This window comes from Olea europaea, unplaced genomic scaffold, assembly GCF_002742605.1.
Source record: "Olea europaea var. sylvestris unplaced genomic scaffold, O_europaea_v1 scaffold115, whole genome shotgun sequence".
Classification (NCBI taxonomy): Eukaryota; Viridiplantae; Streptophyta; class Magnoliopsida; order Lamiales; family Oleaceae; genus Olea; species Olea europaea.
Genome location: NW_019228897.1, coordinates 284754 through 356842, shown reverse-complemented (window position 1 = coordinate 356842; position 72089 = coordinate 284754). Strand labels below are relative to the sequence as shown.

Here is a 72089-nt window from a genome sequence, read left to right as displayed (position 1 = left end):
GGGCCCAAAATGGACACCGTGTGCACAAGTTACGCTCAATTTTTCGAACGCCGACAATCCAAATATGCAAGTGCTCGTTCTTCAAAAAAACAAACGGTCGAAATCCCTCTTACGTCATGATGAAGCCGTGAGTTTAATCCAAACTGGTAGCTACATTTTCGAAAAGTACTTATGGCCCCAAAACGGACACCGTGTGCAAAAGTTAAGCTCAATTCTTCGAACGTCGACAATCCAAATACGCAAATGCTCGTTCTTAGAAAAACAAACGGACAAAATCCCTCTTACATCACGACGATGCCTTGAGTTCAATCCAAAACGGTCATTACATCTCCGAAAAGTATTATGGGCCCAAAACGGACACCGTGTGCAAAAGTTACGCTCAATTCCTCAAACGCCGACAATCTAAATACGCAAGTGCTTGTTCTTTGAAAAACAAACGATCGAAATATCTCCTACGTCACGAATATGCCATGAGTTCAATCCAAAACGGTCGTTACATTTTCGAAAAGTACTTATGGGCTCAAAATGGACACCGTGTGCAAAAGTTACTCTCAATTTTTCGAACGCCGACAATCCAAATATGCAAGTGCTCGTTCTTTGAAAAACTGGTCGAAATCCCTCTTACATCATGATGATGTCGTGAGTTCAATCCAAAATGGTCGCTACATTTCCGAAAAGTACTTATGGCCTCAAAACGGACACCGTGTGCAAAAGTTACGCTCAATTCTTCGAACGTCGACAATCCAAATACGCAAGTGTTCATTCTTTGAAAAACAAATGGTCAAAATCTCTCTTACATCATGAAGATTCCGTGAGTTCCGTCCAAAACTGTCGCTACATTTTCGAAAAGTACTTATGGGCCCAAAACGGACACTGTGTGCAAAAGTTACACTCAATTCTTCGAGAGCTAACAATCCAAATATGCAAGTGCTCGTTCTTCGAAAAACAAACGGTTGAAATCCCTCTTACATCATGACGATGCCATGTGTTCAATCCAAAACGGTCGTTACATTTTCGAAAAGTACTTATGGGCCCAAAACGGACACCGTGTGCAAAATTTACGCTCAATTCTTCGAACGCCGACAATCCAATTATGCAAGTGCTCGTTCTTTGAAAAACAAACACCCAAAATCCATTATACGTCATGGAAAAGCAATGAGTTCAATCCAAAACGTTCCCTACATTTTTGAAAAGTACTTATGGGCCCAAAACGGACACCGTGTGCAAAAGTTACGGTCTATTTTTCGAACGACGACAATCCAATTATGCAAGTGCTCATTCTTCGAAAAATAAACGGTCAAAATCCCTCTTACATCACGATGACGCCGTGAGTTCAATCCAAAATTGTCGCTACATTTTCGAAAAGTACTTATGGGCCATAAACGGATAACGGGTGCAAAAGTTACGCTCAATTCTTCGAACGCCGACAATCCAAATACGCAAGTGCTCGTTCTTCGAAAAACAAACGGTCGAAATCCCTCTTACATCACGACGATGGCATGAGTTCAATCCAAAACGGTCATTACATTTCCGAAAAGTACTTATGGGCGCAAAACGGACACCGTGTGCAAATGTTAAGCTCAATTCTTCGAACACCTACAATCCAAATATGCAAGTGCTCGTTCTTTGAAAAACAAACACCTGAAATCCCTCATACATCATGGTAAAGCTGTGAGCTCAATCTAAAAATGTTGCTACATTTTCGAAAAGTACTTATGGGCCCAAAACGGATACCGTGTGGAAAAGTTACGCTCAATTATTCGAACGCCGACAATCCAAATTTGCAAATGTTCATTCTTCAATAAACAAATGGCCAAAACTCCTCTTATGTCACGACGGTGCCGTGAGTTCAATCCAAAATGGTCGCTACATTTTCGAAAAGTACTTATGGGCCCAGAATGGACACCGTGTGCTAAAGTTACGCTCAATTCTTCGAATGTCGGCAACCCAACTACGCAAGAGCTCGTTCTTCGGAAAACAAAAGGTCGAAATCCCTCTTATGTCACGACGATGTCGTGAGTTCAATCCCAAACTGTCGCTACATTTTCGAAAAGTACATACGGCCCCAAAACGGACACCGTGTGCAAAAGTTACGCTCAATTCTTCGAACGTCGACAATCTAAATACATAAGTGCTCGTTCTTCGAAAAACAAATGGTTAAAATCCCTAATACATCACGACGATGCCATGAGTTCAATCCAAAATGGTCATCACATTTCCGAAAAGTACTTATGGGCCCAAAACGGACACCGTGTGCAAAAGTTACGCTCAATTCTTCGAACGCCGACAATCCAAATATGCAAATGCTCATTTTTCAACAAACAAAAGCCCGAAATCCCTCATACATCATGGCAAAATGGTGAGTTCAATCCAAAACGATCGCTACATTTTTCAAAAAGTACTTATGGGCCAAAAATGGACAACGTGTGCAAAAGTTACAGTCAATTTTTCGAACGCCAACAATCTAAATATGCAAGTGCTCATTCCTTGAAAAAAATGGTCGAAATCCCTCTTATGTCACGACGATGCCATGAGTTCAATCCAAAACGGTCGCTACATTTTCGAAAAGTACTTATGGGCCCAAAATGGACACCGTGTCCAAAAGTTACGCTCAATTCTTCAGACGCTGACAATCCAACTATGCAAGAGCTCGTTCTTTGAAAAATAAATGGCCGACATCCCTCTTACATCACGATGATCTCGTGAGTTCAATCCAAAACTGTCGCTACATTTTTGAAAAGTACTTATGGGCCCAAAACGGACACCGTGTGTAAAAGTTACGCTCAATTCTTCGAACGCCGACAATCCAAATACGCAAGTCCTCGTTCTTCGAAAAACAAACACTCGAAATCCCTCATATGTCACGGCAAAGTGGTGAGTTCAATCCGAAACGATCGCCACATTTCCAAAAAGTACTTATGGGCCAAAAATGGACACCGTGTGCAAAAGTTACGGCCAATTTTTCGAACGCCGACAATCCAAATATGCAAGTGCTTGTTCTTCGAAAAACAAACACTTGAAATCCCTCATACATCATGGCAAAGTGGTGAGTTCAATCTAAAATGGTCGCTACATTTTCGAAAAGTACTTATGGGCCCAAAATGGACACCGTGTGCAAAAGTTACGGTCAATTTTTCGAACGCCGACAATCTAAATATGCAAGTGCTCGTTCTTCGAAAAACAAAATGGTAAAAATCCTTCTTACATCTCGAGGATGCCATGAGTTCAATCCAAAATGGTCACTACATTTTCGAAAAGTACTTATGGGCCCAAAACGAACACCGTGTGCAAAAGTTACGCTCAATTCTTCAAACGCCGACAATCCAACAATGCAAGAGCTCGTTCTTTGAAAAAATGTCAGCATCCCTCTTACGTCATGATGATGCCGTGAGTTCAATCCAAAACTGTTGCTACATTTTCGAAAAGTACTTATGGGCCCAAAACGGACACCGTGTGCAAAAGTTACGCTCAATTCTTCGAACGCCGACAATCCAAAACGCAAGTCCTCGTTCTTCGAAAAATAAACCCCGAAATCCCTCATACGTCATGGCAAAGTGGTGAGTTCAATCCGAAACGGTCGCCACATTTCCGAAAAGTACTTATGGTCCAAAAATGGACAACGTGTGCAAAAGTTACGGTCAATTTTTCGAACGTCGACAATCCAAATGTGCAAGTGCTCGTTTTTCGAAAAACAAATGATTAAAATCCCTCATACATCACGAAGATGCCGTGAGTTCAATCCAAAACTGTCGCTACATTTTCGAAAAGTACTTATGGGCTCAAAACGGACACCGTGTGCAAAAGTTACGCTCAATTCTTTGAAAGCCGACAATCCAAATATGCAAGTGCTCATTCTTCGAAAAACAAATGGTTAAAATCCCTCTTACGTCATGACGATGTCATGAGTTCAATCCAAAACTGTCGCTACATTTTCGAAAAGTACTTATGGGCCCAAAACGGACACCAAGTGCAAAAGTTACGCTCAATTCTTCGGGCCCAAAACGGACACCATGTGCAAAAGTTACGCTCAATTCTTCGAAAGTCAACAATCCAAATATGCAAGTGCTCGTTCTTCGAAAAAAAACACCCAAAATCCCTCATATGTCACGGAAAAGCGATGAGTTCAATCCAAAATGGTCGCTACCTTTCCGAAAAGTACTTATGGGCCCAAAACGGACACGGTGTGCCAAAGGTATGCTCATTCTTCTAACGTCGACAATCCAAATACGCTAGTGCTCGTTCTTCGAAAAACAAACTATCGAAATTCCTCTTACGTCATGATGATGCCATGAGTTCAATATAAAATGGTCGTTACATCTCCGAAAAGTACTTATGGGCCCAAAACGGTCACCTTGTGCAAAAGTTACGCTCAATTCTTCGAACGTCGACAATCCAAATATGCAATTGCTCATTCTTCGAAAAATAAACACCCAAAATCCCTCATACGTCATGATAAAGCGGTGAGTTCTATCCAGAAGGGTCGCTACATTTTCGAAAAGTACTTATGGGCCCAAAACGAAAATCGTGTGCAAAAGTTACGGTCAATTTTTCGAACGCCGACAATCCAAATATGTAAGTCCTCGTTCTTCAAAAAACAAATGTTCAAAATCTCTCTTACATCACGAAGATGCCGTGAGTTCAATCCAAAACGGTTGCTACATTTCCAAAAAGTACTTATGGGCCCAAAAAAGACACGTGTGCAAAAGTTACACTCAATTCTTCGAACGCCGACAACCCAAATTCGCAAGTGCTCATTCTTCAAAAAACAAACGATCGAAATCCCTCTTACGTCATGACGATGCCATGAGTTCAATCCAAAACGGACGTTACATTTTCAAAAAGTACTTATGGGCCCAAAACGGACACCATGTGCAAAAGTTACGCTCAATTCTTCGAACGCCGCCAATACAAATATGCAAGTGCTCGTTCTTCAAAAAACAAACACCTAAAATCCCTCATACGTCACAGCAAAGTGGTGAGTTCTAGCCAAAAGGGTCGCTACATTTCTGAAAAGTAGTTATGGGCCCAAAACGGAAATCGTGTGCAAAAGTTACGCTCAATTCTTCGATCACCGACAATCCAAATATTCAAGTGCTCGTTCTTCGAAAAATAATGCCCGAAATCCCTCATACGTCATGATAAAGCTGTGAGTTCAATCTAAAATTGTTGCTACATTTTTGAAAAAGTACTTATGGGCCTAAAACGGACACCGTGTTCAAAAGTTACGCTCAATTATTCGAATGCCGACAATCCAAATATGCAAGAGCTCATTCTTCGAAAAACAAATGGTCGAAATCCCTCTTACATCACGACGATGCCATGAGTTCAATCCAAAACTGTCGCTACATTTTCGAAAAGTACTTATGGGCCCAAAGTAGACACCGTGTGCAAAAGTTACGCTTAATTCTTCGAACGCCGACAATCCAAATATGCAAGTGCTCGTTCTTCGGAAAAATGGTCGAAATCCATCTTACGTCACGACGATGCCATGAATTCAATCTAAAACGGTCGTTACATTTTCGAAAAGTACTTATGGGCCCAAAATGGACACCGTGTGTAAAAGTTACGCTAAATTCTTCGAACGCTGACAATCCAAATATGCAAGGGCTCGTTCTTCGAAAAACGAACACCCAAAATCCCTCATACGTCACGGCAAAGCGGTGAGTACAATTCAAAATGGTCCCTAAATTTTCGAAAAGTACTTATGGGCCCAAAACGAACACCGTGTGTAAAAATTACGATCAATTTTTTGAACGTCGACAATCCAAATATGCAAGTGCTCGTTCTTCGAAAAATAAACAGTCGAAATCCCTCTCACGTTATGACAATACCGTGAGTTCAATCCAAAATGGTCGTTACATTTTCGAAAAATACTTATGGGCCCAAAACGGACACCGTATGCAAAAGTTACGCTCAATTCTTCGAATGCCGACAATCCAAATATGTAAGTGCTCGTTCTTGGAAAAACAAACACTCGAAATCCCTCATACATCACGGGAAAGTGGTGAGTTCTATCCAAAAGGGTCGCTACATTTTCAAAAATTACTTATGGGCCCAAAACGGAAACCGTGTGCAAAAGTTACGCTAAATTCTTCGATCACCGACAATCTAAATATGCAAGTGCTCGTTCTTTGAAAAATAATGCCCGAAATCCCTTATACATCATGATAAAGCTGTGAGTTCAATCTAAACTGTTGCTACATTTTTGAAAAGTACTTATGAGCCCAAAACGGACACCGTGTTCAAAAGTTACGCTCAATTATTCGACCGTCGACAATCCAACTATGCAAGGGCTCGTTCTTCAAAAAACAAACGGTCAAAATCCCTCTTACGTCACGATGATTCCGTGAGTTCATTCCAAAACTGTCGCTAAATTTCGAAAAAGTACTTATGGGCCCAAAATGGACACCGTGTGCAAAAGTTATGCTCAATTCTTCGAACGCCGACAATCCAAATACGCAAGTGCTCGTTCTTCGAAAAAAAGGTCTAAATCCCTCTTATGTCACGACGATGCCATGAGTTCAATCCCAAACGGTTGTTGCATTTCCGAAAAGTAATTATGGGCCCAAAATAGATACCGTTTGTAAAAGTTACGCTCAATTCTTCGAATGCCGACAATCCAAATATGCAAGTGCTCTTTCTTTGAAAAAAAACACCCAAAATCCCTCATACGTCATGGCAAAGCAGTGAGTACAATCCCAAACGGTCCCTACATTTTCGAAAAGTATTATGGGCCCAAAACGGACGCCGTGTCTGAAAGTTAGGGTCAATTTTTCGAACGTCGACAATCCAAATATGCAAGTGCTCGTTCTTTGAAAAATAGACAGTCAAAATCCCTCTTACATCACGATGATGCCATGAGTTCAATCCAAAACGGTCGCTACACTTCCGAAAAGTACTTATGGGCCTAAAACGGACACCGTGTGCAAAAGTTACGATCAATTTTTCGAACGCTGACAATCCAAATATTCAAGTGCTCGTTCTTCAAAAAACAAATGGTCGAAATCCCTCTTACGTCACGACGATGCTGTGAGTTCAATCCAAAACAGTCGATACATTTTCGAAAAGTACATATGGTCCCAGAACGGACACCGTGTGCAAAAGTTGCGCTAAATTCTTCGAACGTCGACAATCCAACTATGCAAGAGCTCGTTCTTCAAAAAACAAACGGTCAAAATCCCTCTTACATCACGACGATGTCGTGAGTTCAATCCAAAACTTTTGCTACATTTTCGAAAAGTACTTATGGGCCCAAAACGGACACCGTGTGCAAAAGTTACGCTCAATTCTTCGAACGCCGACAATCCAAATATGCAAGTGCTCATTCTTCGAAAAATAAACACCCGAAATCCCACATACATCACGATAAAACTGTGAATTCAAACTAAAACTGTTGCTACATTTTTGAAAAGTACTTATGGGCCCAAAACGGACACCGTGTTCAAAAGTTACGCTCAATTATTCGAACGCCGACAATCCAAATATGCAAATGCTAGTTCTTCAAAAAACAAACGGTCGAAATCCCTCTTGCGTCACTACGGTGCAGTGAGTTCAACGCAAAACAATCGATACATTTTCGAAAAGTACTTATGGTCCTAGAACGGACACCGTGTGCAAAAGTTGCGCTCAATTCTTTGAACGTCGACAATCCAACTATGCAAGAGCTCATTCTTCAAAAAACAAACGGTCAAAATCCCTCTTACATCACGACGATGTCGTGAGTTCAATCCAAAACTTTTGCTACATTTTCGAAAAGTACTTATGGGCCCAAAACGGACACCGTGTGCAAAAGTTAAGCTCAATTCTTCGAACGCCGACAATCCAAATATGCAAGTGCTCATTCTTCGAAAAATAAACACCCGAAATCCCTTAGACGTTATGGAAAAGCGGTGAGTTCAATCAAAAATGGTCGCTACCTTTTTGAAAAGTACTTATGGGCCCAAAACGAACACCGTGTGCAAAAGTTACGCTCAATTCTTCGAATGCCGACAATCCAAACACGCAAGTACTTGTTCTTCGGAAAACAAACGGCCGAAATCCCTCTTACGTCACAATGATGCCGTGAGTTCAATCCAAAACTGTCGTAACATTTTTGAAAAGTACTTATGGGCCCAAAATGGACACCGTGTGCAAAAGTTACGCTCAATTCTTAGAATGCTGACAATCCAAATATGCAAGTGCTCGTTCTTCCAAAAATAAACACCTGAAATCCCTCATACGTCACGGAAAAGGGGTGAGTTCAATCCAAAACGGTCGCCACATTTTTGAAAAGTACTTATGGGCCCAAAATGGACGCCGTGTGCAAAAGTTACGGTCAATTTTTCGAGCGCCAACAATCCAAATATGCAAGTGCTTGTTCTTCGAAAAACAAACGGTCAAAATCCCTCTTACGTCGCGACGATGCCATGGGTTCAATCCAAAACGGTCGCTACATTTTCGAAAAGTACTTATGGGCCCAAAACGGACACCGTTTGCAAAAGTTACGCTCAATTCTTCGAACGCCGACAATCCAAATACGCAAGTGACCGTTCTTCGAAAAACAAATGGTCAAAATCCCTCATACATCACGATGATGTAATGAGTTCAATCCAAAATGGTCGTTACCTTTTAAAAGTACTTATGGGTCAAAAACGAACACCGTGTGCAAAAGTTACACTCAATTCTTCGAACGTCGACAATCCAAATATGCAAGTGCTCGTTCTTCGAAAAACAAACACCTGAAATCCCTCATACGTCACAGTAAAGTGATGAGTTCAATCCAAAATGGTCGCTACATTTCTAAAAAGTACTTATGGGCCCAAAACGGACACCGTGTGTAAAAGTTAAGGTCAATTTTTTGAATGCCGACAATCCAAATATGCAAGTGCTCATTCTTCGAAAAGAAAATGGTCGAAATCCCTCTTACATCACGACGATGCCGTGAGTTCAATCCAAAACGATTGTTACATTTTTTAACAGTACTTATTGGCCCAAAACAGAGACCGTGTGCAAAATTTACGCTCAATTCTTCGAATGTCGACAATCTAAATATACAAGTGCTCATACTTCGTAAAACAAACACCAGAAATCCCTCATACGTCACGGTAAAGCTGTGAGTTGAATCTAAAACTATTGCTACATTTTCGAAAAGTACTTATGGGCACAAAACCGACACCGTGTGCAAAAGTTAAGCTCAATTATTCGAACGCCGACAATCAAAATATGCAAATGCTCGTTCTTCAAAAAGCAAATGACTGAAATCCCTCTTACGTCATGATGGTACCGTGAGTTCAATCTAAAACGGTCGCAACATTTCTGAAAAGTACTTATGGGACCAAAACGGACGCCGTTTGCAAAAGTTACGCTCAATTTTTCGAACGTCGACAATCCAAATATGCAAGTGCTTGTTCTTCAAAAAACAGACGGTCGATATCCCTCTTACATCACGATGATGCCATGAATTCAATCCAAAATGGTCGTTACATTTTCGAAAAGTACTTATGGGCCAAAACGAGCACCGTGTGTAAAAGTTAAGCTCAATTCTTTGAACGCCGGCAATACAAATATGTAAGTGCTTGTTCTTCGAAAAACAAACAGCCGAAAGCCATCATACATCACGGCAAAGCGGTGAGTTCTATCCAAAAGGGTCGCTACGTTTTCGAAAAATACTTATGGGCCCAAAACGGAAATCGTGTGCAAACGTTACGCTCAATTCTTCGAACGTCGACAATCTAAATATGCAAGTGCTCGTTCTTCGAAAAATAATGCTTGAAATCCCTAATACGTCAAGGTAAAGCCGTGAGTTCAATCCAAAACTATCGCTACATTTCCGAAAAGTACTAATGGGCCCGAAACGGACACCGTGTGCAAAAGTTACGCTCAATTTTTCGAACGCCGACAATCCAAATATGCAAATGCTCGTTCTTTGAAAAAAAATAGTCGAAATCCCACTTACATCACGACGATGCCATGAGTTCAATCCAAAACGATCGCTACATTTCCGTAAAGTATTCAATCCAAAACGGTCGCTACATTTCCGTAAAGTACTTATGGGCCCAAAACGGACACCGTGTACAAAAGTTACGTTCAATTCTTCGAACGCTGACAATCCAAATATGTAAGTGCTCGTTCCTCAAAAAAAAAACACCTGAAATCCCTCATACGTCATGGAAAAGTGGTGAGTTCAATCCAAAACGGTCGCTACATATTTGAAAAGTACTTATGGGCTCAAAACGGACACCGTGTGCAAAAGTTACGGTCAATTTTCCGAACGTCGAAAATCCAAATATGCAAGTGCTCGTACTTTGAAAAACAAACGGTCGAAATCCCTCTTACGTCATGATGATGTCATGAGTTTAATCCAAAATGGTCGCTACATTTTTGAAAAGTATTGATGGGCCCAAAATGGACACCGTGTGCAAAAGTTACGCTCAATTCTTCGAATGCCAACAATCCAAATGCGCAAGTGCTCGTTCTTCGAAAAACAAACGATCGAAATCCCTCTTATGTCATGAAGATGCCATGAGTTCGATCCAAAACGGTCGTTACATTTTCGAAAAGTACTTATAGGCCCAAAACGGACACCGTGTGCAAAAGTTATGCTCAATTCTTCGAATGCCGACAGCCCAAATATGCAAGTGCTCGTTCATCGAAAAACAAGCACCCGACATCCCTTCTACATCACGGCAAAGTGGTGAGTTATATCCAAAACGGTCGCTACACTTCCGAAAAGTACTCATGGGCCCAAAACGAAAACCGTGTGGAAAAGTTGCGTTCAATTCTTCGATCACCGACAATCCAAATATGCAAGTGCTCATTTTTCAAAAAATAATGCCTGAAATCCCTCATACGTCACGATAAAGCTGTGAGTTCAATCTAAAACTGTTGCTACATTTTCGAAAAGTACTTATGGGCCCAAAACGGACATCGTGTTCAAAAGTTGCGCTAAATTATTCGAACGCCGACAATCCAAATATGCAAATGTTCGTTCTTCAAAAAACAAATGGTCGAAATCCGTCTTAGGTCACGATGGTGCCGTGAGTTCAATCCAAGACGGTCGCTACATTTTCGAAAAGTACTTATGGGCCCAGAACGGACACTGTGTGCAAAAGTTGCGCTCAATTCTTCGAATGCCGACAATCCAACAATGGAAGAGCTCGTTCTTCGAAAAATAAACGGTCGAAATCCCTCTTACGTCACGATGATGCCGTTAGTTCAATCCAAAAGTGTCGCTACATTTTCGAAAAGTACTTATGGGCCCGAAACGGACACAGTGTACAAAAGTTACTCTCAATTTTTCAAATGCCGACAATCCAAATATACAAATGCTCATTCTTCAGAAAACAAATGGTCGAAAACTCACTTACGTCACGACGATGCAGTGAGTTCAATCCAAAACGGCCGCTACATTCTCGAAAAGTACTTATGGGCCCAAAACGGACATCGTGTGTAAAAGTTACGCTCAATTCTTTGAACGCCGACAATCCAACTATGCAAGTGCTCGTTCTTCGAAAACAAAAACACCCGAAATCCCTCATAACTCACGGCAAAGCGGTGAGTTAAATCCAGAACGGTCGCTACATTTTTGAAAAGTACTTATGGGCCCAAAACGAACACCGTGTACAAAAGTTACGGTCAATTTTTTGAACGCCGAAAATCCAAATATGCAAGTGCTCGTTCTTCGAAAAACAAACGGTCAAAATCCCTCTTACGTCATGATGATGTCATGAGTTCAATCCAAAATGGTCGCTACATTTTTGAAAAGTACTTATGGGCCCAAAACGGACACCGTGTGCAAAAGTTACGCTCAATTCTTCGAACGCCGACAATCCAAATATGCAAGTGCACGTTCTTCGAAAAACAAACAATCCAAATCCCTCTTACATCACGAAGATACCATGAGTTCAATCCAAAACGATCGTTACATTTTTGAAAAGTACTTATGGGCCCAAAACGGACACCGTGTGCAAAAGTTACGCTCAATTCTTCGAACGCCGACAATCCAAATATGCAAGTGCACGTTCTTCGAAAAACAAACAATCCAAATCCCTCTTGCATCACGAAGATGCCATGAGTTCAATCCAAAACGATCGTTACATTTTTGAAAAGTACTTATGGGCCAAAAATGGACACCGTGTGCAAAAGTTATGATCAATTCTTCGAACGTCGACAACCCAAATATGCAAGTGCTCGTTCATCGAAAAATAAACACCCGAAATCCCTCATACGTCACGGTAAAGTGGTGAGTTCTATCCAAAATGGTCGCTACACTTCTGAAAAGTACTTATGTGCCCAAAACAGAAACCGTGTGCAAAAGTTACGTTCAATTCCTCGATCACCGACAATCCAAATATGCAAGTGCTCATTTTTCGAAAAATAACGCTCGAAATCCCTATTACGTCACGGTAAAGCTATGAGTTCAATCTAAAACTGTTGCTACATTTTCGAAAAGTACTTATGGGCCAAAAACGGACACCGTGTTCAAAAGTTACGCTCAATTATTCAAACGCTGACAATCCAAATATGCAAATGCTTATTCTTCAAAAAACAAATGGCCGAAATCCATCTTACGTCATGATGGTGCCATGAGTTCAATCCAAAACGGTCGCTACATTTCCAAAAAGTACTTATGGGCCCAGAACGGACACCGTGTGCAAAAGTTGCGCTCAATTCTTCGAACACCGACAATCCAACTATGCAAGAGCTCGTTCTTCGAAAAACAAACAATCGAAATCCCTCTTACATCACGACGATTCCGTGAGTTCAATCCAAAACTGTCGCTACATTTTCGAAAAGTACTTATGGGCCCAAAACGGACACCGAGTGCAAAAGTTACGCTCAATTCTTTGAACGCTGACAATCCAAATACGCAAGTGCTCATTCTTCGAAAATCAAACAGCCGAAATCCCTCATACATCATGGGAAAGTGGTGAGTTCAACCCAAAACGGTCGCCACATTTTTGAAAAGTACTTATGGGACCAAAATGGACACTGTGTGCAAAAGTTACGAACAATTTTTCGAACGCTGACAATCCAAATATGTAAATGCTCATTCTTCAAAAAACAAATGGTCGAAATCCCTCTTGCGTCACTACGGTGCAGTGAGTTCAACCCAAAACGATCGATACATTTCCGAAAAGTACTTATGGGCCCAGAACGGACACCGTGTGCAAAAGTTGCGCTCAATTCTTCGAACGTCGACAGTCCAACTATGCAAGAGCTCGTTCTTCGAAAAACAAACCGTCAAAATCCCTCTTACATCACGATGATGTCGTGAGTTCAATCCAAAACTGTCACTACATTTTCGAAAAGTACTTATGGGCCCAAAACGGACACCGTGTGCAAAAGTTACGCTCAATTCTTCGAACGCCGAAAATCCAAATATGCAAGTGCTCATTCTTCGAAAAACAAACACCCGAAATCCCTTAGACGTTATGGTAAAGCGGTGAGTTCAATCAAAAATGGTCGCTACCTTTTCGAAAAGTACTTATGGGCCCAAAACGGACACCGTGTGCAAAAGTTATGCTCAATTCTTCGAATGTCGACAATCCAAACATGCAAGTACTCGTTCTTCAAAAAAGATATGGTCGAAATCCCTCTTACGTCATGACAATGGTGTGAGTTCTATCCAAAACTGTCGCGACATTTTTGAAAAGTACTTATGGGCCCAAAACGGACACCGTGTGCAAAAGTTACGCTCAATTTTTCGAACGTCGACAATCCAATTATGCAAGTGCTCGTTCTTCGAAAAATAAACACCTGAAATCCCTCATACATCATGGCAAAGTGGTGAGTTCAATCCAAAATGGTCGCCACATTTTCGAAAAGTACTTCTAGGCCCAAAATGGACACCGTGTACAAAAGTTACGATCAATTTTTCGAACGCCGACAATCCAAATATGCAAGTGCTTGTTCTTCGAAAAACAAATGGACAGAATCCCTCTTACGTCATGATGATGCCGTGAGTTCAATCCAAAACGGTTGCTACATTTCCAAAAAGTACTTATGGCCCCAAAACGGACACCTTGCGCAAAAGTTACGCTCAATTCTTCGAACACCGACAATCCAAATATGTAAGTGCTCGTTCTTCAAAAAACAAACGGTCGAAATCCCTCTTACGCCATGACAATGCAATGAGTTCAATCCAAAATGGTCGTTACATTTTCGAAAAGTACTTATGGGCCCAAAATGAACACCGTATGCAAAAGTTACTCTCAATTCTTCGAACGTCGACAATCCAAATATGCAAGTGCTCGTTCTTCGAAAAACAAACACCTAAAATCCCTCATACATCACGGCAAAGCGGTGAGTTCAATCCAAAACGGTCGCTACATTTCTGAAAAGTACTTATGGGCCCGAAACGGACACCGTGTGCAAAAGTTGCGGTCGATTTTTCGAACGCCAACAATCCAAATATGCAAGTGCTCGTTCTTCGAAAAAAATGGTCGAAATCCCTCTTACGTCACAACGATGCCGTGAGTTCAATCCAAAATGGTCGCCACATTTTCGAAAAGTACTTATGGGCCCAAAACGGACACCGTATGCAAAAGTTACGCTCAATTCTTCGAACGTCGACAATCCAAATACGCAAGTGGTCGTTCTTTAAAAAACAAATGGTCAAAATCCCTCTTACATCATGATGATGCCATGAGTCCAATCCAAAACGGTCGTTACATTTTTGAAAAGTACTTATGGGCCCAAAACAGACACCGTGTGCAAACGTTACACTCAATTCTTCAAACGTCGACAATCCAAATATGCAAATGCTCATTTTTCAAAAAAAAAATGGCCGAAATCCCTCTTACATCATGACGGTGCCGTGAGTTCAATCCAAAATGGTCACCACATTTTTGAAAAGTATTCATGGGCCCAGAACGGACACTGTGTTCAAAAGTTGCGATTAAATTTTTCAAACGCCAACAATCTAAATATACAAGTGCTCATTTTTCAAAAAAAAACACCTGAAATCCCTCTTACGTCATGACAATTCCATGAGTTCAATCCAAAACGGTCGCTACATTTTCGAAAAGTACATATGGGCCCAAAACGGACACCGTGTGCAAAAGTTATGCTCAATTCTTCGAATGCCGATAATCCAAGTACGCAACTGCTCATTCTTCGAAAAACAAACGATCAAAATCCCTCTTACATCATGAAGATGCAACGAGTTCAATCGAAAACGATCGTTACATTTTTGAAAAGTACTTATGGGCCAAAAACGGACACCGTGTGCAAAAGTTACACACAATTCTTCGAACGTCGACAATCCAAATATGCAAATGCTCATTTTTTGAAAAACAAACACCCAAAACCCCTCATACATCATGGCAAAGTGGTGAGTTCAATCCAAAATGGTCGCTACATTTTCGAAAAGTACTTATGGGCCCAAAACGGACACCGTGTGCAAAAGTTATGGTCAATTCTTCAAACGCTGACAATCCAAATATACAAGTGCTCATTTTTCGGAAAACAAACACCCGAAATCCCTCATATGTCATGGCAAAGTGGTGAGTTCAATCCAGAAACGGTCGCCACATTTTTGAAAAGTACTTATGGGCCCAAAACGGACACCGTGTGCAAAAGTTACAGTCAATTTTTCGAACGCTGGCAATCTAAATATGCAAGAGCTCATTCTTCGAAAAACAAACGGTCAAAATCCCTCTTATGTCACGACTCTGCCGTGAGTTCAATCCAAAATGGTCGCTACATTTCTGAAAAGTACTTATGGGCCGAAAACGGACACCGTGTACAAAAGTTGCGCTTAATTCTTCGAGCGTCGACAATCCAAATACGCAAGTGCTCGTTCTTCGAAAAACAAACGATTGAAATCCCTCTTATGTCATGAAGATGCCATGAGTTCAATCCAAAACGATCGTTACATCTTCGAAAAGTACTTATGGGCACAAAACGGACACCGTGTGCAAAAGTTACTCTCAATTCTTCGATCACCAACAATCCAAATATGCAAGTGCTTGTTCTTCAATAAATAACACCCGAAATACCTCATACGTAATGATAAAGCTATGAGTTCAATCTAAAACTGTTGCTACATTTTCGAAAAGTACTTATGGGCCCAAAACGGACACCGTGTTCAAAAGTTACGCTCAATTATTCGAACGCCGACAATCCAAATATGAAAATGCTTGTTCTTCAAAAAACAAATGGCCGAAATCCCTCTTACATCATGATGGTGCCGTGAGTTCAATCCAAAACAGTCGCTACATTTTCGAAAAGTACTTATGGGCCCAGAACGGACATCGTGTGCAAAAGTTGCGCTTAATTAGTTGAACGCTGACAATCCAACTATGCAAGAGCTCGTTCTTCGAAAAACAAACGGTCAAAATCCCTCTTACGTCAGGAAGATGCCGTGAGTTCAATCCAAAACTGTCGCTACATTTTCGAAAAGTACTTATGGGCCCGTTTTGGGACACCATGTGTAAAAGTTACACTCAATTCTTCGAACACTGACAATCCAAATATGCAAGTGCTTGTTCTTCGAAAAACAAACACCCAAAATCCCTCATACATCACGACAAAGCGGTGAGTTCAATAAAAAATGGTCGCTACCTTTCCGAAAAGTACTTATGAGCCCAAAATGGACACCGTGTGCAAAAGTTACGGTCAATTTTTCGAACGCCGACAATCCAATTATGTAAGTGCTCATTCTTCGAAAAACAAAAGGTCGAAATCCCTCTTATGTCATGACGATGCCATGAGTTCAATCCAAAACGGTCGCTACATTTCCGAAAAGTACTTATGGGCCAAAAACGGACACCGTGTGCAAAAGTTACGCTCAATTCTTCGAACGCCGATAATCCAAATACGCAACTGCTCATTCTTCGAAAAACAAGCAATCGAAATCCCTCTTATGTCATGAAGATGCCATGACTTTAATCCAAAACGGTCGTTACATTTTCAAAAAGTACTTATGGGCCCAAAACGGACAATGTATGTAAAAGTTACGCTCAATTCTTCGAACGTCGACAATCCAAATATGCTAGTGCTCGTTCATCGAAAAACAAACACTCGAAATCCCTCATACGTCATGGCAAAGTGGTGAGTTCTATCCAAAAGGGTCGCTACATTTTCGAAAAGTACTTATGGGCCCAAAACGGAAACTGTGTGTAAAAGTTACGATCAATTCTTCGATCACCAACAATCCAAATATGCAAGTGCTTGTTCTTCAATAAATAACACCCGAAATACCTCATACGTAATGATAAAGCTATGAGTTCAATCTAAAACTGTTGCTACATTTTCGAAAAGTACTTATGGGCCCAAAACGGACACCGTGTTCAAAAGTTACGCTCAATTATTCGAACGCCGACAATCCAAATATGAAAATGCTTGTTCTTCAAAAAACAAATGGCCGAAATCCCTCTTACATCATGATGGTGCCGTGAGTTCAATCCAAAACAGTCGCTACATTTTCGAAAAGTACTTATGGGCCCAGAACGGACATCGTGTGCAAAAGTTGCGCTTAATTAGTTGAACGCTGACAATCCAACTATGCAAGAGCTCGTTCTTCGAAAAACAAACGGTCAAAATCCCTCTTACGTCAGGAAGATGCCGTGAGTTCAATCCAAAACTGTCGCTACATTTTCGAAAAGTACTTATGGGCCCGTTTTGGGACACCATGTGTAAAAGTTACACTCAATTCTTCGAACACTGACAATCCAAATATGCAAGTGCTTGTTCTTCGAAAAACAAACACCCAAAATCCCTCATACATCACGACAAAGCGGTGAGTTCAATAAAAAATGGTCGCTACCTTTCCGAAAAGTACTTATGAGCCCAAAATGGACACCGTGTGCAAAAGTTACGGTCAATTTTTCGAACGCCGACAATCCAATTATGTAAGTGCTCATTCTTCGAAAAACAAAAGGTCGAAATCCCTCTTATGTCATGACGATGCCATGAGTTCAATCCAAAACGGTCGCTACATTTCCGAAAAGTACTTATGGGCCAAAAACGGACACCGTGTGCAAAAGTTACGCTCAATTCTTCGAACGCCGATAATCCAAATACGCAACTGCTCATTCTTCGAAAAACAAGCAATCGAAATCCCTCTTATGTCATGAAGATGCCATGACTTTAATCCAAAACGGTCGTTACATTTTCAAAAAGTACTTATGGGCCCAAAACGGACAATGTATGTAAAAGTTACGCTCAATTCTTCGAACGTCGACAATCCAAATATGCTAGTGCTCGTTCATCGAAAAACAAACACTCGAAATCCCTCATACGTCATGGCAAAGTGGTGAGTTCTATCCAAAAGGGTCGCTACATTTTCGAAAAGTACTTATGGGCCCAAAACGGAAACTGTGTGTAAAAGTTACGATCAATTCTTCGATCACTGACAATCCAAATATGTAAGTGCTCGTTCTTCGAAAAATAACGCCTAAAATCCCTCATATGTTACGATAAAGCTTTGAGTTCAATCTAAAACTGTTGCTACATTTTCGAAAAGTACTTATGGGCCCAAAACGGACACCGTGTTCAAAAGTTACACTCAATTATTCGAACGCCGACAATCCAAATATGCAAATGCTCGTTCTTCAAAAAACAAATGACCGAAATCCCTCTTACGTCACGACTGTCCAGTGAGTTCAATCAAAAACGGTCACTACATTTTCGAAAAGTACTTATGGGCCCAGAACGGACACCATGTGCAAAAGTTGCGCTCAATTCTTCGAACGCCGACAATCCAACTATGCAAGAGCTAGTTCTTCAAAAAACAAATGGTTGAAATCCCTCTTACATCATGACGATGCCGTGAGTTCAATCTGAAACTGTTGCTATATTTTCGAAAAGTACTTATGGGCCCAAAACGAACACCGTGTGCAAAAGTTACGCTCAATTCTTCGAACGTCGACAATATACGCAACTGCTCACTCTTCGAAAAACAAACGGTCGAAATCCCTCTTACGTCACGATGATGCCGTGAGTTCAATCCAAAATGGTCGTTATGTTTTTGAAAAGTACTTATGGATCGAAAACGGACACCGTGTGCAAAGGTTACGTTCAATTCTTCGAATGCCAACAATTCAACTATGCAAGTGCTCGTTCTTCGAAAAACAAACGATCGAAATCCCTCTTACGTCACGACAATGCCATGAGTTCAATCCAAAATGGTCGTTACATTTTCGAAAAGTACTTATGGGCCCAAAACAGACACCGTGTACAAAAGTTACGCACAATTATTCGAACGTCGACAATCCAAATTTGCAAGTGCTCATTCTTTGATAAACAAACACCCAAAATCCCTCATACATCACGGTAAAGCTCTGAGCTCAATCTAAAACTGTTGCTACATTTTCGAAAAGTACTTATGGGCCCAAAACGAACATCGTGTGCAAAAGTTACGCTCAATTATTCGAACGACGACAATCCAAATTTGCAAATGCTCGTTCTTCAAAAACAAATGGCTTAGATCCCTCTTACGTCACGATGGAGCCGAGAGTTCAATCCAAAATGGTCGCTACATTTTCGAAAAGTACTTATGGGCCCAGAACGAACACCGTGTGCGAAAGTTGTCCTCAATTCTTCGAACGCCGACAATCCAACTATACAAGAGCTCGTTCTTCGAAAAAAAAACTGTCAAAATCCCTCTTACATCATGACGATTCCGTGAGTTCAATCCAAAACTGTTGCTACATTTCTGAAAAGTACTTATAGGCCAAAAATGGACACCGTGTGCAAAAGTTACGCTCAATTCTTCGAACGCTGACAATCCAAATATGCAAGTGCTCATTCTTCAAAAAACGAACGGACGAATCCCTCTTACGTCATGATGATTCCATGAGTTCAATCCAAAATCGTTGTTACATTTTCGAAAAGTACTTATGGGCCCAAAACGGACACCGTGTGCAAAAGTTACGCTCAATTCTTCGATCGCCGACAATCCAAATATGCAAGTGCTCATTCTTCAAAAAATAACTCCCGAAATCCCTCATACATCACGATAAAGCTGTGAGTTCAATCTAAAACTGTTGCTACATTTTTGAAAAGTACTTATGGGCCGAAAATGAACACCTTGTTCAAAAGTTACGCTCAATTATTCGAACGCCGACAATCTAAATATACAAATGATTGTTCTTCGAAAAACAAACAGCCAAAATCCCTCTTATGTCACGATGGTGCCGTGAGTTCAATCCAAAAGGGTCGCTACATTTCGAAAAAGTACTTATGGGCCCAGAACGGACACCGTGTGCAAAAGTTGCGCTCAATTTTTCGAACGCCGACAATCCAACTATGCAAGAGCTCGTTCTTTGAAAAACAAACAGTCGAAATCCCTCTTACGTTAGGACGATGCCGAGAGTTCAATCCAAAACTGTCGCCACATTTTCGAAAAGTACTCATGGGCCCAAAACGGACACCGTGTGCAAAAGTTACGCTCAATTCTTCGAACGTCGACAATCCAAATATACAAGTGCTCGTTCTTCGAAAAATAAACACCCGAAATCCCTCATACGTCACCGCAAAGCTGTGAGTTCAATCAAAAACGGTCGCTACCTTTCCGAAAAGTACTTATGGGCCCAAAACGGACACCATGTGCAAAAGTTACGGTCAATTTTTTGAACGTCGACAATCCAAATATGCAAGTGCTCGTTCTTCGAAAAACAAAAGGTCGAAATCCCTCTTACGTCATGACGATGCCGTGAGTTCAATAAAAAATGGTCGATACATTTTCGAAAAGTACTTATGGGCCCAAAACGGACACCGTGTGCAAAAGTTACGCCCAATTATTCGAACACCGACAATCCAAATGCGCAAGTGCTCATTCTTTGAAAAACAAATGATTGAAATCCCTCTTATGTCACGGAGATGCCATGAGTTCAATCCAAAACGATCGTTACATTTTCGAAAAGTACTTATGGGCCCAAAACGAATTACGTGTGCTAAAGTTACGGTCAATTTTTCGAACGTCGACAATCCAAATATGCAAGTGCTCGTTCATAAAAAAAAAACGGTCGAAATCCCTCTTACATCATGACGATGCTGTGAGTTCAATCCAAAACGGTCGCTACATTTTCCAAAAGTATTTATGCGCCGAAAAAGGACACCGTGTGCAAAAGTTACACTCAATTCTTCGAACGCCAACAATCCAAATATACAAATGCTCGTTCTTCAAAAACCAAAAGGCCAAAATCCCTCTTACGCCATGATGGTGCCATGAGTTCAATCCAAAAAGGTCGCTACATTTCCGAAGAGTACTTCTGGGCCCAAAACGTACACCGTGTGCAAAAGTTGCGCTCAATTCTTCGAACGCCGACAATCCAACTATGCAAGAGCTAGTTCTTCAAAAAACAAACGGTTGAAATCCCTCTTACGTCACGACGATGCCGTGACTTCAATCCAAAACTGTCGCTACATTTTCGAAAAGTACTTATGGGCCCGAAACGGACACCGTGTGCAAAAGTTACGCTCAATTTTTTGAACGTCGACAATCCAAATATGCAATTACTCGTTCTTCAAAAAACAAACACCCAAAATCCCTCATACGTCACGGTAAAGTGGTGAGTTCAATCAAAAATGGTCGCTACCTTTTCGAAAAGTACTTATGGGCCCAAAACGGACATCGTGTGCAAAAGTTACGGTCAATTTTTTGAACGGTGGCAATCCAAGTATGCAAGTGCTCATTCTTCGAAAAATAAAAGGTCGAAATCCTTCTAACATCACGACGATGCCGTGAGTTCAATCAAAAAAGGTCGCTACATTTTCGAAAAGTATTTATGGGCCCAAAACTGACACCGTGTGCAAAAGTTACGCTCAATTATTCGAATGCCGACAATCCAAATACGCAAGGGCTCATTCTTTGAAAAACAAATGATCAAAATCCCTCTTACATCATGGAGACGCCATAAGTTCAATCCAAAACGGTTGTTACATTTTCGAAAAGTATTTATGGGCCCAAAACGGACACGTATGCAAAAGTGACGTCAATTCTTCGATCACCGACAATCCAAATATGCAAGTGCTCGTTCTTCGAAAAATAACGCCCACGAAATCCCTCATACATCATGATAAAGCTGTGAGTTCAATCTAAAACTGTTGCTACATTTTGGAAAAGTACTTATGGGTCCAAAACGGACACCGCGTTCAAAAGTTACGCTCAATTATTCGAACGCCGACAAATCCAAATATGCAAATGCTCGTTCTTCAAAAAACAAATGGCCGAAATCCCTCTTACGTCACAACGGTGCTGTGGGTTCAATCCAAAACTGTTGCTACATTTTCGAAAAGTACTTATGGGCCCAGAAGGTACACCGTGTGTAAAAGTTGAGCTCAACTCTTCGAACGCCGACAATCCAACTGTGCAAGAGCTAGTTCTTCAAAAAATAAACGGTCGAAATCCCTCTTATGTCACGATGATGCCATGAGTTCAATCCAAAACTATCGCTACATTTTCGAAAAGTACTTATGGGCCCAAAACGAACACCGTGTGCAAAAGTTACGCTCAATTCTTCGAACGCCGACAATCCAAATACGCAAGTCCTCGTTCTTTGAAAAACAAAAGGTCAAAATCCCTCTTATGTCACGATGATGCCATGAGTTCAATCCAAAACTATCGCTACATTTTCGAAAAGTACTTATGGGCCCAAAACGAACACCGTGTGCAAAAGTTACGCTCAATTCTTCGAACGCCGACAATCCAAATACGCAAGTCCTCGTTCTTTGAAAAACAAAAGGTCAAAATCCCTCTTATGTCACGACGATGCCATGAGTTCAATCCAAAACGGACGTTACATTTTCGAAAAGTACTTATGGGCCCAAAATGGTCACCGTGTGGAAAAGTTACGCTCAATTCTTCGATCACCAACAATCCTAATATGCAAGTGCTCGTTCATAAAAAAATAACGCCCGAAATCCCTAATACGTCACGATAAAGCTGTGAGTTCAATCTAAAACTGTTGCTACATTTTCGAAAAGTACTTATGGGCCCAAAACGGATACCGTGTTCAAAAGCTATGCTCAATTATTCGAGTGTCGACAATCCAAATATGCAAATGCTCGTTCTTCAAAAAACAAATGGCCAGAATCCCTCTTAAGTCACGACGGTGCCGTGAGTTCAATCCAAAAAGGTCGCTACATTTCGGAAAAGTACTTATGGGCCCAGAACGGACATCGTGTGCAAAAGTTGTGCTCAATTCTTCGAACGCCAACAATCCAACTATGCAAAAGCTCGTTCTTCAAAAAACAAACGATTGAAATCCTTCATACATCAGGACGATATCGTGAGTTCAATCCAAAACTGTCACCACATTTTCGAAAAGTACTCATGGGCCCAAAACGGACACCGTGTGCAAAAGTTACGCTCAATTCTTCGAACGCCGACAATCCAAATATGCAATTACTCATTCTTTGAAAGACAAACACCCAAAATCCTCATACGTCACGACAAAGTGGTGAGTTCAATAAAAAACGGTTGCCACCCTTTCGAAAGTACTTATGGGCCCAAAATGGACACTGTGTGCAAAAGTTACGATCAATTTTTCGAACGTCGACAATCCAAATATGCAAGTGCTTGTTCTTCGAAAAACAAAAGGTCAAAATCCTTCTTACGTCACGACGATGCCGTGAGTTCAATTAAAAACGATCGCTACATTTTCGAAAAGTATTTATGGGCCCAAAACGGACACTGTGTGCAAAAGTTACGCTCAATTATTCGAACGTCAAAAATCCAAATACGTAAGTGCTCATTCTTCGAAAAATAGATGATCAAAATCCCTCTTACGTCACGGAGATGCCATAAGTTCGATCCAAAATGATTGTTACATTTTCAAAAAGTATTTATGGGCCCAAAACGGACACCGTATGCAAAAGTTACTCTCAATTCTTCGAACGCCGACAATTTAAATATGCAAGTGCTTTTTCATCAAAAAACAAACACCCGAAATCCCTCATACGTCATGGAAAAGCGGTGAGTTCTATCCAAAAGGGTCGCTACCTTTTCGAAAAGTACTTATGGGCCCAAAACGAAAATCGTGTGCAAAAGTTATGCTAAATTCTTCGATCACCGACAATCCAAATATGCAAGGTTCATTCTTCGAAAAATAACGCCGGAAATCCCTCATACGTCACGATAAAGCTGTGAGTTCAATCTAAAATTGTTGCTACATTTTTGAAAAGTACTTATGGGCCCAAAACGGACAACGTGTTCAAAAGTTACGCTCAATTATTCGAACGCCAACAATCCAAATATGCAAATGCTCGTTCTTCAAAAAACAAATGGCCGAAATCCCTCTTACGTCACGACGGTGCCGAGAGTTCAATCCAAAACGGTCGCTACATTTTCGAAAAGTACTTATAGGCCCAGAACGTACACTGTGTGCAAAAGTTACGCTCAATTCTTCGAACGCCGACAATCCAACTATGCAAGTGCTAGTTCTTCAAAAAACAAATGGTCAGAATCCCTCTTACATCACGACGATGCCGTGAGTTCAATCCAAAACTGTCGCTATATTTTCGAAATGTACTTTTGGGTCCAAAACGAACACCGTGTGCAAAAGTTACGCTTAATTCTTCGAACGCCGACAATCCAAATACGCAAGTGCTCGTTCTTCGAAAAACAAACGGTCAAAATCCCTCTTACATCACGACGATGCTATGAGTTCAATCCAAAACGGTCATTACATTTTCAAAAAGTACTTATGGGCCCAAAACGAACACCGTGTGCAAAAGTTACGCTAAATTCTTCGAACGCCGACAATCCAAATACGCAGGTGCTCGTTCTTCGAAAAAAATGGTCAAAATCCCTCTTACATCACGACGATGTCATGAGTTCAATCCAAAATGGTCGTTACATTTTCAAAAATTACTTATGGGCCCAAAACGAACACTGTGTGCAAAAGTTACGCTCAATTCTTCCAAGCCAACAATCCAAATATGCAAGTGCTCCTTCTTCGAAAAATAAACACTGAAATCCCTCATACGTCACGGCAAAGCGGTAAGTTCAATCCAAAATGGTCGCTACATTTTTGAAAAGTACTTATGGGCCCAAAACGGAAACCGTGTACAAAAGTTACGCTCAATTCTTCGATCACCGACAATCCAAATATGCAAGTGCTCGTTCTTCGAAAAATAACGCCCAAAATCCCTCATACGTCACAATAAAGCTGTGAGTTCAATCTAAAACTGTTGCTACATTTTTGAAAAGTACTTATGGGCCCAAAACGGACACCGTGTTCAAATGTTACGCTCAATTATTCGAACGCCAACAATCCAAATATGCAAATGCTCGTTCTTCAAAAAACAAATGGCCGAAATCCCTCTTACGTCACGATGGTGTCGGGAGTTCAATCCAAAACGGTCGCTACAATTTCAAAAAGTACTTATGGGCCCAGAACGTACATCGTGTGCAAAAGTTGCACTCAATTCTTCGAATGCCGACAATCCAACTATGCAAGAGCTAGTTCTTCAAACAAACAAATGGTCGAAACCCTCTTATGTCATGACGATGCCGTGAGTTCAATCCAAAATTGTCGCTATATTTTTGAAAAGTACTTATGGGTTCAAAACGAACACCGTGTGCAAAAGTTACGCTAAATTCTTTGAATGCCGACAATCCAAATACGCAAGTGCTCGTTCTTCGAAAAACAAACGGTCAAAATCCCTCTTACATCACGACGATGTCGTGAGTTCAATCCAAAACGGTCGTTACATTTTCAAAAAGTACTTATGGGCCCAAAACGAACACCGTGTGCAAAAGTTACGCTCAATTCTTCGAACATCGACAATCCAAATATGCAAGTGCTCGTTCTTCAAAAAATAAACGGTCAAAATCCCTCTTACATCACGACGATGCCATGAGTTCAATCCAAAACGGTCGTTACATTTTTGGAAAGTACTTATGGCCCCAAAATGAACACTGTGTGCAAAAGTTACGCTCAATTCTTCGAAGCCGACAATCCAAATATGCAAGTACTCCTTCTTCGAAAAACAAACACCTGAAATGCCTCATACGTCACGGCAAAGCGGTGAGTTCAATCCAAAATGGTCGCTACAGTTTTGAAAAGTACTTATGGGCCCAAAACGGAAACCATGTAAAAAAGTTACGCTCAATTCTTCGATCATCGACAATCCAAATATGCAAGTGCTCGTTCTTCGAAAAATAATGCCCGAAATCCCTCATACATCACGATAAAGCTGTGAGTTCAATCTAAAACTGGTGCTACATTTTGGAAAAGTACTTATGGGCCCAAAACGGACACCGTGTTCAAAAGTTACGCTCAATTCTTCGAAGCCGACAATCCAAATATGCAAGTACTCCTTCTTCAAAAAACAAACACCCGAAATGCCTCATACGTCACGGCAAAGCGGTGAGTTCAATCCAAAATGGTCGTTACAGTTTTGAAAAGTACTTATGGGCCCAAAACGGAAACCATGTAAAAAAGTTACGCTCAATTCTTCGATCATCGACAATCCAAATATGCAAGTGCTCGTTCTTTGAAAAATAATGCCCGAAATCCCTCATACGTCATGATAAAGCTGTGAGTTCAATCTAAAACTGGTGCTACATTTTGGAAAAGTACTTATGGGCCCAAAACGGACACCGTGTTCAAAAGTTACGCTCAATTGTTCGAACGCCAACAATCCAAATATGCAAATGCTCGTTCTTTAAATAAAAAACGACCGAAATCCCTCTTACGTCACGATGGTGCTCGGAGTTCAATCCAAAATGGTCGTTACATTTCCTAAAAGTACTTATGGGCCCAGAACGGACATCGTGTGCAAAAGTTTCACTCAATTCTTCGAACGCCGATAATCCAACTATGCAAGAGCTAGTTCTTCGAAAAACAAACAAATGAAATCCCTCTTACGTCACGAGATGCAGTGAGTTCAATCCAAAACGGTCGTTATATTTTCAAAAAGTACTTATGGGCCCAAAACGGACACCGTGTGCAAAAGTTACGGTCAATTTTTCGAACGTCGACAATCCAATTATGCAAGTTCTCGTTCTTCGAAAAACAAATGGTCGAAATCCCTCTTACATCACGACGATGTCGTGAGTTAAATCCAAAACGGTCGCTACATTTCTCAAAAGTACTTATGGGCCCAAAACGGAAACCGTGTGCAAAAGTAACGCTCAATTCATCGAACTCCGACAATCCAAATGTGCAAGTGCTCGTTTTTCTAAAAACAAACGGCCAAAATCCCTCTTACGTCACGATGATGCCATGAGTTCAATCCAAAACGGCCGCTACATTTTCGAAAAGTACTTATGGGGCCAAAACAAAAATCGTATGCAAAAGATACGCTCAATTCTTTCGAACACTGACAATCTAAATATGCAAGTGCTCGTTCTTCAAAAAAATGCCCGAAATCCCTCATACGTCACGGTAAAGCTGTAAGTTCGATCCAAAACTGTCGCTACATTTTCGAAAAGTACTTATGGGCCCAAAACGGACACCGTGTGCAAAAGTTACGCTCAATTCTTCGAATGCCGACTTATGGGCCCAAAACGGACACCGTGTGCAAAAGTTACGCTCAATTCTTCGAACGCCGACAATCCAACTATACAAGTGCTTGTTCTTCGAAAAATAAAGGCCCGAAATCCCTTATACGTCATGAAGAAGTGGTGAATTCAATCCATAACGGTCGCCACATTTCTGAAAAGTACTTATGGGCCCAAAACGGACACCGTGTGCAAAAGTCACGCTCAATTCTTCGAACGCCGACAATCCAAATATGCAAGTGCTCATTTTTTCACAAATGGCCGAAATCCCTCATACAACATGGTGAAGCAGTGAGCTCAATCCAAAACGGTCGCTACATTTCTGAAAAGTACTTATGGGCCCAAAACGGACACCGTGTGCAAAAGTTACGCTCAATTCTTTGAACACCGACAATCCAAGCATTCCAAAAATACAAGTGCTCGTTCTTCGAAAAATAGCCAAAATCCTTCATATGTCACGATGAAGCGGTGAGTTCAATCTAAAACGGTCACTACATCTTCGAAAAGTACTTATGGGCCCAAAACGGACACCGTGTGCAAAAGTTACGCTCAATTCTTCGAACGCCGACAATCCAAGCATTCCAAATATGCAAGTGCTCATTCTTCAAAAAATGTCTGAAATCCCTCAAACGTCACGATGAAGCGGTGAGTTCAATCCAAAATATTCACCACATTTTCAAAATGTACTTATGGGGCAAAAACGGACACCGTGTGCAAAAGTTAAGCTCAATTCTTCGAACGCCGACAATCCAAATATGCAAGTACTCATTATTTCACAAATGGCCAAAATCCTTGATACATCATGGCAAAACAGTGAGTTCAATCCAAAACGGTCGCTACATTTCTGAAAAGTACTTATGGGCCCAAAATGGACACCATGTGTAAAAGTTACGCTCAATTCTTCGAACACCGATAATCCGAGCGTTCCAAATATAAAAGTGCTCGTTCTCCAAAAAATAGCCAAAATCCTTCGTACGTCACGACAAAGCCATGAGTTCAATCCAAGACGGTCGCTACATTTTCGAAAAGTACTTATGGGCCAAAAACGGACATCGTGTGCAAAAGTTGCGCTCAATTCTTCGAACGCCAACTATCTAGGTGTTCCAACTATGCAAGTGATCATTCTTCAACAAATAGCCAAAATCAGTCATATGTCACGATGAAGCCATGATTTCAATTCAAAATGGTCGTTACATTTTTGAAAAGTACTTTTGGGCCCAAAACAGACATAGTGTGCAAAAGTTACGCTCAATTCTTCGAACGCCGACAATCCAAGCGTTCCAAATATGCAAGTGCTCGTTCTTCGAAAAATGGCCAAAATCCCTAATACATCACGAGGAAGCGGTGAGTTCAATCCAAAACGGTCATTACATTTTCGAAAAGTACTTATGGGCCCAAAACGGACATCGTGTGCAAAAGTTACGCTTAATTCTTCGAACGTCGACAATCCAGACGTTCCAACTATGCAAGTGCCCATCCTTCAAAAAATAGCCAAAATCCCTCATACGTCATGATGAAGCCGTGAGTTCAATCCAAAATGGTCACTACATTTTTGAAAAGTACTTTTGGGCACAAAATCGACACCGTGTACGAAAGTTACGCTCAATTCTTCGAACGCCGACAATCCAAGCGTTCCAAATATGCAAGTACTCGTTCTTCGAAAAACTGCCAAAATCCTTAATACATCACGACGAAGCGGTGAGTTCAATCCAAAACGATCGCTATATTTCCGAAAATTACTTATGGGCCCAAAACGGACACCGTGCGCAAAAGTTACGCTCAATTCTTTGAACGCCGACAATCCAAATATGCAAGTGCTCGTTCTTCGAAAAATGGTCAAAATCCCTCACACGTCACGACGAAGCCGTGAGTTCAATCCAAAACAGTCGCTACATTTCTGAAAAGTACTTATGGGCCCAAAATGAACACCGTGTGCTAAATCCTTCGAACGTCGACAATCCAAATATGCAAGTGCTCTTTCTTTGAAAAATGGCCGAAATCCCTCATTTGACACGACGAAGCCGTGAGTTCAATCCAAATCGATCGCTATATTTTCGAAAAGTACTTTATGAGCCCAAAACGGGTACTGTTTGCAAAAGTTACGCTCAATTCTTCGAACACTGACAATCCAAGCGTTCCAAATATACAAGTGCTCATTCTTCGAAAAATGGACGAAATCCCTCATACGTCATGACGAAGCTATGAATTCAGTCCATAATGGTCGCTACATTTTCGAAAAGTATTTATGGGCCAAAAACGGACACCGTATGCAAAAGTTACTTTCAATTCTTCGAACGTCGACAATCCAAGCATTCCAAATATGCAAGTGCTCATTCTTCAAAAAATGGCCTAAATCCCTCATACGTCACGACGAAGCGATGAGTTCAATCCAAAATGTTCACCACATTTTCGAAAAGCACTTATGGGCTCGAAACAGACACATTGTGCAAAAGTTACGCTCAATTCTTCGAACGTTGACAATCCAAATATGCTAGTGCTCATTTTTTCACAAACGGCATAAATCCCTCATACATCACCACGAAGCAGTGAGTTCAATCCAAAATGACCGCTACATTTTTGAAAAGTACTTATGGGACCAAAACGGACACCATGTGCAAAAGTTACGCTCAATTCTTCGAACACCGACAATCCAAGCGTTCCAAATATATAAGGGCTTGTTCTTCAAAAAATAGCCAAAATCCTTCGTACGTCACGATGAAGCCGCGAGTTCAATCCAAAATGGTCGATACATTTATAAAAAGTACTTATGGGCCCAAAATGGACACCATGTGCAAAAGTTACGCTCAATTCTTTGAACGCCGACAATTCAAATATGCAAATGCTCGTTCTTCAAAAAACAAATGGCTGAAATCCCTCTTATGTCACGATGATGCCATGAGTTCAATCCAAAACGGTCGCCACATTTTTGAAAAGTACTTATGGGCCCAAAACGAAAATCGTGTGCAAAAGTTACGCTCAATTCTTCGAACGCCGACAATCTAAATATGCAAGTGCTCGTTCTTCGAAAAACAAACACCCGAAATCCCTCATACATCATGGGAAAGCGGTGAGTTCGATCTAAAAGGGTCGCTACATTTTCAAAAAGTACTTATAGGCCCAAAACGGAAACCGTGAGCAAAAGTTTCGCTCAATTCTTCGATCATCGACGATCCAAATATGCAAGTGCTCGTTCTTCAAAAAATAATGCCCGGAATCCCTCATACGTCACGGTAAAGCTATGAGTTCAATCTAAAACTGTTGCTACATTTTTGAAAAGTACTTATGGGCCCAAAACGGACACCGCATGCAAACGTTACGCTCAATTATTCGAACGCCGACAATCCAACTATGCAAATGCTCATTCTTCAAAAAAAAATGGTTGAAATCCCTCTTACATCACGATGGTGCCGTGAGTTCATTCCAAAACGGTCGCTACATTTTCGAAAAGTACTTATGGGCCCAGAACGGACACCGTGTGCAAAAGTTGCGCTCAATTCTTCGAATGCTGACAATCCAACTATGCAAGAGCTCGTTCTTCTAAAAAAAACACCTGAAATCCCTCATACGTCACGGCAAAGCGGTGAGTTCAATCCAAAATGGTCACTACATTTTCGAAAAGTACTTATGGTCCCAAAACGGACACCGTGTGCAAAGGTTACGGTCAATTTTTCGAACGCTGACAATCCAGCTATGCAAGAGCTCGTTCTTCAAAAAACAAACAGCAGAAATCCCTCATACGTCACGGCAAAGTGGTGAGTTCAATCCAAAACGGTCGTTACATTTCTGAAAAGTACTTATGGGCCCAAAACGGACACCGTGTGCAAAAGTTACTCTCAATTCTTCGAACGCCGACAATCCAAATATGCAAGTGCTCGTTCTTCAAAAAACAAACACCCAAAATCCCTCATACATCACGGCAAAGCGGTGAGTTCTATCCAAAAGGATCGCTACATTTCCGAAAAGTACTTATGGGCCCAAAACAAAAATCGTGTGCAAAAGTTACGCTCAATTCTTCGATCGTCGACAATCCAAATATGCAAGTGCTCGTTCTTCGAAAAATAATGCCCAAAATCCCTCATACGTCACGGTAAAGCTGTGAGTTCAATCCAAAACAGTCGCTACAATTTCGAAAAGTACTTATGGGCCCAAAACGAACACCGTGTGCAAAAGTTACGCTTAATTATTCGAATGCCCACAATCCAAATATGCAAATGCTCGTTCTTCAAAAAAAAATGGCTGAAATCCCTCTTACGTCACGACGGTGCCATGAGTTCAATCCAAAATGGTCGCTACATTTTCGAAAAGTACGTATGGGCCCAGAACTGACACCGTATGCAAAAGTTACGGTCAATTCTTCCAACGTCGACAATCCAACTATGCAAGAGCAGTTCTTCGAAAAACAAACGATCAAAATCCCTCTTACGTCACGACGATGTCGTGAGTTCAAACCAAAACTGTCGCTACATTTTCGAAAGGTACTTATGGGCCCAAAACAAAAATCGTGTGCAAAAGTTACGCTCAATTCTTCAAATGCCAACAATCCAAATATGCAAGTGCTCGTTCTTCAAACAACAAATGGCCGAAATCCCTCTTACGTCACAACAATGCCGTGAGTTCAATCCAAAACGGTCACTACATTTTTGAAAAGTACCTATGGGCCCAAAACGGAAACCGTGTGCAAAAGTTACGCTCAATTCTTCGAACGCCGACAATGGAAATATACAAGTGCTCGTTCTTTGAAAAACAAACATCCAAAATTCCTCATACATCTCGGGAAAGCGGTGAGTTCAATCCAAAACGGTCGCTACATTTTTGAAAAGTACTTATGGGCCCAAAATGGGCACCGTGTGCAAAAGTTACGGTCAATTTTTCGAATGCCGACAATCTAAATATGCAAGTGCTCGTTCTTCGAAAAACAAACGGTCGAAATCCCTCTTACGTCATGATGATGTCGTGAGCTCAATCCAAAATGGTCACTGCATTTCCCAAAAGTACTTATGGGCCCGAAACTAAAATCGTGTCCAAAAGCTACGCTCAATTCTTCGAACGTCGACAATCCAAATATGCAAGTGCTCGTTCTTCAAGAAACAAATGGCCTAAATCCCTCTTATGTCATGATGATGTCGTAAGTTCAATCCAAAACGATCACTACATTTTCGAAAAGTACTTATGGGCCCAAAATGGAAACCGTGTGCAAAAGTTACGCTCAATTCTTCGAACGCCGACAATCCAAATATGCAAGTGCTTGTTCTTCGAAAAAAGTGCCCAAAATCCCTCTTACGTCACGGTAAAGCTGTGAGTTCAATCCAAAACTGTCGCTACATTTCCGAAAAGTACTTATGGGCCCAAAACGGACACCGTGTGCAAAAGTTATGCTGAATTCTTCGAATGCCGACAATCCAACTATACAAGTGCTCATTCTTCGTAAAACAAAAGCCCAAAATCTCTTATATGTCACGAAGAAGCGGTGAGTTCAATCCATAATGGTCACAGCATTTCTGAAAAGTACTTATTGGCCCAAAATGGACACCGTGTGCAAAAGTTATGCTGAATTCTTCGAACGCCGACAATTCAACTATACAAGTGCTCGTTCTTCGTAAAACAAAAGCCCAAAATCTCTTATATGTCACGAAGAAGCGGTGAGTTCAATCCATAATGGTCACAGCATTTCTGAAAAGTACTTATTGGCCCAAAATGGACACCGTGTGCAAAAGTTATGCTGAATTCTTCGAACGCCGACAATTCAACTATACAAGTGCTCGTTCTTCGTAAAACAAAAGCCCAAAATCTCTTATATGTCACGAAGAAGCGGTGAGTTCAATCCATAATGGTCACAGCATTTCTGAAAAGTACTTATTGGCCCAAAATGGACACCGTGTGCAAAAGTTATGCTGAATTCTTCGAACGCCGACAATCCAACTATACAAGTGCTCGTTCTTCGATAAAAAAGGCCCGAAATCTCTTATACGTCATGAAGACGCGGTGAGTTCAATCCATAACGGTCACCACATTTCTGAAAAGTACTTATGGGCCCAAAATGGACACCGTGTGCAAAAGTTACGCTCAATTCTTCAAACGTCGACAATCCAAATATGCAAGTGCTCAAATTTTCACAAACGGCCGAAATCCCTCATACAACGCGGCGAAGCAGTGATCTCAATCCAAAACGATCGCTACATTTTTGAAAAGTACATATGGGCCCAAAATGGACACCGTGTACAAAAGTTACGCTCAATTCTATAAACATCGACAATCCAAGCATTCCAAATATACAAGTACGCGTTCTTCGAAAAATGGCCAAAATCCTTCATATGTCTCGACAAAGCCGTGAGTTCAATCCAAAATAGTCACTACATTTCCAAAAAGTACTTATGGGCCCAAAACGGACACCGTGTGCAAAAGTTACGCTCAATTCTTCGAACGCCGACAATCCAAGGGTTCAAAATATGCAAGTGCTCGTTCTTCGAAAAATGTCCGAAATCCCACATACATCACGACGAAGCGGTGAGTTCAATCCAAAATGTTCACCAAATTTCCGAAAAGTGCTTATCAGGCCAAAACGGACACTGTGTGCAAAAGTTACGCTCAATTCTTCAAACACCGACAATCCAAATATGCAAGTGCTCATTATTTCTCAAACGGCCGAAATCCCTAATACATCACGGCGAAGCAGTGAGTTCAATCCAAAACGGTCGCTACATTTCTGAAAAGTACTTATGGGCCCAAAACGGACACCGTGTGTAAAAGTTACTCTCAATTCTTCGAACTCCGATAATCCAAGCGTTCCAAATATACAAGTGCTCGTTCTTTGAAAAATAGCCAAAATCGTTCGTATGTCATGACGAAGCCATGAGTTCAATCCAAAACAATCGCTACATTTCCGAAAAGTACTTATGGGCCCAAAACGGACATCGTCATCAAAAGTTACGCTCAATTCTTCGAACGCCGACAATCTAGGCGTTCCAACTATGCAAGTGCTTGTTCTTCAAGAAATAGCCAAAATCCCTCATACATCACGATGAAGCCATGAGTTCGACCCAAAACGATCGCTACATTTTCAAAAAGTACTTTTGGGCCCAAAACAGACACCGTGTGCAAAAGTTACGCTCAATTCTTTGAACGCCGACAATCCAAGCATTCCAAATATGCAAGTGCTCGTTCTTCGAAAAATGGCCAAAATCCCTAATACATAACGATGAAACGGTGAGTTCAATCCAAAACGGTCGTTACATTTCTGAAAAGTACTTATGGGCCCAAAACGGACATCTTGTGCAAAAGTTACGCTCAATTCTTCGAACGCCGACAATCTAGGTGTTCCAACTATGCAAGTGCTTGTTCTTTGAAAAATAGCCAAAATCCCTCATACGTCACGATGAAGCCATGAGTTCAATCTAAAACGGTCGCTACATTTTCGAAAAGTACTTTTGGGCCCAAAATGGACACCGTGTGCAAAAGTTATGCTCAATTCTTCGAATGCCGACAATCCAAGCGTTCCAAATATGCAAGTGCTCGTTCTTCGAAAAATAGCCAAAATGCCTAATACATCACGACGAAGCGGTGAGTTAAATCCAAAACGGTCGCTACATTTTTGAAAAGTGCTTATGGGCCCAAAACGGACACCGTGTGCAAAAGTTACGCTCAATTCTTCGAACGCCGACAACCTAAATATGCAAGTGCTCGTTCTGCGAAAAATGGTCAAAATCCCTCACACATCACGACGAAGCCGTGGGTTCAATCCAAAACGATCACTACATTTCTGAAAAGTACTTATGGGCCAAAAATGAACACCGTGTGCTAAATCCTTCGAACGCAGATAATCCAAATATGAAGTGCTCTTTCTTCGAAAAATGGCCGAAATCCCTCATACGACATGACGAAGCCGTGAGTTCAATCCAAATCGATCGCTACATTTTCGAAAAGTACTTTATGGGCCCAAAACGGGCACTGTTTGCAAAAGTTACGCTCAATTCTTCAAACATTGACAATCCGACCGTTCCAAATATGTAAGTGCTCATTCTTCGAAAAATGGAAGAAATCCCTCATACATCATGACAAAGCCGTGAATTTAGTCCATAACGGTCGCTACATTTTCGAAAAGTATTTATGGGCCAAAAACGGACACCGTATGCAAAAGTTACGTTCAATTCTTTGAACGTCGAAAATCCAAGCATTCCAAATATGCAAGTGCTCGTTCTTCGAAAAATTGCCAAAATCCCTCATACGTCACGACGAAGCGATGAGTTCAATCCAAAACGTTCACCACATTTTCGAAAAGCACTTATGGGCTCGAAACGGACACAGTGCGCAAAAGTTACGTTCAATTCTTCGAACGCCGACAATCCAAATATGCAAGTGCTCATTTTTTCACAAATGGCCAAAATCCCTCATGCATCACAGTGAAGCAGTGAGTTCAATCCAAAACGGCCGCTACATTTCTGAAAAGTACTTATGGGCCCAAAACGGACACCGTGTGCAAAAGTTACGCTCAATTCTTCGAACCCCGACAATCCAAGTGTTCCAAATATACAAGTGCTCGTTCTTCGAAAAATGGCCAAATCCTTCGTACGTCACGACGAAGCCGTGAGTTCAATCCAAAATGGTCCCTACATTTTTGAAAAGTACTTATGGGCCTAAAACGGACACGGTGTGTAAAAGTTACGCTCAATTCTTCAAACGCTGACAATCCAAGCATTCCAAATATAGAAGTGTTCATTCTTCGAAAAATGGCCGAAATCCCTCATACGTCACGACGAAGCAGTGAGTTCAATCCAAAACGTTCACCACATTTCTGAAAGGTACTTATGAGCCAAAAATGGACACCTTGTGCAGAAGTTACGCTCAATTCTTCGAACGCCGACAATCCAAATATGCAAGTGTTCATTTTTTCACAAATGGCCGAAATCCCTCATACATCACAGTGAAGCAGTGAGTTCAATCCAAAACGGTCGCTACATTTCTGAAAAGTACTTATGGGTCCAAAACGGACACCGTGTGCAAAAGTTACTCTCAATTCTTCGAACCCCGACAATCCAAGTGTTCCAAATATACAAGTGCTCGTTCTTCGAAAAATGGCCAAATCCTTCGTACGTCATGACGAAGCCATGAGTTCAATCCAAAATGGTCCCTACATTTTCGAAAAGTACTTATGGGCCTAAAACGGACACGGTGTGCAAAAGTTACGCTCAATTCTTCGAACGCTGACAATCCAAGCATTCCAAATATGGAAGTGCTCGTTCTTCGAAAAATGGCCGAAATCCCTCATACGTCACGACGAAGCGATGAGTTCAATCCAAAACGTTCACCACATTTCTGAAAGGTACTTATGGGCCAAAACTGGACACCTTGTGCAGAAGTTACGCTCAATTCTTCGAATGCCGACAATCCAAATATGCAAGTGCTCATTTTTTCACAAACAGCCAAAATCCCTCATACATCACAGCGAAGCAGTGAGTTCAATCCAAAACGGTCGCTACATTTCTGAAAAGTACTTATGGGCCCAAACGGACACCGTGTGCAAAAGTTACTCTCAATTCTTCAGACGCCGACAATCCAGGCATTCCAAATATACAAGTGCTCGTTCTTTGAAAAATAGCCAAAATCCCTCATACGTCATGACGACACCGTGAGTTCGATCCAAAATGGTCGCTATATTTTGGAAAAGTACTTATGGGCCAAAAACGGACGCCGTGTGCAAAAGTTACGCTCAATCCTTCGAACGCCGACAATCCAAGCGTTCCAAATATACAAGTGCTAGTTCTTTAAAAAATAGACAAAATCCTTCGTACGTCACGATGAAGCCGTGGGTTCAATCCAAAACGGTCGCTACATTTTCGAAAAGTACTTAGGGCCCAAAACGGACACCGTGTGCAAAAGTTACGCTCAATTCTTCGAACGCTGACAATCCAAGCATTCCAAATATGCAAGTGCTTGTTCTTCAAAAAATGGCCAAAATCCCTCATATGTCACGACGAAGCGGTGAGTTCATTTCAAAACGTTCACCACATTTTTGAAAGTACTTGATAAGTGTGTTTTTACACACTTATTTACCTCACAAACATGACTTAAACATGGACAAAGTAGTTGAATTTTGATTTAATCTTGTTAAATTCATGCAATGCAGGTGTTTCTATGGAAAAGATGGAATTCAGAAGAAAAGAGCCGAAAATGGACCAAAACTTAACAAAGCGATAATTCGGGGATCATGGGTGCAAATATTGGAAAGTTGAGCTAAAGTGCAGAGCGAGAATGAAAATATGCTAAGTATGAGATTGAGGATGATACAAGACGATCGGAGGAAGAAAGAAGTAATATTGGACTGAATTGAAGAAAAGTGAAAGATGAAGGACTAAATTACAAATAATCAAAAGATGAGCCGAGCAAGTGATCAAGGAATTGATTGACCCAAACTACAATTAGGAGTCAATATTTGATGATGGAACAAAGGAAAGAAAGAAAAGAGATCAAGAAAAGAGAAAACGAAGCTCAGGGACCAAAATAGCAAGGTTGAAAGTTACAACCAAGCGGCCACACAGAACTGTGCCATGTGGCCACACATAAGGTTTTAGGGATTTCATTGAGGCAGTTCACTTGAACCATGTGGTCGCATGGTTTAACACCATGCGGCCGCATGGCTATAAAGACCAAAAAAAAATTCTAAACTTGCGTTTTTAATTGAAACTCTTTCGGGGCTCCGTGAGGACATGATATAAAAGCCAAAATTCATCAGAAATAGGGTAGAACATCCAGGGAGAAGAAAATTACAAAATTTGGAGGCAAGAAACACGATCTTGAAGCCGATTCCACAAGAATTCAAGCGGGTTTTCAAAGCTTTATTCAAGATTTCAAGAAATTTTCATACGGGTGCTATTCTTTCAATTTATTAATTTCATTTTTTATTCTGTAATTATGAATATTCTAGGCTAGGTTTTCAATTCACTAGGTGATCGATGAACCATTGTTTGTTATTTTAATTCCATATTTCATGAATTTAATGTAAAGACTCGTTTGGAAAATTTGATTGGTTTATATGCATTGATTTTCTTCCGCAATTAGCGGCCAATGATTGTGTGAGTGTTGATGACTTATTTCTTACATTCGAGAGAAGTGGAATAGGTTCGATAAGGTGTAAATCAACATAGGGCCCGATAGGGTATAGAGATATACCACTATGCTTTATGCAATTCTCTAATTGTTCACAAAACCACATGCATTCTTGTATATTTGCATCATCCATAGAGATATAGGCTGGTGATGTGAAAGAATAGGTCTAATATATATCGAGAGAATATGTTGGATAGATTTAGGAACATTGAATTGGTAAATTTCCATCAGGTCATTGATTTTATGAAATTAGGGTTTTTATAGCTTCAATTGGGGATTCGTGATCCTAGTGACTTTATTTTGATTCATTTCCATAAATTAGCTTTTGAATTTGCATAATTTCATTTACTTGAGTTTTTGAGTCTTTTAATTAGAGAAATTTCGAGATTAGGGTTTCTAATTGAGAAATTAGGGGTTTTAATTGAAATTTGGGCTTTTTGCATTTGGACCATATTTTCACTCAATTAGATTCGGTTAAGGCTAGATTATATAGAATTGAACTACTCAATCTCTATGGGACGATATTCGGACTTTTAAAAATCCACTTATTAGTTGTTACGATTCGTACACTTCCGGTAGTTTTAAATCGAAAGAATTATTTCGTGAACAGTACTTACGGGCCTAAAATGGACACCGTGTGCAAAAGTTACGCTTAATTCTTCGAACGCCGACAATCCTGTAAGTGCTCATTTTTTCACAAATGGCCAAAATCCCTCATACATCACGGCGAAGCAGTGAGTTCAATCCAAAACGGTCGCTACATATTCGAAAAGTACATATGGGCCCAAAACGGATACCGTGTGCAAAAGTTACGCTCAATTCTTCGAACTCCGACAATCCAAGCATTCCAAATATGTAAGTGCTCGTTCTTCGAAAAATGGCTGAAATCCCTCATAAGTCATGATGAAGTGGTGAGTTCAATCCAAAACGGTCGCCACATTTTCAAAAAGTACTTATGGACCCAAAACGGACACGGTGTGCAAAAGTTACGTTCAATTCTTCGAACGCCGACAATCCAAGCATTCCAAATATGCAAGTACTCGTTCTATGAAAAATGGTCGAAATCCCTCATACGTCACGATGAAGCGGTGAGTTCAATCCAAAACATTCACCACATTTTCAAAAAGTACTTATGGGCCCAAAACGGACACCTTGTGCAGAAGTTACGCTCAATTCTTCGAACGCCGACAATCCAAGCGTTCCAAATATGCAAGTCCTCTTTCTTCGAAAAATGACCAAAATCCCTAATACATCACGACAAAATGGTGAGTTCAATCCAAAACGGTCGCTACATTTTCGAAAAGTACTTATGGGCCCAAAACGGACACCATGTGCAAAAGTTACGCTCAATTCTTCGAACACCGACAATCCAAATATGCAAGTGCTCATTCTTCCAAAAATGGTCGAAGTCCCTCTTTCTTCATGACGAAGCCGTGAGTTCAATCCAAAACGGTCACTACATTTCCGAAAAGTACTTATGGGCCCAAAATGGACACCGTGTGCTAAATCCTTCGAACGCCGACAATCCAAATATGCAAGTGCTCTTGCTTCGAAAAATGGCCGAAATCCCTCATACGACATGACGATGCCATGAGTTCAATCCAAATCGGTCGCTACATTTTCAAAAAGTACTTTATGGGCCCAAAATAGGCACTATTTGCAAAAGTTACGCTCAATTATTCGAACGCCGACAATCTAAGCATTCCAAATATGCAAGTGCTCGTTCTTCAAAAAATGGATGAAATCCCTCAAAGGTCACGACGAAGCCGTGAATTCAGTCCATAACGGTCGCTACATTTTCGAAAAATACTTATGGGCCCAAAACAAACACCGTATGCAAAAGTTACGGTCAATTCTTCGAACGCCGACAATCCAAGCATTCCAAATATGCAAGTGCTCGTTCTTTGACAAACGGCCAAAATCCCTCATATGTCACGACAAAGCGGTGAGTTCAATCCAAAACATTCACCACATTTCCGAAAAGTACTTATGGGCCCAAAACGGACACCCGTGTACAAAGGTTACGCTCAATTCTTCGAACGCCGACAATCTAAATATGCAAGTGCTCATTTTTTCACAAACGGCCAAAATCCCTCACACATCAGGCGAAGCAGTGAGTTCAATCCAAAATGGTCACCACATTTTTGAAAAGTACTTATGGGCCTAAAACAGACACTGTGTGCAAGAGTTACACTCAATTCTTCGAACACCGAAAATCCAAGCGTTCTAAATATACAAGTGCCCGTTCTTCAAAAAATAGCCAAAATCCTTCATACGTCACGACGAAGTCATGTGTTCAATCTAAAACGGTCGCTACATTTCAAAACGGACACCGTGTGCAAAAGTTACACTCAATTCTGCGAACGCGGACAATCCAAGCGTTCCAACTATGCAAGTGCTCATTCTTCCAAAAACGGTCGAAATCTCTCATACGTTATGACGAAGCAGAGAGTTCAACCAAAAACAGTCGCTACATTTCCGAAAAGTACTTATGGCCCAAAACGGACACGGTGTGCAAAAGTTATGCTCAATTCTTCGAACGCCGACAATCCAAATATGCAAGTGCTCGTTTTTCCACTAACTGCTGAAATCCCTCATACGTTACAGTGAAGCGGTGAGTTCAATCCAAAACGGTCGCTACATTTTTGAAAATTACTTATGGGCCCAAAACGAACACCGTGTGCAAAATTCTTCGAACGCTGACAATCCAAATATGCACGTGCTCTTTCTTCGAAAAATGGTTGAAATCCCTCGTACGTCACGACGAAGCCGTGAGTTCAATCCAAAACGGTCCTTACATTTTCGAAAAGTGCTTTTTGGGCCCAAAACAGACATAGTGTGCAAAAGTTACGCTCAATTCTTCGAACGCCGACAATCCAAGCGTTCCATATATGAAAGTGCTTGTTCTTCGAAAAACGGCCGAAATCCCACATACGTCACGACGAAGCCATGAGTTCAATCTAAAATGATCGTTACATTTTCGAAAAGTACTTATGGGCTCAAAACGGACACCGTGTGTGAAAGTTACGCTCAATTCTTCGAACGCCGACAATCCAAATATTCAAGTGCTCGTTCTTCGAAAAAGGTCCGAAATCCCTCATACGTCACGACGAAGCCGTGAGTTCAATCCAAAATGTTCGCTACATTTCTAAAAAGTACTTATGAGCCCAAAATGGACACCGTGTGCGAAATTCTTCGAACGTCGACAATCTAAGTATGCATGTGCACTTTCTTCAAAAAATGGCCGAAATCCCGTATACGCACGACGAAGCCGTGAGTTCAATCCAAAATGGTCGCTACATTCCCGAAAAGTACTTATGGGCCCAAAACGAACACCGTGTGCAAAAGTTACGCTTAATTCTTCGAACGCCGACAATCCAAATATACAAGTGCTCATTTTTCCACTAACTGTCGAAATCCCTCATACGTCACGGTGAAGCGGTGAGTTCAATCCAAAACAGTCGCTACATTTTCGAAAAGCACTTATTGGCCCAAAACGGACACCGTGTGCAAAAGTTACACGCAATTCTTCGAACCCAGACAATCCAAATATGCAAGTGCTCATTTTTCGAAAAACTCTCGAAATCCCTCATACATCACAACAAAATCGTGAGTTTAATCCAAAACAGTCGCTACATTTTCGAAAAGTACTTATGGGCCCAAAACGGACGTCATGTGCAAAAGTTACACTCAATTCTTCGAATGCCGACAATCCAAGCGTTCCAAATATGAAAGTACTTGTTCTTCGAAAAATGGTGGATATACCACATACGACACGATCAAGCCATGAGTTCAATCCAAAACTATAGCTACATTTTCGAAAAGTACTTATGGGCCCAAAACGGACACCGTGTACAAAAGTTACGCTCTATTCTTCGAACGCCGACAATGCAAATATGCAAGTGCTCGTTGTTCGAAAAAATGCTGAAATCCATCTGGCGTCATGACGAAGCCGTGAGTTCAACCCAAAATGGTCGCTACATTTTCGAAAAGTGTTTATGGGCCCAAAACGGACACCGTTTGCAAAAGTTACGCTCAATTTTTCGAACGTCAACAATCGACGCGTTCCAAATACGTAATTGCTCGTTCTTCCAAAAACAGCCGAAATGAAGCCATTAGTTCAATCCAAAATGGCCGCTACATTTTCAAAAAGTACTTATGAACCCAAAATAGATACTGTGTGCAAACGTTACGCTCAATTCTTCGAACGCCGACAATCCAAATATGCAAGTGCTCGTTTTTCCACAAACGACCGAAATCCCAAATACGTCACGACGAAGTGGTGACTTCTATCCAAAATGATCGCTACATTTTCGAAACGTATTTATCGGCCCAAAACGAACACCATGTGCAATAGTTCGCTCAACTCTTCGAACGACGACAATCAAAGAGTTCCAAATATGCAAGTGCTCATTTTTTGAGAAACGGCCAAAATCCCTCATAAGTCCTGACAAAGCTGTGAGTTCAATCCAAAACGGTCGCTACATTTCTGAAAAGTACTTACGGGCCAAAAACGGACACCATTTGCAAAAGTTACGCTCAATTCTTCGAACGCCAACAATCCAAGCGTTCCAAATATACAAGTGCTTGTTCTTAAAAAAATGATAAAATCCCTCATATGTCACGAAGAAACAGTGAGCTCAATCCATAACAGTCGCTACATTTCCGAAAAGTGCTTATGGGCCCAAAACGGACACCGGTGCAAAAGTTACGCTTAATTCTTCGAACCCCAACAATCCAAGCGTTCCAAATATGCAAGTGCTCATTCTTCGAAAAATGGCCAAAATCCTTCATACATCACGATGAAGCCATGATTTCAATCTACAACGGTCACTAGAATTCCGAAAAGTACTTATGGGCCCAAAATGAACTCCGTATGCAAAAGTTACATTCAATTCTTCGAACACCGACAATCCAAATATGCAAGTGTTCATTTTTCCACATATGGCTGAAATCCCTCATACGTCACGGCGAAGTGGTGAGTTCAATCCAAAACAGTCGCTACATTTTCGAAAAGTACTTATGGGCCCACAACGGACACCGTGTGCAAAAGTTACGCTCAATTCTTCGAACGCCGACAATCCAAGCGTTCCAAATATGCAAGTGCTCATTCTTCGAAAAATGGCTGAAATCCCTCAACGTCACGTCGAAGCCGTGAGTTCGATCCAAAATGATCGCGACATTTTCGAAAACTACTTATGGGCCCAAAACGAACACCGTGTGCAAAAGTTACGCTCAAATCTTCTAGCGCCGACAATCCAAATATGCAACTGCTCATTCTTCAAAAAATGGTCGAAATCCCTCATACGTCACGACGAAGCCGTGAGTTCAATCCAAAATGGTTGTTACATTTCTGAAAGGTACTTATGGGCCCAAAATGGACAGCGTGTGCAAAATTCTTCGAAGGACGATGATCCAAATATGCAAGTGCTCTTTCTTCGAAAATGGCCGAAATCCCTCATACATCACGATGAAGCGGTAAGTTCAATCCAAAATGGTCGCCACATTTCCGAAAAGTACTTATGGGCCCAAAACGAAAATCGTGTGCAAAAGTTACGCTCAATTCTTCGAACGCCGACAATCCAAATATGCAAGTGCTCGTTTTTTCACAAACGGCCGAAATCCCTCATACGTCACGACGAAGCGGTGAGTTCAATCCAAAACGGTTGCTACCTTTCCAAAAAGTACTTATGGGCCCAAAACGGACACCGTGTGCAATAGTTACACTCAATTCTTTGAACGTCGACAATCCAAGCGTTCCAAATATGCAAGTGCTCGTTCTTCAAAAAATAGCCAAAATCCTCATATGTCACGACGAAGCAATGAGTTCAATCCAAAATAGTCGCTACATTTTCGAAAAGTACTTATAGGCCCAAAATGGACACCGTGTGCAAAAGTTACGCTCAATTCTTCGAACTCCAACAATCCAAATATGCAAGTACTCGTTCTTCAAAAAACACTCGAAATCCCTCATACATCACGGCGAAGCCGTGAGTTCAATCGAAAATGGCAACTACATTTCTGAAAAGTACTTAGGGGCCCAAAACGAACACCGTGTGCAAAATCTTCGAACGCTGACAATCCAAATATGCAAGTGCTATTTCTTCTAAAAATGGTCGAAATCCCTCATACGTCACGACGGAGTCATGAATTCAATCCAAAACGGTCGTTACATTTTCGAAAAGTACTTTATGGGCCCAAAACAGACACCGTGTGTAAAAGTTACGCTCAATTCTTCGAATGCCGACAATCCAAGCGTTCCAAATATGAAAGTGCTCGTTCTTCAAAAAATGGCCAAAATCCCTTATACATCATGGCAAAGTCGTGAGTTCAATCCAAAATGGCCGCTACATTTCTGAAAAGTACTTATGAGCCCAAAACGGATATCGTGTGCAAAAGTTACGCTCAATTCTTCGAACGCCGACAATCCAAATATGTAAGTGCTCATTTTTCGAAAAATGGCCAAAATCTCTCATACATTACGATGAAGCCGTAAGTTCTGTCCAAAATGGTCACTACATTTTCCAAAAGTACTTTATGGGCCCAAAACGGACACCGTTTCCAAAAGTTACGCTCAATTCTTCGAATGCCGACAATCGAAGCGTTATAAATATGCAAGTGCTCGTTCAACCAAAATCCCTCATACATCATGACAAAGTGGTGAGTTCAATCCAAAACAGTCGCTACATTTTCGAAATGTTCTTATGGTCCCAAAACGGACATCGTATGCAAAAGTTACGATCAATTCTTCGAACACCGACAATCCAAATATGCAAATTCTCGTTTTTCCACAGACGGCCGAAATCCCTCATACGTCACAGGGAAGCGGTGAGTTCAATCCAAAATGGTCGCTACATTTTTGAAAAGTACTTATGGGCCCAAAACGGACACCATGTGCAAAGTTACGCCTAATTCTTCGAACCCCGACAATCCAAGCGTTCCAAATATGCAAGTACTCGTTCTTCAAAAAATTGCCGCAATCCCTCATACGTCACGACAAAGTCAAGAGTTCAATCCAAAACTATCGCTACATTTTCGAAAAGTACTTATGGGGCCAAAACAGATACCGTGTGCAAAAGTTACGCTCAATTCTTCGAACGCCGACAATCCAAATTTCCACGTGCTCATTTTTCCATAAATGGCCGAAATCCCTCATACGTCACGAAAAACCAGTGAGTTCAATCCAAAACGGTCGCTACATTTCCGAAAAGTACTTTTGGGCCCAAAACAGACACCGTATGCAAAAGTCACGCTCAATTCTTCGAACGCCGGCAATCCAAGCATTCCAAATATGTAAGTGCTTATTCTTTAAAAAATGGCCAAAATCCATCATACATCACGATGAAGCGGTGAGTTCAATTTAAAATGATCGCTACATTTCCGAAAAGAACTTATGGTCCCAATACAAACACCATGTGCAAAAGTTACGCTCAATTCTTCAAACGCCGACAATCCAAATATACAAGTGTTCATTCTTCGAAAAATGATCAAAATCCCTCATACGTCACGATGAAGCCGTGAGTTCAATCTAAAACAGTTGCTACAATTTCGAAAAGTACTTATGGGCCCAAAACAGATACCGTGTGCAAAAGTTACGCTCAATTCTTCGAACGTCGACAATCCAAGCGTTCCAAATATGCAAGTGCTCGTTCTTCGAAAAATGTTCAAAATCCCTCATCTGTCATGATGAAGCCGTGAGTTCAATCCAAAATCGTGGCTACTTTTTCGTAAAGTACTTATGGGCCCAAAACGAACACCGTGTGCAAAAGTTACGCTCAACTCTTCGAACGACGACAATCCAAAAATGCAAGGGCTCATTCTTCGAAAAGAGGTCGAAATCCCTCATACGTCACGAAGAAGCCGTGATTTCAATCTAAAATGGTCGCTACATTTCCAAAAAGTACTTATGGGCCCAAAATGGACACCGTGTGCAAAAGATACGCTCAATTCTTTGAACGTCGACAATCCAAATATGCAAGTGCTCGTTCTTCAAAAAATGGCCGAAATCCCTCATACGTCACGATGAAGCCGTGAGTTCAATCCAAAACGGTCGCTACATTTTTACAAAGTACTTATGGGCCCAAAACAGACACCGTGTGGAAAAGTTACGCTCAATTCTTCGAACGCCGACAATCCAAGCGTTCCAAATATGCAAGTGCTCGTTCTTCGAAAAATGGCCAAAATCCCTCATACGTTACGAATAAGTGGTGAATTCAAATTCTTCGAACGTCGACAATCTGAATATGTAAGTGCTCATTTTTCAACAAACGGCCGAAATCCCTCATACGTCACTTCGAAGCGGTGAGTTCAATCCAAAACGGTCGCTACATTTTCGAAAAGTACTTATGGGCCCAAAACGGACACCGTGTGCAAAAGTTACGCTCAATTCTTCGAAGGCCAACAATCCAAATATGCAAGTCCTCGTTCTTCGAAAAATGGCCGAAATCCCTCACACGTCACAATGAAGTCGTGAGTTCAATCAAAAACGATCGCTACATTTTCGTAAAGTACTTATGGGCCCAAAACGAACATCATGTGCAAAAGTTATGCTCAATTTTTCAAATGCGACAATCCAAATATGCAAGTGCTCATTTTTCCACAAACGATCGAAATCCCTCATACGTCACGGCGCATCGGTGAGTTTAATCCAAAACGGTTGCTACATTTCTGAAAAGTACTTTATGGGCCCAAAACGGACACTGTTTGCAAAAGTTACGTTCAATTCTTTGAACGCCAACAATCCAAGTGTTCCAATATGCAAGTGCTCGTTCTTTGAAAAATGGTTGAAATTCCTCATACGTCACGATAAAGCGGTGAGTTTAAACCAAAATGGTCACCATATTTTCAAAAAGTACTTATGGGCCCAAAACGGACACCATGTGCAAAAGTTACGCTCAATTCTTCGAACGCCGACAATCCGAATATGCAAGTGCTCATTTTTCAACAAACGACCGAAATTCCTCATACGACACGTCGAAGTGGTGAGTTCAATCCAAAATGGTCGCTACAATTTCGAAAAGTACTTATGGGCCCAAAACAGACACCGTGTGCAAAAGTTACGCTCAATTCTTTGAACGTCGACAATCCAAATATGCATGCACTCGTTCTTCAAAAAATGGCCGAAATCCCTCATACGTTACGACGAAGCCATGAGTTCAATCCAAAATGGTCGCTACATTTTCGAAAAGTACTTATGGGCCCAAAATGGACATCGTGTAGAAAATTTACGCTCAATTCTTCGAACACCGACAATCCAAATACGCAAGTCTTCATTTTTCCACAAACGGTCGAAATCCCCCATACGTCACGGTGAAGTGGTGAGTTCAATCCAAAACAGTTGCTACATTTCCAAAAAGTACTTATGGTCCCAAAACGGACACCGTGTGCAAAAGTTACGCTCAATTCTTCGAACATCGACAATCCAAGCGTTCCAAATATGCAAGTACTCGCTTTTCAAAAAATGGCCGAAATCCCTCATACGTTACGACGAAGCCATGAGTTCAATCCAAAATGGTCGCTACATTTTCGAAAAGTACTTATGGGCCCAAAACGGACACCGTGTGCAAAAGTTACGCTCAATTCTTCGAACGCAGACAATAAATATGCAAGTGCTCATTTTTCCACAAACGGTCGAAATCCCCCATACGTCACGGCGAAGTGGTGAGTTCAATCCAAAACAGTTGCTACATTTTCAAAAAGTACTTATGGTCCCAAAACGGACACCGTGTGCAAAAGTTACGCTCAATTCTTCGAACATCGACAATCCAAGCGTTCCAAATATGCAAGTACTCGCTTTTCAAAAAATGGCCGCAATCCCTCATGCGTCACGACAAAGTCATGAGTTCAATCCAAAACTGTCGCTACATTTCCGAAAAGTACTTATGGGCCCAAAACAGATACCGTGTGCAAATTTATGCTTAATTCTTCGAACGCAGACAATAAATATGCAAGTGCTCATTTTTCCACAAACGGTCGAAATCCCTCATACGTCATGGCAAATCTATGAGTTCAATCCAAAATGGTCGCTATATTTTTGAAAAGTACTTATGGGCCCAAAACGGACATCGTATGCGGAAGTTACGCTCAATTTTTCGAACGCCGGCAATCCAAGCGTTCCAAATATGTAAGTGCTTGTTCTTCGAAAAATGGCCAAAATCCATCATACATCACAACGACGCGATGAGTCCAATCCAAAATGGTCACTACATTTCTGAAAAGTACTTATGTGCCCAAAACAAACACTGTGTGCAAAAGTTACGCTCAATTCTTCGAACGCCGACAATCCAAATATACAAGTGCTCATTCTTCGAAAAACGATCGAAATTCCTCATACGTTACGATGAAGCCGTGAGTTCAATCAAAAATCGTCACTACATTTTCGAAAAGTACTTATGGGTCCAAAACAGTCACCATGCGCAAAAGTTACGCTCAATTCTTCGAACGCCGACAATTCAAGGGTTCCAAATATGCAAGTGCTCGTTCTTCAAAAAATAGCTGAAATCCCTCATACGTTACGACAAAGCTGTGAGTTCAATCCAAAACAGTCGCTACATTTTCGAAAAGTACTTATGGGCCCAAAACGGACACCTTGTGCAAAAATTGTGCTCAATTCTTCGAACATCGACAATCCAAATATGCAAGTACTCGTTCCTCAAAAAATGGCCGAAATCCCTCATACATCACGATGAAGCCGTGAGTTCAATCCAAAATTGTCGCTACATTTTTGAAAAGTACTTATGGGCTCAAAACGGACACCGCGTGCAAAAGTTACGCTCAATTCTTTGAACATAGACAATCCAAATATGAAGTGCTCATTCGTCGAAAAACGGTCGAAATCCCTCATATGTCACGACGAAGCAGTGTGTTCAATCCAAAATGGTCGCTACATTTTCGAAAAGTACTTATAGGCCCAAAACGAACCCCGTGTGCTAAATCCTTCGAACGCCGACAATCCAACTATGCAAGTGCTCTTTCTTCGAAAAATGGTCGAAATCCCTCACACGACACGATGAAGCCATGAGTTCAATACAAAACAATCGCTACATTTCTGAAAAGTACTTATGGGCTCAAAACGGACACCGTGTTGAAGAGTTACGCTCAATTCTTCGAACGCCGATAATCCAAGTGTTCCAAATATGCAAGTGCTCATTCTTCAAAAAATGGCCAAAATCCCTCATACGTCACGACAAAGTAGTGAGTTCAATAAAAAATGGCCGCTGCATTTTTGAAAAGTACCTATGGGCCCTAAACAGTTACCTTGTGCAAAAGTTACGCTCAATTTTTCGAACGCGGACAATCCAAGCGTTCTAAATATGGAAGTGCTCGTTCTTCAAAAAATAGTCGAAATCCCTCATACGTCATGACAAAGTTGTGAGTTCAATCCAAAACAGTCGCTATATTTTCGAAAAGTACTTATGGGCCACAAACGGACACCGTGTACAAAAGTTACGCTCAATTCTTCGAACGCCGACAATCCAAATATGCAAGTGGTCATTTTTCCACAAATAGCCAAAATCTCTCATACATCACGACGAATCCGTGAGTTCAATCCAAAACGGTCGCTACATTTTCGAAAAGTACTTATGGGGCCAAAACGGACACCGTGTACAAAAATTACGATCAATTCTTTGAACGTCGAAAATCCAAATATGCAAGAACTCGTTCATCGAAAAACAGTCAGAATCCCTCATCCATCACGATGAAGCCGCGAATACAATCCAAAATGGTCGCTACATTTTTTAAAAGTACTTATGGGCCCAAACGGACACCGCGTGCAAAAGTTACGCTCAATTCTTCGAACGCCGACAATCCAAATATGCAAGTGCTCATTCCTCGAAAAATGATCAAAATCCCACATACGTCACAACGAAGCCGCGTGTTCAATCCAAAGCGGTCGCTACATATCTGAAAAGTACTTGTGGGCCCAAAATGAACACCGTGTACTAAATCCTTCGACCGTCGACAATCCAAATATGCTAGTGCTCTTTCTTCGAAAAATGGTCGAAATCCCTCACACGACACGATGAAGCCATGAGTTCAATCCAAAACGATCGCTACATTTCTGAAAAGTACTTATGGTCCCAAAATGGACACCGTGTTGAAGAGTTACGCTCAATTCTTCGAACGTCGACAATCCAAGTGTTCCAAATATGCAAGTGTTCATTCTTCGAAAAAAGGCCAAAATCCCTCATACGTCACGGCGAAGTAGTGAGTTCAGTCAAAAATGGTAGCTACATTTTCGAAAAGTATTTATGGGCCCAAAACAGTTACCGTGTGCAAAAGTTACGCTCAATTCTTCGAACGCCGACAATCCAAGCGTTCCAAATATGGAAGTGCTTGTTCTTCGAAAAATAGCCGAAATCCCTCATACGTCATGAAAAAATTGTGAGTTCAATCCAAAACAATCACTACATTTTCGAAAAGTACTCAAGGGCCCAAAATGGACATCGTGTACAAAAGTTACGCTCAATTCTTCGAACGCCGACAATCCAAATATGCAAGTGGTCGTTTTTCCACAAACAGTCGAAATCCCTCATACATCGCGAGGAAGCCATGAGTTCAATCCAAAACGGTCGCTACATTTTCGAAAAGTACTTATGGGCCCAAAACGGACACCGTGTGCAAAAATTACGCTCAATTCTTCGAACTTCGACAATCCAAATATGCAAGTGCTCGTTCCTCGAAAAATGGTCGAAATCCCTCATATATCACGATGAAGCCGTGAGTTCAGTCCAAAATCGTCGACACATTTTTGAAAAGTACTTATGGGCCCAAAACGGACACCTCGTGCAAAAGTTACGCTCAATTCTTCGAACGCCGACAATCTAAATATGCAAGTGCTTGTTCTTCAAAAAATGGTCAAAACCCCTCATACGTCACGACGAAGCCGTGTGTTCAATCCAAAACGGTCACCACATTTTCGAAAAGTACTTATGGGCCCGAAACGAAATATGCAAGTGCTCTTTCTTCAAAAAATAATCGAAATCCCTCACACGACATGATGAAGCCATGAGTTAAATCCAAAACGATCGGTACATTTTCGAAATGCACTTATGGGCCCAAAATGGACGCCGTGTTGAAGAGTTAGGCTCAATTCTTCGAACGTCGACAATCCGAGTGTTCCAAATATGCAAGTGCTCATTCTTAAAAAAAAAAAGCCAAAATTCCTCATATGTCATGATAAAGTAGTGAGTTCAATCCAAAACGGTCGCTACATTTTCGAAAAGTACTTATGGGCCCAAAATGGACACCGTGTGCAAAAGTTACGCTCAATTCTTCGAACGCCGACAATCCAAGCGTTCCAATTAAAAAAAAGCCAAAATTCCTCATATGTCATGATAAAGTAGTGAGTTCAATCCAAAACGGTCGCTACATTTTCGAAAAGTACTTATGGGCCCAAAATGGACACCGTGTGCAAAAGTTACGCTCAATTCTTTGAACACCGACAATCCAAATATGAAAGTGCTCATTTTTCCACAAATGACCAAAATCCCTCATACTTCACGATAAAGTGGTGAGTTCAATCCAAAACGGCCGCTACATTTTCGAAAAGTACTTATGAGCCCAAAACGGACACCGTGTACAAAAGTTACGCTCAATTCTTCGAAAGTCGACAATCTAAGCGTTCCAAATTTGAAAGGGCTCATTCTTCAAAAAAAGGCCGTAATCCCTCTTACGTCATGACGAAGCCATGAGTTCTATCCAAAACGGTCGCTACATTTTTGAAAAGTACATATGGGCCAAAAATAGACACCGTGTGCAAAAGTTACGCTCAATTCTTCGAACGTCGACAATCCAAATATGCAAGTGCCCGTTCTTTGAAAAACGGCCGAAATCCCTCATACGTCATGAAGAAGCCGTGAGTTCAATCCAAAATGGTCGCTACATTTTCGAAAATTACTTATGGACCCAAAACGGACACCGTGTGCAAAAGTTACGCTCAATTCGTCGAACACCGACAATCCAAATATGCAAGTGCTCGTTTTTCCACAAATGATCGAAATCCCTTATACGTCACGACGAAGTGGTGAGTTCAATCCAAAACGGTCGCTACATTTTTGGAAAGTACTTATGGGCCCAAAACGGACACCGTGTGCAAAAGTTACGCTCAATTCTTCGAAAGTCGACAATCCAAGCGTTCCAAATTTGAAAGGGCTCATTCTTCAAAAAATGGCCAAAATCCCTCTTACGTCATGATGAAGCCTTGAGTTCAATCCAAAATGGCCGCTACATTTTCGAAAAGTACTTATGGGCCCAAAACAGACATCGTGTGCAAAAGTTACGCTCAATTCTTCAAACGCCAACAATCCAAATATGCAAGTGCTCATTCTTCGAAAAATGGCCGAAATCCCTCATACATCACGATGAAGCCGTGAGTTCAATCCAAAACGGTCGCTACATTTCCTTAAAGTACTTATAGGCCCAAAACGGACACCGTGTGGAAAATTAACGCTCAATTCTTCGAACCCCGACAATCCAAATATGCAAGTCTTAGTTTTTCCACAAAAGGCCAAAATCCCTCTTAGGTCACGATGAAGCCTTGAGTTCAATCCTAAACGGCCGCTACATTTCGGAAAAGTACTTATGGGCCCAAAACAGACACCGTGTGCAAAAGTTACGCTCAATTCATCGAGCCCTAACAATCCAAATATGCAAGTGCTCGTTCTTCGAAAAATGGCCAAAATCCCTCATACGTCACGATGAAGCCGTGAGTTCAATCCAAAACGGTCGTTACATTTTCGAAAAGTACTTACGGGCCCAAAATGGACATCGTGTGGAAAATTAACGCTCAATTCTTCGAACACCGACAATCCAAATATGCAAGTCTTCGTTTTCCACAAACGGCCAAAATCCCTCATATGTCACGACGAAGTGGTGAGTTCAATCCAAAATGGTCGCTACATTTTCAAAAAGTACTTATGGGCCCAAAATGGACACCGTGTGCAAAATTACGCTCAATTCTTCGAACGTCGACAATCCAAATATGCAAGTACCCGTTCATTGAAAAATGGTCAAAAATCCCTCATATATCATAATGAAGCTGTGAGTTCAATCCAAAATGGTCGCTACATTTTTGAAAAGTACATATGGGCCCAAAACGGACACTGTGTGTAAAAGTTACGCTCACATCTTCGAACGTCGACAATCCAAGCATTCCAAATATGCAAGTACTCGTTCTTCAAAAAATGTCCACAATCCCTCATACGTCATGACAAAGTCATGAGTTCAATCCAAAATTGTCGCTACAATTCCGAAAAGTGCTTATGGGCCCAAAACAGAATCGTGTACAAATTTATGCTCAATTCTTCGAACGTCGACAATCCAAATATGAAAGTGCTCGTTCTTCAAAAAATGATCAAAATCCCTCATATGTCACGACGAAGCCGTGAGTTCAATCCAAAACAGTCACCACATTTTCGAAAAGTACTTATGGGCCCAAAACGGACACTGTGTGCTAAATCCTTCGAACACCAACAATCCAAATATGCAAGTGCTCTTTCTTCGAAAAATGGTTGAAATCCCCCACACGACATGACGAAGTTGTGAGTTCAATCCAAAACGGTCGCTACACTTTCGAAAAGTACTTATGGGCCCAAAACGGACACCGTGTTGAAAAGTTACGCTCAATTCTTCGAACGCCGACAATCCAAGCGTTCCAAATATGCAAGTGCTCGTTCTTCGAAAAAAGGCCAAAATCCCTCATACGTCACTACGAAGTGGTGAGTTCAATCCAAAACGATCGCAACATTTTCGAAAAGTACTTATGGGCCCAAAACGGACATCGTGTGCAAAAGTTACACTTAATTCTTTGAACACCGACAATCCAAATATGCAAGTGCTCATTTTTCCACAAACGACCGAAATCTCACATACATCACGGCGAAGTAGTGATTTGAATCCAAAACGGTCGCTACATTTTCAAAAAGTACTTATGGGCCCAAAATGGACACCGTGTGCAAAAGTTACGCTCAATTCTTCGAACGCTGACAATCCAAGCGTTCCAAATTTACAAGTGCTCGTTCGTCAAAAATGGCTAAAATCCCTCATACATCTTGACGAAGCCTTGAGTTCAATCTAAAATGATCGTTACATTTTCGAAAAGTACTTATGGGCCCTAAACGGATACTGTGTGCAAAAGTTACGCTCAATTCTTCAAAGGCCGACAATCCAAATATGCAAGTGCTCGTTCTTCAAAAAATGGCCGAAATCCCCCATACGTCAGGACGAAGCCGTGAGTTCAATTCAATACGGTCGCTACATTTCCGAAAAGTACTTATGGGCCCAAAATGGACACCGTGTGGAAAAGTTACGCTTAATTCTTCGAACGTCGATGTCACACCCCCAAATTAATATTGATATCTATACACAACCTAGACATAGAATTTTACATATATATATTTTTTTGAGTTTGTTAACTTCTAATCACCTGTGACACGATCATATAATATATCGAAACCCAAAATCATATCGCCATAATCCAACATATATATTCAGAGCTTATAAACATGTCTACAGGCCATTTCAAAAGTACACTATATAGGATTCCAAAATATAACCCAACAGATCGTAGCCTACAAAATAACCCTACAGGTCGTCATCCATGTACATAAACTCTAGAATCCTGTAGGAGCTCCACAGCTAGCCATGCCCTCTATGTAGTTCCGTGTTCACCTACAATGCAAGAACTACATAAGTCAATGCTTAGTAAGCAAAATCATGCATGTCCTGAACATGAGTAATAACAACATATGACACCATGCGATTTACTTTAAATATCACGATAAAAATATCATATTTCAATATTCGTCAAAGTCGACTAGAAATCATTTCGCTTGAAATCTTTCATTTCATTGGGCCCTTGACCCACCTACTATGCACCGGATAGAGCTCTGCATAATATCAATATCAATAATCAAATGGCCAGTATGAAATTGACACCGACAAGTGGACCATCCTCTCGTGACCACTAGAGGCCCATCCCCTGACTACCCCTATGATCACCCAAGAAGTCTCCCACCTGGCAGCGCCAATAATCATAATATCACAAGGGTACAGTCAAGTGGTCCGCCCTCCCGTGATCACCAAAGGCCCATCCCCTATCTACCTTTGCAATCACCCAGGAAGTAACACCCGCAATGCCAAACATATCACATAAGCATGCCTCACATGCCTCGGTGCCCTAGTAGTGGTCAATAAAACATTTATAAAGAAAACTCACTTTGAAATCATGTTTCGCATGCAGGATTTTCAACCATAATCACATGTCGTGCATGCATATGAAAATGCTCATGAATGACATATTTAATGTAAATCGCTGTCTATAGGTTAAGCAACCTCATACTCAATGATCGTAACCACCATATGATGTGCTATAAGCCTCTTATCAAAGTTATGTAGATATCTCAACATTACTATGTCACATATACTAGGTTCTTGCATCGTAGTTATAAATGGATTTTCACTTACCTTTCGCCTTTATGTGTGTAAGCTCCTATGGAGTGTGTATCAATTCCCTTTTTCGCTCAACGTCGAAAAGTCGCCTGTATTGTCATCTAATAGTAAATACAATCCTCCATTTAATAATCTTAACACACACAATCCCAAATAAGTCCATTCACGCCAAAACAATTTAGACAAAATCATTATTTCAAGTTACCGATGGCATTACAAACTAATCCCATAAGTCTCGCTATCTCTTGAGTCCAATTATAAAGGTCAACGTCATCCAATTGTTTTCGACAACCTAATATTCCTTAGGATATATTTTCTAGGCCCAAGAGTTCATTAGGGGACATCTAAATGTTGAAATCACATTAAATACCCAAATGGACAGAATCTGTTTTCTAGGCTTCCATCACCGTCCACTCATTTTTCAAATTCTTTTTCATGTCCTTACCTACATTTAACGGTTCCCAAACTTTTACCACACACCTATAACATATATGTGAAGATAATAAGATCATAACATTGTGACAAATGAAGTGTTTGGAGCTTCAAAAACAGTCCATTTTCCACTACACAAAATCAGGCAGTTTTTCCCTTTGACGGTTTTCGGCTTCCATTTTATTATTATGATACCAACAGAATCCTAGGCCATTAAAATCATTTCTACACTCCCTACTTACATATAAAAACGTTCATATTGATATATATAAGTGAAACACTAAGTATCATCCCAAAATCAAGGTATAAATCACTCAATCCAGCAATTCCTCATCTCTGTCCAGATTAATTTCTTTCAAATTCTTGCCATTAGTTACCCCTATTTGGGCATCATAACATCATTAACAACACTCCAACGTAATCACAAACAACTTCAGATGTTCAAGAAATCATAAACCCCTTAAGAAATAATAGAAACAAACCTCAAAACTGTGGAGTAACAAAGCTGTTCAAAAATTCCAGCTTCTTGTTTCTGTTTCTCTTTGACTGTTTCACCCTCTTTTCACTTGGAATCACTTAGGGACGACTGCAGGGAGTTAATATATTATCTAGGACAAAAAGTACTTTATGGGCCCAAAATGGACACAGTTTGCAAAAGTTACGCTCAATTCTTCGAACGTCGACTATCCAAGCGTTCCAAATATGCAAGTGCTCGTTCTTCGAAAAATGGCCGAAATCCCTCATACGTCACGACGAAGCCGTGAGTTCAATCCAAAATGATCGCTACATTTTCGTAAAGTACTTATGGGCCCAAAATGGACATCGTGTACAAAAGTTACGCTCAATTTTTCGAAATGCCGACAATCCGAATATGCAAGTGCTCGTTTTTCTACAAACGGCCGAAATCCCTCATACGTCATGGCGAAGCGGTGAGTTCAATCCAAAACGGTCGTTACATTTCTGAAAAGTACTTTATGGGCCCAAAACGGACACCGTTTGCAAAAGTTACGCTCAATTCTTTAAACGCTAACAATCCAAGCGTTCCAATATGCAAGTGCTCATTCTTTGAAAAACGGTTGAAATCCATCATACGCCATGATGAAGCGGTGAGTTCAATCTAAAATGGTCGCCACATTTTCGAAAAGTACTTATGGGCCCAAAACGGACACCATATGCAAAAGTTAGCTCAATTCTTCGAACGTCGACAATCCGAATATGCAAGTGCTCATTTTTCAACAAACGACAGAAATCCCTCATACATCACGTCGAAGCGGTGAGTTAACTCTAAAATGGTCGCTACATTTCCGAAAAGTACTTGTGGGCCCGAAACAGATACCGTGTGCAAAAGTTACGCTCAATTCTTCGAACGTCGACAATCCAAATATGCAAGTGCTCGTTCTTCGAAAAATGGCCGAAATCCCTCATACTTCATGACGAAGCCATGAGTTCAATCCAAAACAATCGCTACATTTTCGAAAAGTACTTATGGGCCCAAAACGGACATCGTGTGAAAAATTTAGGCTTAATTCTTCGAACACCAACAATCCAAATATGCAAGTCTTTCTTTTTCCACAAATAGTCGAAATCCCTCATACGTCACGGCGAAGTGGTGAGTTCAATCCAAAACGGTCGCTACATTTTTGAAAAGTACTTATGGGACCAAAACGGACACCGTGTGCAAAAGTTACGCTCAATTCTTCGAACGTCGACAATCCAAGCATTCCAAATATACAAGCATTCATTCTTCAAAAAATGGCCGCAATCCCTCATTCGTCACGACAAAGTCATGAGTTCAATCTAATACTGTCGCTACATTTTTGAAAAGTACTTATGGGCCCAAAACAGATACCGTGTTCAAATTTATGCTTAATTCTTCGAACGTCGACAATCCAAATATGTAAGTGCTCATTTTTCTAGAAACGGCCGAAATCCCTCATACGTCACGGCAAATCTATGAGTTCAATCCAAAATGGTCGCTACATTTTCGAAAAGTACTTATGGGCCCAAAACGGACACCATATGCAAAAGTTACGCTCAATTCTTTGAACGCGGCAATCCAAGCATTTCAAATATGCAAGTGCCCGTTCTTCGAAAAATGGTTGAAATCCCTCATACATCACGACGAAGCTGTGAGTTCAATCCAAAACGATCGCTATATTTTCAAAAAGTACTTATGGGCCCAAAACGGACACCGTGTGCAAAAGTTACGCTCAATTCTTTGAACGCCGACAATCCAAATATACAAGTGCAAACACTCACCATGTGCAAAAGTTATGCTCAATTCATTGGACGTCGATAATCCAAGCATTCCAAATATGAAAGAGCTCGTTGTTTGAAAAATAGCCAAAATCCCTCATACGTCACGACAAGGCTGTGAGTTCAATCCAAAATGGTCGCTACATTTTCAAAAAGTACTTATGGGCCAAAAACGGACAGCGTGTACAAAAGTTACGCTCAATTCTTCGAACGCCGACAATCCAAATATGCAAGTGCTCATTTTTGCACAAACAGCCGAAATCCCTCATACATCACGACGAAGCCATGAGTTCAATCTAAAATGGTCGTTACATTTTCGAAAAATACTTATGGGCCCAAAACGGACACCGTGTGCAAAAATTACTCTCCATTCTTCGAACATCGACAATCCAAATATGCAAGTGCTCGTTCTTCCACAAACAGCCGAAATCCCTCATACGTTACGACAAATCTATGCGTTCAATCCAAAATGGTCGCTACATTTCTAAAAAGTACTTATGGGCCCAAAACGGACACCGTATGCAAAAGTTACGCTCAATTCTTTGAAAGCCGGCAATCCAAGCGTTTCAAATATGCAAGTGCCCGTTCTTTGAAAAGTGGTTGAAATCCCTCATACATCACGACGAAGCTGTGAGTTCAATCCAAAACGGTCGCTATATTTTCAAAAAGTACTTATGGGCCCAAAACGGACGCCGTGTGCAAAAGTTACGCTCAATTCTTCGAACGCCAACAATCCAAATATACCAGTGCAAACAGTCACCATGTGCAAAAGTTACGCTCAATTCATCGAACGCCGACAATCCAAATGTTCCAAATATGGAAGTGCTCGTTCTTCGAAAAATAGCCAAAATCCCTCATACGTCACGACAAGGCTGTGAATTCAATCCAAAACGGTCGCTACATTTTCGAAAAGTACTTATGGGCCCCAAACGGACACCGTGTACAAAAGTTACGCTCAATTTTTCGAACGCCGACAATCCAAATATGCAAGTGCTCATTTTTCCACAAACAGCCAAAATCCCTCATACATCACGACGAAGCCATGAGTTCAATCTAAAATGGTAGCTACATTTTCGAAAAATACTTATGGGCCCAAAACAGACACCGTGTGCAAAAATTACGCTCCATTCTTCGAACGTCGACAATCCAAATATGCAAGTGCTCGTTCTTTAAAAAATGGTCGAAATCCCTCATACATCATGACGAAGCTGTGAGTTCAATCCCAAACGGTCGCTATATTTTTGAAAAGTACTTATGGGCCCAAAATGGACACCGTGTGCAAAAGTTACGCTCAATTCTTCGAACGCCGACAATCCAAGCGTTCCAAATATGCAAGTGCTCGATCTTAGAAAAATGGCCAAAATCCCTAATACATCACGACGAAGCAGTGAGTTCAATCCAAAACGGTCGCTACATTTCTGAAATGTACTTATGGACCCAAAACGGACACCGTGTGCAAAAGTTACGCTCAATTCTTCGAACATCGACAATCCAAATATGCAAGTGCTCGTTCTTCAAAAAATGGTCGAAATCCCTCATACGTCACGACGAGGCCGTGAGTTCAATCCAAAACTATCGCTACATTTTCAAAATGTACTTATGGGCCCAAAACAGACACCGTATGGAAAAGTTAAGCTCAATTCTTCAAGCGCTGACAATCCAAGCGTTCCAAATATGCAAGTGCTCGTTCTTCAAAAAATGGCCAAAATCCCTCATACATCACGATAAAGCCGTGAGTTCAATCCAAAATGATCGCTACATTTTCGTAAATTACTTATGGGCCAAAAACGAACATCTTGTACAAAAGTTACGCTCAATTCCACAAACGATCGACAATCCAAATTTGTAAGTGTTTGTTTTTCCACAAACGGCTGAAATCCCTCATACGTCACGGCGAAGCGGTGAGTTCAATCCAAAACGATCGTTACATTTCTGAAACGTACTTTATGGGCCCAAAACGGACACCTTTTACAAAAGTTACGCTCAATTCTTTAAACGCCAACAATCCAAGCGTTCCAATATGCAAGTGCTCGTTCTTTGAAAAATGGCCAAAATCCCTCATACGTCATGATGAAGCGGTGAGTTCAATCCAAAACGGTCGCCACATTTTCAAAAAGTACTTATGGGCCTAGAATGGACATCAAGTGTAAAAGTTATGCTCAATTCTTCGAACACCGACAATCCGAATATGCAAGTGCTCATTTTTCAACAAATGGCAGAAATTCCTCATACGTCACGTTGAAGCTGTGAGTTCAATCCAAAACGATCGCTACATTTTCGAAAAGTACTTATGGGCCCAAAACGGACAACGTGTGCAAAAGTTACGCTCAATTCTCCGAACGCCGACAATACAAGCATTCAAAATATGCAAGTGCTCGTTCTTCCAAAAACGGTCGAAATCCCTCATACGTCACGACGAAGCTGTGAGTTCAATCTAAAATGATCACTAGATTTTCAAAAAGTACTTTATGGGCCGAAAACGGACACTGTGTGTAAAAGTTATGCTCAATTCTTCGAACGCCAACAATCCAAGCGTTCCAACATGAAAAATGGCCAAAATCCCTCATACTTCATGACAAAACGGTGAGTTCAATCCAAAACGATCGCCACATTTTCGAAAAGTACTTATGGGCCCAAAACAGACAACATGTATAAAAGTTACGCTCAATTCTTCGAACGCCGACAATCTAAATATGCAAGTGCTCATTTTTCAACAAACGGCTGAAATCCTTCATACATCACGTCGAAGTGGTGAGTTCAATCCAAAACGGTCGCTACATTTCCAAAAAGTACTTATGGGCCCAAAACAGACACCGTGTGTAAAAGTTACGCTCAATTCTCTTAACGCCGACAATCCAAGCGTTCCAAATATGCAAGTGCTCGTTCTTCAAAAAATGGCCAAAATCCCTCATACGTCACGACGAAGTGGTGAGTTCAATCCAAAACGGTCGCTACATTTCCAAAAAGTACTTATGGGCCCAAAACAGACACCGTGTGTAAAAGTTACGCTCAATTCTCTTAACGCCGACAATCCAAGCGTTCCAAATATGCGAGTGCTCATTCTTCCAAAAATGGTCAAAATCCCTCATACGTCACGATGAAGCCATGAGTTCAATCCAAAACAGTCGGTACATTTTCGAAAACTACTTATGGGCTCAAAGCGGACACCGTGTGCAAAAGGTACACTCAATTCTTCGAACGCCGACAATCCAAATATGCAAGTGCTCGTTCTTCAAAAAATGGCCAAAATCCCTCATACGTCACGACGAATCCGTGAGTTCAATCCAAAATGGTCGCTCCATTTTCGAAAAGTACTTATGGACCCAAAACGGACACCGTGTGCTAAATCCTTAGAACGCTGACAATCCAAATATGCATGTGCTCTTTCTTCGAAAAATAGTTGAAAACCCTCACACGACACCACGAAGCTGTGAGTTCAATCCAAAACGATCGCTACATTTCCTAAAACTACTTATAGGCGCAAAACGGACGCTGTGTGGAAAAGTTACGCCCGATTCTGCGAACGCCGACAATCCAAGCGTTCCAAATATGCAAGTGCTCGTTCTTCGAAAAATGGCCAAAATCCCTCATACTTCACGACGAAGCAGTGAGTTCAATAAAAAACGGTCGCTACATTTTCGAAAAGTACTTTTGGGCCCAAAACGAACACCGTGTGTAAAATTCTTCGAACGCCGACGATCCAAATATGTACGTGCTATTTCTTTGAAAAATGGTCAAAATCCCTCGTACGTCATGACAAAGCCGTGAGTTCAATCCAAAACGGTCGTTATATTTTCGAAAAGTACTTTTTGGGCCGAAAAACGGACATCGTGTGCAAAAGTTACGCTCAATTCTTCGAACGCTGACAATCCAAATATGCAAGTGCTCATTCTTCAAAAAAGGCCGAAATCCCTCATACGTCACGACGAAGCCATGAGTTCAATCCAAAACGGTCGCTACATTTTCGAAAAGTACTTATGGGCCCAAAATGGACACAGTGTGCTAAATCCTTCAAACGCTGACAATCCAGATATGCAAGTGCTCTTTCTTCGAAAAATGGTCGAAATCCCTCACACGACACCATGAAGCTGTGAGTTCAATCCAAAACGGTCGCTACATTTCCTAAAAGTACTTATGGGCCCAAAATGGACACCGTATGGAAAAGTTAATCTCAATTCTGTGAACGCCTACAATCCAAGCGTTCCAAATATGCAAGTGCTCATTCTTCGAAAAATGGCCAAAATCCCTCATACTTCACGACGAAGCGGTGAGTTCAATCGAAAACGGTCGCTACATTTTCGAAAAGTACTTATGGGCCCAAAACGAACATCGTGTGCAAAATTCTTCGAACGTCAACAATTCAAATATGCACGTGCTCTTTCTTCGAAAAATGGTCGAAATCCCTCATACGTCACGAAAAAGCCGTGACTTCAATCCAAAACGGCCGTTACATTTTTGAAAAGTGCTTTTTGGGCCCAAAACGAACATCGTGTGAGAAAGTTACGCTCAATTCTTCGAACGTCGAGAATCTAAGCGTTCCAAATATGAAAGTGCTTGTTCTTTGAAAAATGGCCAAAATCCCACATACGTCACGACGAAGTCGTGAGTTCAATCCAAAAAGGTCGCTACATTTTCGAAAAGTACTTATGGGCTCAAAACGGACACCGTGTGGAAAAGTTACGTTCAATTCTTCAAACGCCGACAATCCAAATATGCAAGTGCTCGTTCTTCGAAAAATGGCTGAAATCCCTCATACGTCATGATGAAGCCGTGAGTTCAATCCAAAACGGTCGCTACATTTTTGAAAAATACTTATGAGCCCAAAACAGACACCGTTTGCAAAAGTTGCGCTCCATTCTTCGAACGTCGACAATCGAAGCGTTCCAAATATGCAAGTGCTCGTTCTTCGAAAAATGGCCGAAATCCCTCGTACGTCACGATGAAGCCGTGAGTTCAATCCAAAATGCTCGCTTTATGGGCCCAAAACGGATATCGTGTGCAAACATTACGCTCAATTCTTCGAATCCCGACAATCCAAATATGCAAGTGCTTGTTTTTCCACAAACGGTTGAAATCCCTCATACGTCACGACGAAGTGGTGAGGTCTATCCAAAACGGTCGCTACATTTTTGAAAAGTACTTATGGGCCCAAAATGGACACAATGTGCAAAAGTGATGCTCAATTCTTCGAACGCCGACAATCCAAGCGTTCCAAATATGCAAGTGCTCGTTCTTCAAAAAATGGTCGAAATTCCTCATACGTCTCGACGAAGCTGTGAGTTCAATGTAAAACGGTCACTACATTTTCAAAAAGAACCTTATGGGACCAAAACAGACACCGTTTTTAAAAGTTACACTCAATTCTTCGAACATCGACAATCCAAGCGTTCCAAATATGCAAGTGCTCGTTCTTAAAAAAAGGGCTAAAATCCCTCATATGTCACGATGAAGCCGTGAGTTCAATCCATAATGGTTGCTACATTTCTGAAAAGTACTTATGGGCCAAAAACGAACACTGTGGCCAAAAGTTGCTCTCAATTCTTCGAACCCCGACAATCCAAGCGTTTCAAATATGCAAATGCTCGTTCTTTGAAAAATGGCCAAAATCCCTCATACGTTACGATGAAGCCGTGAGTTCAATCCGTAACGGTCGCTAGAATTCTGAAAAGTACTTATGGGCCCAAAATGGACTCCGTATGCAAAAGTTACGATCAATTCTTCGAACGCCAACAATCCAAATATGCAAGTGCTCGTTCTTCCACAAACGGCCGAAATCCCTCATACGTTACAGCGAAGCGGTGAGTTCAATCCAAAACGGTCGCTACATTTTCGAAAAGTACTTATGGGCCAAAACGGACACCGTGTGCAAAATGCTTCGAACGCCGACAATACAAATATGCAAGTGCTCTTTCTTCGAAAAATGTTCGAAATCCCTCATATGACATGACGAAGCCCTGGGTTCAATCCAAAACGGTTCAATCCAAAGCTGTGATTTCAATCCAAATTGGTCGCTACATTTCCGAAAAGTACTTATGAGCCTAAAACGGACACCGTGTGCAAAAGTTATGCTCAATTCTTTGAATGTCGACAATCCAAATATGCAAGTGCTAGTTCTTCGAAAAATGGCTAAAATCCCGTATATGTCACGACGAAGCCATGATTTCAATCCAAAATGGTCGCCACATTTTCGAAAAGTACTTTATGGGCCCAAAACGGACACCATTTGCAAAAGTTACGCTCAATTTTTTGAACGTCGACAATCCAAGTGTTCCAAATTTGCAAGTGCTCGTTCTTCAAAAAATGGCCAAAATCCCTTAGACGTCACGACAAAGCCTTGATTTCAATCCAAAATGGTCGCTACATTTTCGAAAAGTATTTATGGGCCCAAAATAGACACCGTGTGCAAATGTTACGCTCAATTTTTCGAACGCCAACAATCCAAATATGCAACTGCTCGTTCTTCGAAAAATGGACGAAATCCCTCATATGTCAAGATGAAGCCATGAGATCAATCCAAAATGGTCGTTACATTTTCGAAAAGTACTTATGGGCCCAAAATGGACACCGTGTGGAAAAGTTACACTCAATTCTTCGAACGTCGACAATCCAGGCGTTCCAAATATGAAAGTGCTCGTTCTTCGAAAAATGGCCAAAATCCCTCATACGTCACGACGAAGTAGTGAGTTCTATCCAAAATGGTCACTACATTTCCAAAAAGTACTTATGGGCCTAAAACGGACACCGTTTGCAAAAGTTACGGTCAATACTTCGAACGTCGACAATCCAAGCATTCCAAATAGACAAGTGCTCGTTCATCAAAAAATGGTTGAAATCTCTCATACGTCATGACAAAGCGGTGAGTTCAATCCAAAACGGTCACCACATTTCTGAAAAGTACTTATGGGCCCCAAAATGATCACCGTGTGCAAAATTCTTCGAACGTCGACAATCCAAATATGCATGTGCTCGTTCTTCAAAAAATGGTCAAAATCCCTCAAACATCATAACGAAGCTGTGAGTTCAATCCAAAACTATCGCTACATTTTTGAAAAGTACTTATAGGCCCAAAACGGACACCGTATGCAAAAGTTATACTCAATTCTTCGAACTTCGGCAATCCAAGCGTTCCAAATATGCAAGTGCTTGTTCTTCGAAAAATGGCCTAAATTTCCCATACGTCACGACGAAGTGGTGAGTTCAATCCAAAATGGTCGCTACATTTTCAAAAAGTACTTATGGGCTCAAATCAGACACTGTGTGCAAAAGTTAATCTCAATTCTTCGAACGTCGACAATCCAAGCGTTCCAACTATGCAAGTACTCGTTCTTCGAAAAACGACCTAAATCCCTCATACATCATGACGAAGCCGTGAGTTCAATCAAAAATGGTCGCTACATTTCCGAAAAGTACTTATGGGCCCAAAACAGACACCGCTTGCAAAAGTTACGCTCCATTCTTCGAACGTCGACAATCGAAGCTTTCCAAATATGCAAGTGCTCGTTATTCAAAAAATGGCCGAAATCCCTCATACGTCACGACGAAGCCGTGAGTTCAATCCAAAATGGTCGCTTTATGGCCCCAAAACGGATATCGTGTGCAAACGTTATGCTCAATTCTTCGAATCCTGACAATCCAAATACGCAAGTGCTTGTTTTTCCACAAACGGTCGAAATCCCTCATACGTCACGGTGAAGCGGTGAGTTCTATCCAAAACGGTCGCTACATTTCTGAAAAGTACTTATGGGCCCAAAACGGACACAATGTGCAAAAGTAACGCTCAATTCTTCGAACTTCGACAATCCAAGCGTTCCAAATATGCAAGTGCTCGTTCTTCGAAAAACGGTCGAAATCCCTCATACATCCCAACGAAGCTGTGAGTTCAATGCAAAACGGTCGCTACATTTCCAAAAAGTACCTTATGGGACCAAAACGGACACCGTTTGCAAAAGTTACGCTCAATTCTTCGAACGTCGACAATTCAAGCGTTCCAAATATGCAAGTGCTCGTTCTTAAAAAAATGGCTAAAATCCCTCATATGTCACGACAAAGCCGTGAGTTCAATCCATAACGGTCGCTACATTTCTGAAAAGTACTTATGGGCTAAAAACGAACACCGTGTGCAAAAGCTACGCTCAATTTTTCGAACCCCGACAATCCAAGCGTTTCAAATATGCAAGTGCTCGTTCTTCGAAAAATGGCCAAAATCCCTCATACGTTATGACGAAGCAGTGCGTTCAATCCATAACGGTCGCTAGAATTCTGAAAAATACTTATGGGCCCAAAATGGACTCCGTATGCAAAAGTTATGATCAATTCTTCGAACGCCAAGAATCCAAATATGCAAGTGCTCATTTTTCCACAAATGGTCGAAATCCCTCATACGTCACGGCGAAGCGGTGAGTTTAATCCAAAACGGTCGCTACATTTTCGAAAAGTACTTATGGGCCTAAAATGGACACCGTGTGTAAAAGTTACGCTCAATTCTTCGATCGCAAGAAATTCCAAATATGCAAATGCTCATTCCACAAATGGCTGAAATCCCACATACATCACGATGAAGCGGTGAGTTCAATCCAAAATGGTCGCTACCTTTCTGAAAAGTACTTATGGGCCAAAAACGGACACCGTGTGAAAAAGTTACACTCAATTCTTTGAACGTCGGCAATCCAAGCGTTCCAAATATGCAAGTACTCGTTCTTTGAAAAACGGTCAAAATCCCTCATATGTCACGACGAAGCCGTGAGTTCAATCCAAAACGGTCGCCACCGTGTCCAAAAGTTTCGCTCAATTCTTTGAACGCCGAGAATCCAAGCGTTCCAAATGTAAGTGCTCATTCTTTGAAAAATGGCCGAAATCCCTCATACGTCACGACGAAGTCGTGAGTTCAATCCAAAATGGCCGCTACATTTCCTAAAAGTACTTAGGGGCCCAAAACAAACACCGTGTGTAAAATTATTCGAACGCCGACAATCCAAATATGCACGGGCTATTTCTTCGAAATATGGTCGAAATCCCTCATACGTCACGACAAAGCCGTGAATTCAATCCAAAACGGTTGATACATTTTCGAAAAGTGTTTTATGGGCCCAAAACGGACACCGTATGCAAAAGTTACGCTCAATTCTTCGAATGCAGACAATCCAACACCGTGTGTAAAATTATTCGAATACCGACAATCCAAATATGCACGGGCTATTTCTTCGAAATATGGTCGAAATCCCTCATACGTCACGATAAAGCCGTGAATTCAATCCAAAACGGTTGATACATTTTCGAAAAGTGTTTTATGGGCCCAAAATGGACACCGTATGCAAAAGTTACGCTCAATTCTTCGAACGCAGACAATCCAAGCGTTCCAAATATGAAAGTGCTCGTTCTTTGAAAAACGGCCAAAATCCCTCATACGTAACGATGAAACCATGAGTTCAATCCAAAAAGGTCGCTACATTTTCGAAAAGTACATATGTGCCCAAAACGGACACCGTGTGAAAAGTTAAGCTCAATTCTTCAAACGCCGACAATCCAAGTGTTCCAAATACGCAAGTGCTCGTTCTTCGAAAAAGGGCCGAAATCCCTAATATGTCACGACGAAGCCGTGAGTTCAATCGAAAACGGTCGCTACATTTCTGAAAAATACTTATGAGCCCAAAATGGACACCGTGTGCAAAATTCTTCGAACGCCGACAATCCAAATATAGAAGTGCACTTTTTTCGAAAAATGGCCAAAATCCCTCATACGTCACGATGAAGCCTTATGCTTAATAAAAAACGGTCGCTACGTTTTTGAAAAGTACTTATGGGCCCAAAATGGACACTGTGTGCAAAAGTTATGCTCAATTCTTCGAACGCCGACAATCCAAATATGCAAGTGCTCGTTTTTTCACAAATGGCCGAAATCCCTCATACATGCGGTGAGTTCAATCCAAAACAGTCGCTACATTTCCGAAAAGTACTTATGGGCCAAAAATGGACACCGTGTGCAAAAGTTATGCTCAATTTTTCGAATGTCGACAATCCAAATATGCAAGTGCTTATTTATCGAAAAATACTCCAAATCCCTCATACATCACGACGAAACCGCGAGTTCAATCCAAAATGGTCGCTACATTTTCAAAAAGTACATATGGGCCCAAACCAAACACCGTGTGCAAAATTTTTCAAACGCTGACAATCTAAATATGCAAGTGCTCTTTCTTCAAAAAATGGTTGAAATCCGTAATACGTCACGACGAAGCCGTGAGTTCGATCCAAAACGGTCGTTACATTTTAAAAAAGTACTTTTTCGGCCCAAAACGGACATCGTGTGCAAAAGTTACGCTCAATTCTTCAAACGTCGACAATCCAAGCGTTCCAAATATGAAAGTGCTTGTTCTTCAGAAAACGGCCGAAATCCCACACACGTCACGACGAAGCCGTGAGTTTAATCCAAAACGGTCGCTACATTTCCGAAAAGTACTTATAGGCCCAAAACAGACACCGTATGTAAAAGTTACGCTCAATTCTTCTAACGTCGACAATGCAAATATGCAAGTGCTCATTGTTCGAAAAATGGACGAAATCCCTCATACGTCACGATGAAGCCATGAGTTCAATCCAAAACGGTCGCTACATTTTCGAAAAGTACTTATGGGCCCAAAACGAACACCATATGCAAAAGTTATGCTCCATTCTTCGAACGTCGACAATCGAAGCGTTCCAAATATGCAGGTGCTCGTTCATCCAAAAATGCCTGAAATCCCTCATACGTCACAATGAAGCCATAAGTTCAATCCAAAACGGTCGCTACATTTTCAAAAAGTACTTATGGGCCCAAAACGGATACCGTGTACAAAAGTTACGCTCAATTCTTCGAACTCCGACAATCCATATATGCAAGTGCTCGTTTTTTCACAAACGGCCGAAATCCCTCATACGTCACGGCGAAGTGGTGAGTTCTATCCAAAACGGTCGCTACATTTTCGAAAAGTACTTATGGGCCCAAAACGGATACCATGTGCAAAAGTAACGCTCAATTCTTTGATCGCCTACAATCCAAGCGTTTCAAATATGCAAGTGCTCGTTCTTTGAAAAATTATCGAAATCCCTCATACATCCCGACGAAGCTGTGAGTTCAATCCAAAATGGTCGCTATATTTCGAAAAAGTACTTTATGGGCCCAAAACGGACACCGTTTGCAAAAGTTACGCTCAATATTTCGAACGTTGACAATCCAAGCATTCCAAATATGCAAGTGCTTGTTCTTAAAAAAATGACTAAAATCCCTCATATGTCACGACGAAACCGTGAGTTCAATCCATAACAGTCGCCACATTTTCAAAAAGTACTTATGGGCCAAAAACGGATACCGTGCAAAAGTTACGCTTAATTCTTCGAACCCCGACAATCCAAGCATTTCAAATACGCAAGTGCTCGTTCTTCGAAAAGTGGCCAAATTCCCTCATACGTCACGACGAAGCCGTGAGTTCAATCCATAACGGTCGCTAGATTTCTGAAAAGTACTTATGGGCCCAAAATGGACTCCGTATGCAAAAGTTACGGTCAATTCTTCAAACGCCAACAATCCAAATATGCAAGTGCTCGTTTTTTCCACAAACGGCCGAAATCTCTCATACGTTACGGCAAAGTGGTGAGTTCAATCCAAAACGATCGCTACATTTTCGAAAAGTACTTATGGGCACAAAATGGACACCGTGAGCAAAAGTTACGCTCAATTCTTCGAACGCCGACAATCCAAGCGTTCCGAATATGCAAGTGCTCATTCTTCGAAAAATGGTTGAAATCCCTCATACGTCACGTCAAAGCCGTGAGTTCAATCCAAAACGGTCGCTACATTTTTGAAAAGTACTTATGCGCCCAAAACAGATACCGTGTGTAAAAGTTATGCTCAATTCTTCGAACGCCGAAAATCCAAATATGCAACAGCTCGTTCTTCGAAAAATGGCCAAAATCCATCATACTTCCCAATGATGCAGTGAGTTCAATCCAAAATAGTCGTTACATTTCTGAAAAGTACTTATGGGCCCAAAATGGATGCCGTGTGCAAAATTCTTCGAACGCCGACGATCCAAATATGCAAGTGCTCTTTCTTCGAAAATGGCCAAAATCCCTCATACGTCACGACAAAGCGGTGAGTTCAATCCAAAATGGTCGCCACATTTTCGAAAAGTACTTATGGGCCCAAAATGGACACCGTGTGCAAAATTTACGCTCAATTATTCGAACGTCGACAATCTAGATATGCAAGTGCTCGTTTTTCCACAAATGGCTGAAATCCCTCATACATTACGATGAAGCGGTGAGTTCAATCCAAAATGGTCGCGACCTTTCTGAAAAGTACTTATGGGCCTAAAACGGACACCGTGTGAAAAAGTTACACTCAATTCTTCGAACGTCGACAATCCAAGCGTTCCAAATATGTAAGTGCTGGTTCTTCAAAAATCGGCCAAAATCCCTCATATGTCATGACAAAGCCGTGAGTTCAATCCCAAACGGTCGCCATATTTCTGAAATGTACTTAAGGGCCCAAAACGGACACCATGTGCAAAAGTTACGCTCAATTCTTCGAACGTCGACAATCCAAGCGTTCCGAATATGCAAGTGCTCGTTCTTCGAAAAATGGCCGTAATCCTCATATGTCACGATGAAGCCGTGAGTTCAATCCAAAATGGTCGCTACATTGGGCCCAAAATGGGCACTATTTGTAAAAGTTATGCTCAATTCTTCGAACGCCAACAATCCAAATATGCAGGTACTCATTCTTCGAAAAACACTCGAAATCCCTCATACGTCACGACGAAGCCGTGAGTTCAATCAAAAATGGCCCCTACATTTTCGAAAAGTACTTAGGGGCCCAAAACGAACACTGTGTGCAAAATTATTCGAACGTCGACAATCCAAATATGCACGTGCTATTTCTTTGAAAAATGGTCGAAATCCCTCATACGTCACGACAAAGCCGTGAATTCAATCTAAAACGGTCGTTACATTTTTGAAAAGTACTTTATGGGCCAAAAACGGACACCGTGCGCAAAAGTTACGCTCAATTCTTCGAACGCCGACAATCCAAGCGTTCCAAATAAGAAAGTGCTCATTCTTCGAAAAACGGTCGAAATCCCTCATACGTCATGACGAACCGGTGATTCTATCCAAAATGGTCGCTACATTTTCGAAAAGTACTTTATGGGCCCAAAACGAACACCGTTTGCAAAAGTTACGCTCAATTTTTCGAAAGTCAACAATCCAAGCGTTCCAAAGTGCTCGTTCTCCAAAAAATGACCAAAATCCCTCATACATCATGACGAAGCAGTGAGTTCAATCCAAAACGGTTGCTACATTTTTGAAAAGTACTTATGGGCCCAAAACGAACACCGTGTGCAAAAGTTACGCTCAATTATTCGAACACCAACAATCCAAA

At 41.2% G+C, this 72089-nt stretch overlaps 1 long non-coding RNA gene across 3 annotated transcripts; it reads right to left on the bottom strand.

The window, feature by feature from the left end:
• Positions 1-55181: 55181 nt before the first annotated feature.
• On the bottom strand, positions 55182-56999 carry LOC111373664. 3 transcript variants are annotated; one of them, XR_002698991.1, is made up of 3 exons: positions 56902-56999; positions 56003-56076; positions 55182-55207 (listed from the first exon to the last, which is right to left on the bottom strand). It is a non-coding gene; the product is annotated as an uncharacterized LOC111373664 (long non-coding RNA). The 3 variants fall into 3 exon arrangements; XR_002698992.1 differs by having other exon boundaries at positions 55190-55221; XR_002698993.1 differs by lacking the exon at positions 55182-55207 and adding an exon at positions 55681-55715.
• Positions 57000-72089: the final 15090 nt, after the last annotated feature.